Source organism: Dreissena polymorpha, chromosome 13, assembly GCF_020536995.1.
Source record: "Dreissena polymorpha isolate Duluth1 chromosome 13, UMN_Dpol_1.0, whole genome shotgun sequence".
NCBI lineage: Eukaryota > Metazoa > Mollusca > Bivalvia > Myida > Dreissenidae > Dreissena > Dreissena polymorpha.
Window position 1 is genome coordinate 15,517,895 of NC_068367.1, and position 72,089 is coordinate 15,589,983.

Genomic DNA, 72,089 nt, shown 5'->3' on the forward strand with positions numbered 1-72,089 from the left:
ATAATAATCTTGGAAAGACCAAATATATATATTTGGTGTCTACATAACATGCAGTTATTGGGAAATAAATGTTGAAACATATATTGGTTTAATAACTTAATATACATGTAAGTATGAAAGTGTCCGATTTGTTTACCTGTTAATTAAGATACTATGTGTGCTTATTCTCTTAAAACGAAAAATAAAAAATAAACAAATAAATATTTGTTAATGTACAGAACACAGTGAACAATACACGTGAATGATACTTAATTTTCTGAAAAAGATCGTTCAATTAAATTATGATTCGTGAACATAAGTTGCATCCAATGTGTTCAAGTGCGTGCCTCGTGATGTTCGACTTTTAATATAGATATGATCATTAGAAAAGAAACATAACGCTTTAAATAAAAGGACACAAATGTGTTGTATACGGTATACCAATGTATATCACATTATAGTAATTTGCAATAGAATATATTTAATAATGTATATATTATGTTGACGATTACATATGAAAACTATCGGTCGTTGAGAATTGTTGTCTCATGAGATATTCAAATTTCCTTTTAAATACATACGACATCAGACGACATAACGTTATCCAGGCGACTCAACGTGTGAAATGAACACATCAGAAGACATATCGTAATCCAGACGACGCAACGTGTGAAATGACTACATCAGACGACATATCGTTATCCAGACGACGCAACGTGTGAAATGACTACATCAGACGACACATCGTTATCCAGACAACTCAACGTGTGAAATGACTACATCAGACGACATATAGATCACCGGACGATCCAATGTTTTTTTTGTAAAACGAAGTCTAGAGCAGACGACATATGCATCACCGGACGAATAGATGAAACACATAAAGCAGCCATGCACCTATATATTTGCGAATTTTATTGCAACTTTTACCGCGGGACGGTTTACTCTTTCAAAACACATTACAAACCGATGATCGCCTTTGCTAGCTGGGCTGGGAAATTGGTGTCCAAACATTCCGACTTTTTTATGTTAATATTCTTGAAAGTAATTTAACTCTAAACTCTGAAACGTGTGGGTTTTTTTCCGGGGCTTACTTTCAACATTAAATTAATAGTGCATATTAACCGAAAATAGGAGACGGTAGTTTTTTTTACAAGAAGCTTGTGATCTATGAATATTCCAGCAAATACCGTTCAGCTAATTGGCCATCATAAGGTGACTGTAAATGACATCATACGGAATAAATTAAAATTCTTGCATGTTGGGAAACTTTGCAAACATGTATTACCGTTTTATCCGAGCACATACGTTCCGAGCGAAGATGGAATAAAAATCTCTTATGTTTTCTTGTTTATGCTCTTCTTGCTGGTGTCCTTAATTCCAAAAGCAGTCATTAATCAACATGTTTAACAATATTTTTCGAAATCACAGATACCTGTGAAAACGTAAATTATATATATGCTTATAGTTTAATCATAGTAAACTATATATTGAATCAATTGATTTAGAACCTATATTAGACGCGTCATGCGAAAATGGCCCCTATGTAGTATACGGCCAGCGCATCTCCAGACAAGGCCTCACATTCGTGCAGTTTGGTTATGAGCTTCCATGTGCGCTTAATTATAGTGACTGTGTAATCCTGACCAGACTGCGAGAATGCGCATGCGCATGCTGGTCTGGAGCTACGCTAGCAGCATATGACATAAGATCCATTTTTGCATAATGCGGCTTATAAACAAAATGATGTTTACGATTATGTCTGCAAAACAGGATGTTGATTACGAATATTTAATTCATCACCTTTTTTACATGTAATAACACTATATTTAACGTACAAGAAATGAAATCATTAAGATTTAGGTATTTGAATCGGGTTGTTACTCTTCTTAAAATCATACGCCATAATTTTTTAAGCCAGTATGTATTCATACTTTTTTATTGTTTATTTGTACTGAGATAGATAAAACTTCAATGTGTAAAAATGCGTTCTGCGAGAGATCTTTCGAATATTTTCCTTGCCTTCTGACTAACAGAAGGCACACACATTGTTGGTTTCAACTCACCGATTTATCTTTCTTTTATTGGCAGACCTAAACTGTGTTGTACTCCAGGTCAAATATTCGATCATTAAGGCTAAATCTGATCAAATATTCGCTAACTAAATGTTAAAATACAAATTATTAACTTTAAAACAGTTGGGAAATAACTTGCGGATTATACAAAAAATAACTAAATAAGTAGTCTGGAATTCATGAGTTTTGGGAATGTTGGTAGAAACAAGCAATTTATTTTTCTTGTTTGGCCTTGACTCATCATCAGCTGATCCCATTCCATAGCATTAGCACGCTGAGCTTTTGTGGTAAGCGGAACTTACATTCGACCGGTGACTCATTTTCGGTGTAATGTTGTATCAATTGGTCATGCGTGATAGAAAAACAACAAAACTCCGCGCATTTGTCACAACTCCAGAAAAAAGTGTAATGTTGAACCAATTGGTCGTGCGTGATAGAAAAACAACAAAACTCTGCGCATTTGTCACAACTCCAGAAAAAAGCACACGCTGGTATAATGTGTCATTCAAGCGTCTCGCATTCCGGCCGCGTAATAAAATATCGAACAGCTTTTGTTCGAAAGACGTTTTGTATAAGCCCGGCGGTTTATCCTTCAATAACTGAATCCAGCCCGCATTCCAAATCAGTTAGATTATTTCTCAAAATCGAATTTATCGTATCATTGGTATTGATAACACGGCCTGTATGGCAGATAATAGCCAAATCATAGAACGATCAGGTAGAAATTTCGCGTCCGCGTTATTGGGAAATACATGACAACTATAGGGCCGCATTGGAGAGATTATTTTCACATTTATTTAAGGCGTTATCGTTCCACTGTTTGTACGTACTGAGCGTTGAAAACGTTCCGGCACAAATAAACGATCATTAATTTCGGATTAAATCACCGGTGACTGTAAATGGCTGTGTAAATTGTATTGTCATTGACTGAACTATATGTTGTGTAAAGAGTTGACAAATATTTCAAAAGTTGCGTGTTTTCGATTTATTAAATTTGTATAAGTGCAAGTGTAAGTGACAATCCGACATAGCTTTCTTTGTAACAATGTGTAACTAAGCCTGTTCTGATTTAGGATTAAGAATAATGATGTTTACAAATATTTAAGGATATTTAAGGTGACTTTTGTGATATGAATAGGATAGCGATTGGCACGAATAACTGTATATGTATGTTTTTTGTTTATTTATTTGTGTTGCTAGGACGCTATAGTACGTGGTTAAATACGCTGCTACGCATGTGTTCGTACCAACATATTTCACGTAAATCGTTAACCTTCGAGTTACGCTGTGGTATGTTATTTCATTTTCTTTATGTAGGTAATTATATTATTATTATTATTGTTATTATTATTATTATTATTGCTGTTGTAATATTTAATATTGTTGTTGTTTGTTTTTCGCCGTTTGTTCATAATCCTTGAAAAAGTATTTTCCTAGCATCCTTAAGTAGTTGTCACGTGCATTGAAATATTCTCACATGTTTAAGTATTGTTTTAAACCATTACGAAACCATATTTTAACTGAAGTAAAAGTCATCTACTTTATACACACAGCCCTGTCGGTAACATTTATAGAATACATCGGCACATCGGCACCTTGTGGGGGTTGACAAATTCGCTTTAATGACAAGGACATATACGAGTTGTGTAATATTGACATTAAAGTCGATGGGAATAAAAACGTTATTTTTTCCTTGACATTTTATGTTATTCGACAGCTGTTTGTATTTCGAGTGATGCAATCGTCGTCATTTATCACAAACATCGTCATCATCAGCTGCAGCAGCAGTGACATCATCATCATCATCATCATTATCATCGTCAACAACTACAACAACTACTACAACAACAACGCCACTGTCATAGTCTAAGTAACATGTATATCATAAACGTCATCCTTGTTATAAACATCGCAATCAATAAATAAAGTCGATATCGTCATCATAATCGCCAATCAATTACGTCATAAAACCGTCATCGATATCATCATTAATATCGTCATCATTTGTATGATCATTGTCATTATCCGTGTCATCGTCAGTATTCTCCATGTTGACATCGTCGTTTATTACGTAAAGTCGCATCACTTTTCGTTGTGAGTGGTCTCTATTCCTGTAATGCTAGCACTAATTATATAGTTAGGTAAAGTAAAAGATCATTCTCCCCTTCTTATGAATGAATATTATGTAAATGCATGTACATGTATGTGTGTTTTTCGTCTATGTGTATATATGTTGTCCTCGTCTGCCAATACATGGCTCTCTGTAATTTTCTTATAGACATTTACAACTTCAACGAAAACAAAAGGAACAGCATCGCTATATTTTCAGTAGCTTTTTTCATTATTGTAATTGTCTCTGTGCAATCCCTTTAATACTCAACTATTTTACACATCGCCTAGACGAGTTATTTTTATTTGAATAAATACATGATTTCGTTTTTTTTTCAGCGTGAGCTAGATGACACAACTACCCGACAAAACGCGCCACAACAATGACTATGGAAAAATCTGATGTACATATTGAACGGTCGACGCTAAAAGATAACAAAATAAGTAGTGACCTGAACGGTATAAAAACTCCAGAAAAGAGTAGTATTTCCGACAATGGTGGTAAAAGTGAAAAGAAGATGGAAAACGGTGGAATAAAAGCGGTTAAAAGTACCAATTCCTTAAGCGGAGAAATTGATACGGCGGAAAAGAAGATGGACACCGGCGGGATTAAGTCGATTAAAAGTAGTAATTCCTTAAGCGGAATGATCGATAAAGAAGAAAAGAAGATGGAAAACGGCGGAATTAAATCGGTTAAAAGTAGTAATTCTTTAAGCGGTGATAGCGATAAAGCGGAAACGGGTTCGATAAAGGGCGAAAAAAGTGATACGCCGAAACCCGAAAGCCGAAAGGGAGATAAACCTGAGAAAAGTGAGAAAAATGATAAGCAAGAAAATGGTGATGTAAATGTGGCGCTCAACGGCATAGCTGGATCAGAGAACGGAGAGGCCCTTGAAGGGGAAGAAGCGTTAAGAGACGAGGAGAAGGAAAAGTTAATGCGAGTTCTGATCGGAGAGCTAGAGGACTTACCCCCTTTGGGCTCGAAAATCGTTCGCATCTTCACCAGCTCAACGTTCACAGGTAATATGCGCGCGCAAACATATCATTCGTTTCCTTTTTCTTTCTTTTAAAATATATGATATATATTTGTTTTCGATGCCATGCTGCCTTATATCATGTCGGAAAAGGGAGACAAGTTAAATTTTCGAATTATAAACCTGTTAGTTATCCAGTGATGATTATATTAGCGTTATCACACAGAGAGAGCTAACACATACATTGCTTCTACTCCGTGTGACCGAGTAGGTTTCAGTTGTTTTTCAAGGTTGCCAAGCACAGTCAATGATATGAGTCGCGTTCAGAGAAAACTGGGCATAATGCATGTACGTAAAGTGTCTGGGACTAATCAGGAACGACACTTTCCGCCTAAATTTGATTTTTGCTAAGAAGAGACGTCATTTTAACGAAAAATGACATAAAAGCGGAAAGTGTCATCCCTGATTAGCCTGTGCGGATTGCACAGGCTAATCTGGGTCGACACTTTACGCGCGTGCATTATGCCCAGTGTTCTCATAACGTTTCTCATATGATAAATTTCCTCACATATGTTTACTATGTAATGCACTTCAAGGTATACAATTCAAGACGATAAATATCAACGACATGTGGCGATTGTGTTCCTCGAATACTGGGGATGCACACACTCTTAATGACTGAAATATTTCAGCAATCACGTGCTTTAAAATGTGCTTAGTTAGAAAATTAAAATTTATCTGGTTATTTCCGCATTCAGATCACTATTGGTCAATATAAAACGTGCAAGCCATTATTGATAACGTTTTTAAACTACTAATAAGTTGCTATTAATATTTTACGTTACCACATTTCAAATATTGATTTGTATTAAAGTGATATTATGCGCATTTTTCACTGTTGAATTGAGCTGAAAAGAATTAACAGGTCAAAAGAGTTAGTTAAAATGCGGTAACTGACCAATTATCTGCAACTCATCTTGCTACCAGTAATTTTTTATAATTTTTTTTTATATAATATTTGATATTTAACATGACTGTACTAATCCGAGCGGAACTGTCTTTTTATTAGGATCGGAGTTAGTGTGAACGAATCTGCACTTAAAATAAATATAGATTCACATCGTACATGCACGATCAGTTGTCAAACGAAAGTAGTGTACGGTTGATATTCAAATGTATTATTTTTATTTTTCCGTGATATTGTTTTATTATGTTGATGCTGCATTAACAAATATAAGTGTATATGAAGTAAAAACACTTGAAAATAAACAACGGTTGCGATAGACACCTATAAACATAGCATAAATACTGTTAGATGTGCATAATATCACTTTAAGTCATAAATGCAGTCAATTTATATGCATAAAAAGCCTTTTAAGGCAACAAATCAGTAAAATTAGTATTTTTCTCTTTGACAATATATCAATTATCCTTCAAGCGACGAACATATTTTGTCTCAGTGACTTAAGTTTATGTTATTTTGACTTTCATAAATTTGAAGAGTACTTGAACCAACGTCATTGTCATTTCATGAAAAAAATTGTAATCAATAATGAATGCTCTTTAAATTAATCCTGTAAATTGTCTTATATTCATAATGCATACAGACATGTACGTGTAAGTAAAATAACTGGACTGAAAAGAAGTGTTAATAAGAGGAACTCATTAATTCGTTATTGCTTAAATATTTTGACATGGCCGTATATGTATGGATATGATAATTATTTCAGATCAAGTCATAGGATTTCGTTTAAAAACTAGAGGTAGTTCTACCGATTACCTCTATATAAGATATTCGGATAGGATATAACATACATGTGGATAACGTATATGGTCACACTGACCAAATAGCATAACGAAAAGGTTAACAAACACTCAGTAGTCAGAGTAAGTCGAACTTATTAATGATACTTACCGAATAAACAAGTTTGATTCCGACGTGGCGTGCTGGAAATGGTTATCGTTAAGTGACCGGACGGTCACAGGTTCAATTCCCACAGTTGGAACGTGTGCAGAGCTGTCCCCAAAATACACCAAGTACTGGTTATAGCAGGAAACGGACTCCAGAGCGTTTCAATAAGCCGCGGTCTATAGTAAAAAGGTTGAAACTAAACAAAGTTCGAATGGTTATTTGACAAGGGCCGGTATTCACCAACCCATTCTTAGACTTAAGAATAAAAAAAGATTTGGAACCAAGAAAAATGCATGCAATGTTTGAATACATGTATATAGATGCCTCCACTGGTACTTATGTCATTGGCAAACTGTTCTACATGAAGAATGCCATAGATAGAGGTGTTTAATAACAAGTTTTACTCAAAATTAAAGAAATTCTTGAATATATCAATTTAAAGAATATTCGTTATTCTAATACTTAAGTCTAAGAATTGCTTGGTGAATACAGGCCAAGGTCTTTATAAAAAAAGTCGTGAATAAACTTAATCATTTAACAAAAGTAATAATATATAGATAACGATATAGTATGCTCACCGTAACTATCAAGGTACACACTTTGTGCAGTTTATTAACATGTTGTTTGGCATTTAATTCGTTCAAAAAATCATAAGCATTGTGCTGTTATCAAATTGTGAGTATATTAACCCATTTATGCCTAGCGTCTAGAAAAAAGGCCTTGGCCAACAACGTTGACCCAGATGAGACGCCGCATGATGTGGCGTCTCATCTGGGTCTGCGCTGTTTGCTTAAAGGAATTTCTGTAAGAAATGTTCTAAATGTAGAAATAAATATACTAGACATCCCTAATGTTGGAAATAAATTGATCAAATTAAGAAGGATGGGAGAGTCCACAAGGCATAAATGGGTATGGGAGAGTCCACAAGGCATAAATGGGTATGGGAGAGTTCACAAGGCATAAATGGGTATGGGAGAGTCCACAAGGCATAAATGGGTATGGGAGAGTCCACAAGGCATAAATGGGTATGGGAGAGTCCACAAGGCATAAATGGGTATGGGAGAGTCCACAAGGCATAAATGGGTATGGGAGAGTCCACAAGGCATAAATGGTTATGGGAGAGTCCACTAGGCATAAATGGGTATGGGAGAGTCCACTAGGCATAAATGGGTATGGGAGAGTCCACAAGGCATACATGGGTATGGGAGAGTCCACAAGGCATACATGGGTATGGGGGAGTCCACAAGGCATACATGGGTATGGGAGAGTCCACAAGGCATACATGGGTATGGGAGAGTCCACAAGGCATACATGGGTATGGGAGAGTCCACAAGGCATACATGGGTATGGGAGAGTCCACAAGGCATACATGGGTATGGGAGAGTCCACAAGGCATAAATGGGTATGGGAGAGTCCACAAGGCATAAATGGGTATGGGAGAGTCCACAAGGCATCAATGGGTTAAGTTTATTCTTAGTATTTTTCGTCTGTTTAATAACAAGCCTTTTCCAAACACAATTTTTTAAGCGAACCTAATGGTGGCCGTAGATTTGCTAAAGGCACACCTACCGGTATATCATAATCATTTGTGTAAATATTCTTATTAGGAATGTTTAATTAGCCAGTCTTGACTGTTTGTTTAACACCATCCATTTAAACAAAATCATCGATGTCGTCTTAGACATACACTTGCGTCCTGATGTTTGCCTTTATATAACGGGACAGTTTAGTAAGTGACTGTGGACTTTTGTTAAGGTTGATGCGATATTGGAGAACAAATGTACATTCATTTATAAATCGTGAATATAGACCTTAAGCTGATATATATTCATCAATAAATTAAATAACCGTTACGACGAATATATGTGTTTCCGTACTGGAAGCGATTTGTAAAAAGCCTAAAGCGTTAATCGTTGAGTATAGTTTTATGGTCTCGTTAACCTTGTTTCTAACAAAACCAAATGCAAATAAACGAAACAATATTATTCAGTAAAAAATATGCTAATTGTGTTCACCAGTTCAAGGCCAATGTTGTCGAGCAAAACAATACGCTTAAGCCATTGTATATGCATATGGAACAAATATTAGCTGACAAAAATAATTTCTTACTGATTTATGTCTATATAAACTTGATTCATGATACATAAAGGTAAGACTTCGTCATTAAAAACCCAATAAGTATAAGGTATAAGGAAATGAAAAATAATATGCTGAAATAACCGTCGCTTAAAAAAGTCAACTGAACGGATTATCTTATTATCGATATTTCTTGACTCGGTCATGTTAATCCCACTGACATTGCTTTTGGCATTACTAACATTTGGGTTCAAACTGAAGTAATAAGGCGAAATGTAAATGCGGTGAGGGCTGCTTGCACCACTTACGTTTATTTGCACCACTCGCCATCATGTGGTTAGACTTTTTAGTCATGCAACATACATTTGATAAGTCAATTTTTTCATATTTTGCTATGCACATATACCGACGAGTTTTACAGACACTATTGTGCACTGCAATAATGGCGCAATGCCTTTGCTACAAAGCGCCTTTTTTAGTAGGTACATCGAGTCTTCACCGAGTTTTTAACTGGGTATGAAATGCGCGCTTTTCACCGCATTCTTTTCCCTTTCGCTTCGTTATTTATATCAATTCTGTGTTTTTCTTTAAGTCATCGTTGACACGGCTTCCTCCGGTAAACAGGTTGAATAGCTATACATATGTTTAAAGGGGCCTTTTCACAGATTTTGGCATTTTTTAACTTATTCATTAAATGCTTTTTATCGATAAATTTAAACATCGGATCGTAAAAGCTCCAGTAAAAAATCAAGAATAAAATTAAAAAAAGGAAAAGAACATTGCCCGGACCAGGTTTCGAACCAGTGACCCCTGGAGTCCTGCCAGAGTCCTGAAGTAAAAACGCTTTAGCCTACTGAGCTATTCCACCGAGTACACATGCTGAACGTATTTTATACCTTATATAAGCAATCTTCGTAGTTTCACAAAATTTAACGACAAAAACAGAACTCTCCAAATTATTCAATCGTTTCGCGTTGCAACGCTTTATAATTTTTAGGTTTTAAAATCGTCAAAAGATGCATATAATGGCTCTATTAGACCATGGTAAATGTTCTGTATTACTGTTTCCTCACAAATATCATAACTAAAACGAAAATTTGCGAATCTGAAACAACTTTTTTCAATTTTGTCAATTTACCAAAGCGTGAAAAGATCCCTTTAAAAGTACGTTTTGATCACTCATTTGACGCTTCCTTGGAAGGAAATCTTAAGAGCGCAAACATTACGGTAATTAGAAACCCATCATTGCTGCTATCAAGTGAAAATGTTTCAAGTAACATAATATAGAATCACCTGCACGTCAAACAGACGGCTTTGCAAAGGCGATAACGTTGTCATGTCAAAGTAAACACCGCAGAGAGGGTTTAGATAAGACACTAACAGCTGGAGACCGTTAGAGAGACAGAAGATTACTTTTTCAAATATTCGGTCAATTATTTCCAACTTAAAATTGCTGAAGTACTCTACTCATCGCGCGAACATTTGTATGTACCCTGTATCGACGTCTTTGAATTGTAGTTGGTGGGAGCTATTGTTTCAGGACGAATGGTTCATGTCACTAATTAACACATATTTATCACATATACAGTTTACATGAGAAGCTTACTAAAGTTATGATATGCAGAGACTTGTTAACAATTGTCTGTAATTATAGAAAGAATTTATTCGGGAGATCGATTTAATTAGCTCTCGCAAGTAGCCAGCCAGTCTAGAGGCTCGCAACTGCACATTTTGCGTTACACGACACTCATGTAGATGAATTTCATTTTATTTGCATTTGCCCGGCGTTAAGAAACATTAGAAAAAAATACATAAAATCATGTCATTACAAAAGGCCATCTTTGTATAAATAGTTTAGTTTACTGCAATCGAATTATAGAACTTATAAAAGTATGCCTTCTTGTAAAAGAATCACTTTAAGTTCGAACATCTATTATTAACGCAATAATGCTTTAAACGTTCATCCTCTTTTTCATTTTCTTTTTTTCTTTTTTCTGTTTTGGTTGTTTTTATATTTAATTTGTACTCACGTCACTTTGTTAGCTAAGAAAATGATTGGAAAATGTGTGTAAAAGTCTGTCTGTCTGTCTGTCTGTCTGTCTGTCTGTCTGTCTGTCTGTCTGTCTGTCTGTCTGTCTGTCTGTCTGTCTGTCTGTCTGTCTGTCTGTCTGTCTGTCTGTCTGTCTGTCTGTCTGTCTGTCTGTCTGTCTGTCTGTCTGTCTGTCTGTCTGTCTGTCTGTCTGTCTGTCTGTCTGTCTGTCTGTCTGTCTGTCTGTCTGTCTGTCTGTCTGTCTGTCTGTCTGTCTGTCTGTCTGTCTGTCATCATGGTCTATGGAACTGTATCACCAACCGTACGATGGTTAATTGAAACACTCTTCAGAATAGCATCGCCTTCTTGTTGGATTTGTACGGCGGTCCGTTTCTATTTTGCAGACACCACATTGGAACGAAATGCCCTTATGGAGAAAGTCTATCCAAAACTGAAGAGCAGTCTCCGAGAAAAACACGGCCTAGAGTTTCAAGTATGTATACGCGTCTTTTCCTTACCATTGAGACTTTCTAATCCACATGACGTGTCTTTCTTATCCACTTGTATTTTTTGTCCACGTGTCCACGAGTCTTAATTGCCCACGCGTCGATTTTGTCTAAGGCTTACAGGGTACGTAGCAGAATATCAAAGGCTGTTCTAAACAGTTGTAGCAGAATATCAAAGGCTGTTCTAAACAGTTGTAGCAGCCGTCAACCGTTGTAAGCTATTTATTTTGCGTGTTGACGCTGGCATCACAAAGCTATTTAACCCACGTTGCAGACTATAGCTACATGTATTTGTGTGTATTTTGATGTGTATTAGGACCAGAGGGGGTAATGACTAATGACGTGATAGGCAAGATGGTGACGCCCATATTCTGTCTGTCTGTCCATGCCAAGACAGATATTTGTCGACGTTTTGAACCTTTTATTAATTTCATTATTTTTTATTAAATTCCTCTCACTTTCCAGCTAAATCATCAAGAAAGTGATACCTCTTATTTCGCACTAATATTCACCGCTCTATATCTCTACTTTACTAGGTACGGAATTCCTGATTGGGATCACAAAATTACAGCTTCCTTTAAAAAAAATCGTAGCAAGTTAAGTCGAGATATAAGGCTAATATAAATACGAAATAAACGATAATCACTTTCTTACTGATATGGCTGGAAAGTGAGTTACATTTAAAAATTACACTAAATTAAAAAAGGGTATTAAACGGCAGAACATACCTGTAAGCATAAAAGATGACATATAGCTAAATTATCGTGGTTTATCTACCATTCAAACAATTCAAGCAAAACTACTCTTATTTGCTGGCTTTGATGATTTGTTCAGTTCTGTTTCCATGTATTTTTCAAAAGCGTGACTTTATTTTCAACCTGACACTTCTTTTCTGAAACCGTAGTAAAAGGGACAGTTTACACTCGGGCGATGCCTTTGTTTGCTCATAGGCGTCCACGTACCGCATCTCTGTTAATTGGCCTTTAAACCGAAATGCCGTTCTTTTGTCTGAATACCCCGTTCTACGATTCCTTTTTCCATGTTCTTCAAAATCAAAATACCAAATGTTATACCTTATTTCGGTAGCCAACTTACCGCAAAGTATGATGCAAGCCGCAAGAAAGTTCGGATGAGTAAGTCGAGATCAGCCCGCTCGACACGATCGGGGATATCGGGACCTCTTCACAGCGCAACTTAATGTGGAATAAGTGGGCCTTCGAACAACTAGAGATAGTTGGGGAGATAAGTGACAATATATTGTGCTGTAATTGGTGAACAAATCAATTTTCAGAACACCTGGATCTGTTTTGGTTGACATAACAAAGCGTATAATCGTCCCCTAATCGAGTCGTGGGAGGGTAATTGTTGACTTAATACCTGTTAAATACCCGGCCTGATAGTTGTGATAGAAATACAGAGAACAACGGATATGATTTTAACAAAAAACCGATTACGAAATACCATTGCATTGTCCAAAAAAAAATTCATATCATTGTTAAGAATAATACTACCAATTGATGAACGAGTAACGAAAACACACATAAATACGTTGTCGGGCTCTGGTAAGAATTCAGATTTACGAAATTATAGTTCTTATTAGTTTAATTGGTCAATTGCTCAACTGAGACACAATATGTTCATTACTGCAAAATACTGTACTGTTATTCTCCACTCGAGCATTCGGTTTGAATGACTGGTGGACCTTTAATACATCTTGAATACCTTGGATGTTAAACTACACCAATAATGCCTGGTTAATCTTACTCGATTGCCTGAGACTAAAGTCGAGTCATAACAAACAACACAAAAGGAATTGTAACCACCCCGTGCAGAAGAATAGCGATGGAAATTTATATTCTCTCGATCTTCAGTAGTCGAGTTAAGAAGAGCACGATTGTCGGCAAAGTCGCACAAATTTAGTCGAGTCAAGAAGAACACGGTTGTCGGCAATGTCGCACAAATTGGATGACCTACATATACTAGTAATAGTCGACTAATGAAGAATATCACGAGGTGCATTGCAATTTTCACTTGATGATCTAGATCTATAGTCGAATTATAAAGAATATGATAAAAAGCATTGTCACCTTAACTTGATGATTTCGACCTATAGTCAAAGTATATCATTATCAGGTGTATTGTCACCTTAACTATATGATTTCGACCTATAGTCAAATTATAAAGATCATGATCAGGTGTATTGCCACCTTAGCTATATGGTTTCGACTTCTAGTCAAATTATAAAGATCATGATCAGGTGTATTGTCACCTTAACTATAATGGTTTCGACCTATAGTCAAATTATAAAGATCATGACCAGGTGTATTGTCACCTTAACTATATGGTTTCGACTTATAGTCACATTATAAAGATCATGATCAGGTGTATTGTCACCTTCACTATATGGTTTCGACTTATAGTGAAATTATAAAGATTATGATCAAGTGTATTGTCACCTTAACTATATGGTTTCGACTTATAGTCAAATTATAAGATCATGATGAGGTGTATTGTCACCTTAACTATATGGTTTCGACTTATAGTCAAATTATAAAGATCATGATGAGGTGTATTTTCTCCTAAACTTGACGACTTCGACTTATTGTGAACTTAAAAAGATTATGATGAGGTGTATTTTCTCCTTTACTATATGAATTTGATTTATAGTCAAATTATAAAGATCATGATGAGATTATTGTCTCCTTAACTTGACGGTTTCGACTAAGATTATGATGAGGTGTAATGTAATGTCTCCTTAACTAAATGAATTAGACTTATAGTCAAATTATAAAGATCATGTTGAGGTGAATTGTCTCCTCAACTTTACGGTTTAGACTTTAAGTCAAATTATAAAGAACATAATGAGACGTGACCTTAACTGGAAAATTTCGACATATAGTCGAATTATTAATGACATTATTAGGTACATTGTCGTTTCAACTTAAAGTCGAATAATAAAGAACATATTGAGTTTCAGCGTCGACTTTCGACATACGTCAATTTATGATTGTCATATGGATTAACATCGTCACATCAACTAAACGGTGTCTACAAAGAGTCGAACTATAAAGGCCATGCATAAAAGTTTAGTTATAAATGAGAAGATGAAGAGCAACATGCACAGAGTGAACCTTCAGCGGCACCAGCAGAAGAGAAACCTTATTATACAATGCGGTTCTTTGTTTTTGGCAAGGAACCAATATTCCCAAAAACGAGGCACAAAACAAATCAGGTACACGTAAAAACACACGTAACACAAACGCAAAGCGAACAAAACTGAGGCCAACGCCTTGGGACGATGAATGTAAAGTAGTGGGGATTTACACCGGTTTCAAGCAGCTTCTAATCTCAAATTTGGCCCAGAATAATTTCATACAAAATTTAAATGTTAATAAACATTACCCTTATAGCATCACGAGCACCACGATTCAAATTAAATTGCAATAAAAGAGAATACATTTTAATTGAATGAATATTTACCCAATTGTTATATATATACCAGAGCACAAAAAGCGTAACTTTCTGAGACACGATCAAATGAAACCAAAACAAGTCACATAAATGATGTCTCCGTATGTAACGTTCTTGATGACGTTCCTCAACCTTTCCCCTGGGGGGGGGGGGAGTGAAAATGTCGCTGCAATTACTTCTCGCATAAAAATAATCCATGCACAATTCGACAAGCCTTTTCAGCGCCGTAAATTCGTTAAAATTGTATATTGCACGTGTACTAGGCAAGTGTGAATATAATTGGACCACTTCGTGAAAGGACCGGAAATGAAGTAATATAAACGTCATTGCGGATAAAAGATTGCGCTTATAAATTGATTTGTTGCTGCGGAAGCAGTACCCGATGTGCATGGTGAAAACAAAAGCAAGAATTGTACCGGGGAAATCAATAGCAATGCTGATAACAAGCATTGTTAAACAGAACAGGATTTCTGTGGTTTAAAATGACAAAAATCTATTAAGTTGAACTTGAATCACTTTGTTTTTACTTTTTTTCAGACATCGTACGATGTACTCGTGTACAATATAATCTACGTTATTTATGAAGGAGCATGATCCGTGCTCTGTTTAATTATTCGATATGTTTTGTACCACGAATAGACATGGATTAATCATGTTTAATAATCTATTAAAAACACTTATTAATATAAATGTATATGTCGATAAGTTCAGATGTGGTTGTTTTCCTTAATATGTTGTAGTTCTTAATTTGCTACGAACGATTCTTTTAAATAGATACCACCAGGTTTTGGTAAACTAGAAAACGTGCACCGATTTTGAATTGACTTACAGTGTAACCATTTCTGCTGCTTTAAACAAGGAACTACTAAGTTCAAGTCCATTGGTATTAAGTGGCTGTCTTTACTGCCATAACACGTTTCATGCAAATGATCTTTATGAATACCCAGAGGGTTCATCAACAAGAATAGTCCGATTCAGCTGCTTCAACAATGATAGTTTGTTCATTTGTATTTGAATCCAAACAACATCGCATTGTTTTTTAATAGCTGTCCAACAATAATCTGGTACCCGGTCTTTACTTACTTGACACTAGTAATTGTCTGGCATCAACCAAATCACGTTTGGAAACACCAGTTAGTTTACTCACGATGGCCAGTGTAAAAAAAATGTTACATAGGGATAATTTGAACTTGTAACAAAATCAAGGCCTTTTGGTTATGTCATGGCCAGGCTGTTCGTATTACAATACCTTCTTTTTGTGTATTTGTCGCTTCGCTCGTAACGGATTTACAATATGTAGTTTTTCCATAAGCCTACACAAATTCACTTTACATTACATCGAGTCAAAATTCATGAAAACGTTTATTGAAACCAATCATATGTAGGCCTCATTAATAGTTCTAATAAGATTTTAACAAAAAATTAAATTACAACGGCAACAAAACTATTGCGTAACATATTGAAAATATGTTTTGACGTGTTATGAGCCCATGGTGACCATATTGTGTGCTGTCTATACATTTATTTGGCAAAGGAAGGGTTGATGCCAGATGGTATCAAAATATATTTTAGCTATTTCTGCGTTTACAAGCCTAGCGCGAAAGAAAGGGTGACAACATAGGCAAATGGTTCAGCACCCTACTAATTCATTCTGACAAGTTGAAGCGCATTTTAGTGTGTTCAGATTCTTGCTTTCTCTGTTGAAATTTGATTTTAAAAAGGCTTGCATAATTAATTCTATATTTGGCTTGTCTTCAGCTAAATAATTATGTTCCGTCCAGAAATCAATATGTCGGCAGCAGTTCAACGGAAGTGGCAATCTCTTGCACGACGGTCACATTACATGCATTCATTTTATGTTAGAGCATGGAACGAAAACTGTGCGTGGAGATTGCGGAAGTGGACACAAAGCGGAGAACACTTTCCGACATTGGTTTCTAAATTTGCGACACTCCGTTAACCCCTCTAACGGAGTCAAGTGGTTGATATTGTTGTGTTTATCAATGTAATTATTGGAACTTGAAGGCCTCTAGCTATCTTCAAGTTTAATATTAATGACAAATATTCAATGTTTAGCGAAATTTGCTATCAACAGAATCGTTCAAAAATAAGCACACATATTCCAGAGGCTACAACAGTAAACAATCATTATGTTTTTTGTCTACGATATATGTCATTAGCAGTTGAAGTTTGCATTACAATAACGTACACTGTCCAATAAATATTAAATTATCAAAACATAAGACAAAATGAGCCAAGACAAGTAAAATATGGGCAATAATTGCTAATGGCGAATCATGTTTACATTCAAAATTTCCACGATTGAAAAATAAACGTCAAGGTCGTCTTCTTAATAACAAGGTCACCAGTGCAATGTTAAACACACAACTTTATAATCATGTATTTTTTAATAAAATAATTAATGTCCCTCTTTAATTTTCTTTGATCGTTTTTTATTGAACGAATTTCTTCGTTTTATCACCCACAATTTATGTGATTTTTATATGAAGAAAGTATTGTAACAAAATGTATTTGCATCATAAAAACCATTATCCCAACAACACACGGAGATAAAAAATTATTACCGCAAGAACCACGATAAACGATCTTCCAATAATGGCAGGTCGTTTGTTACCCAATAAATATAAAATGATTATCCATTTCTGCGGTCGATAACAACCCGGTCCTAACGTCCCCATATCCAACTTACATGCAACTCGGTGGTCTATATCAGACATAAATTGACACGATTGAATTAAATAGGGAAATAAAGAACTGTAATGTTCAAACTTTCTAGTTTTGTAAAAAAATATAAATTGCTTCAGTCGAATAATAATTATATCATCCCATCTAAAGAATATTGTTTTAGTCTGAATTAATTGATGTTTTGCGATGGACCAGTATTTATACACGAAGTTCTCATCTTAAACTATTACAATAGTTTCTTCAAGAATTCATTCCTCTCTTTGAACATAACGTTTTCATTTGTTTGTTGCTGTTGTTGTTGTAGTTGTTGTGTTTGATGTTTCCGTTGTAATTCCGTTATTTGTTATTCTTCTTACTAAACTCTTCTTAACACTTTTTCCTATTGAATATGAATTGTATACACCGCTGGAGAAAAAATATAGTTTAGATTGTGAGGATGGCTGTCAAATATTCTAATTGTTGACAAAATGCTTGCCATTTCAACTTATCTCCTCAAGAAATTTGAAGAAATCTCAAAGCTGATATGAAATTTCTTCTCCTCATGAAACAAATATTAAACGCAAATGCACGTCTATTACTGTAAAATGATATGTATTCGAGTTCTGAGAAAACTGCGCTTAACGTATGTGCGTAAAGTGTCGTCCCAGATTAGCCCGTGCAGTCCGCACAGGCTAATCAGGGACGACACTTTCCGCCTTAACTAGATTTTTGTGTAGAAGAAACTTCCTTTAAACGAAAAATACCATAAAACCGGAAAGTGTCGTTTCTGATTAGCCTGTGCAGACTGCACAGGCTAATCTGGGACGACACTTTACGCACATGCATTATGCCCAGTTTTCTCGGAAAGCGACTCATTTGTATTCGTCGGTATCAAAGTTCGTGGTTAAATAAAAGACATTTTGTGGACACGTTAATGCGTGGATTTCTGATTTTATAACAAAAAACATGCGGGATTTGCGTCGGTCAATTTTCGATGAGTTTGTGTTTAATTTCTAGATATCGACGAAATAAAATGGCCCACGAATAAATAAGATTTTACAGTATTTGGTCCCCAAACACGACGGTTTTAATTATAAATAAACGTGTTTTTTTTTAATTATCGTACATGGCAGGAATCCTTATTTTGATTCCACATACTTATGAGAAATATTTTCAATGAACTACATTTCTGCTCGGAGATTGCAATATGTTGCGTTAAAAAATACGACTTCCGGCGTTGTGTGTTTTAAGGTCGTGGACATGCGATGGGGGGTCCGAGACGAGGCCACGGACGATCACATGACAACCACGCTTTGCATGCAGGAGATTGACAACTGTCAGCGTCTCTCCATTGGACCCAACTTCATTGTAAGTACTTGAGGCCAATTTATTCTCTTTGTACAAACAATTTATTACCTGCAATTTCATGCACTTGCATGAAATGAATGAATATTTGTCTACCGAATATTGACAAAAGAGTTCGGTCACTTAAATTTGAATCACAATACATTACCCCGTGTTTTTTGGTCATTTTTATTTTAATTTTTACCTTATTCAGCGGAAACAGTAGTTTACACTGAGTTGCGAATCATTTATATTATCTGAAGTATATTTCAGTGGAAAAAAAACAATTCAAAATTGCAGGTGAAAATTCATGTTTTATACGCGAAGATCAGCAAAACAAGTAATATTGTATGAAATTATTCTCGGTTTGATAAATACGGTATAGTATGGTTTAATACGTGTTATTTAGAAGAGAGATTATGGTAATGGTCCTGTCAAATACAAACACTCGCTCCTATTTTGTCTTTGGTTTATGATTTGTTTGATAATGGTAATGATGATGATATGGGTTATAAAGATGATGAGATTTAAATAGTATTTTGAGAATAGAGAATAATAAATTTACTCATAACTATGAGTAAATTGTATGGCTTCGATCTACGTAAGTCAAAGGTAAGATCTTCAAGTTAACTTCTTACTTTCTGATTACTTGAGTATTATAGATAGATTATTTATTTTCTCCAAAGCATGGGGAGCATAACATATTTACAACTATTAACAGTGGTTAATACATGTTTAAATAAATGTGTTAGCATATAATTTAAACATATAATAAATAATCATGACAATGAAATAAACAAAAAAATGCGATAAAGTAATACTATTTTAGTAATAAATGCATTGTCATTATATCGTTTGATTTGGAACAGTATGATAATAAATATTTAAATGAGGATTCTATTTTAAATGTTCAAACCATTAAATAGATTATACATGTATTTTATATGTTCACACCAGTTTATAGTTCCTTACCATAGATTATAAGTGTATTGTTCATGCTGACATTATTGAACAGTTACTGGCCAAAGATTATACGTGTATTTAATATATTCACGCCATTATATAGTTACTGGCCATATATTATACGTATATTTTATATTTCCACACCATAATGCATTTACTGACCATAGATTACGCGTGTATTTTATATGTTCGCACCATTTTATAGTTACTGACCATAGATTATACGCGTATTATATAGGGTCACAACATTACATTGTCCGTGGCCATAGATTATATGTGTAATTTGTTACGGAAGCGAAATACGTATCTAAGCAGTTATCATCCATAATGCTAAATTGAAGTAAACTGTTGCGAAGACACCCTAAGACAAAACATAACCATTATACTTACATTCGACGCATTTTACAAACTTGCGAGAAAAAGAGTTTCAAACGTTTTATTATTTTATCGATTTCAAATGATGATTATCCTTAATGAACCAATATTTTAAACAATTTTCTTTGTCAAAAGCGTTGTCTCGATTGTTTAAACTTAACGCATACTTTTGTTTTGAATATATGACAATTATTTTGAAATCGTCAATTTACAAAACTGTGAACAAGTCCCTTTTGAATCATAAAAAATTAAGTTCTGCAATCATTAAAACTATTGGGGTTTTTATTCAGACATTGGCTCCTGTGTATATTTAAGAACAACGTTACCGTGCGATATTTTTACTTCAGATTTTTATAGATGAAAAGTTTAATTAATATATGATAATTATAACCATCCAGTACATGCCTTTGATTATTTCTGTTTTGAGCACCCGCGTAGGCACTTGAAAATTTGGTCGGCAGAAAATTTCTCATGAACAAACAATTTCTTGTTTGTCCTTTATTCCGATTTGAAACCAAACAATTGCGACATCCCTATACAGCAGCTTTTAAAGGGACTGTCAACCACGACGCACGAAAAAAAAAGTTCAAAAATACCGTATTTTTTTATAATTATTAGTTTATATTGATAAAAATTTCACGACTGGTATAATACATTACTTGATAAAAGCTCATATTTTCAGTATATTCGATAATACAATTTCGCTATGTAAAATCGAAAGTACATCGCGAAAATAGGTGACATAACGATATATACACTATATATAACCCAAGTAGATTGATCATTGTATATATAAAATATATACAATTCACTACGCATGCACAATATGCATTCCTGGGTTTACCACGTGACGATGATGAACAATCTACTGGCGTTATTTATAGTTAACTGGTAGTTACCTGGTAGACATACCCAGTAAAATTTATTACCGAATTTACTGAAAATATGAAATCATAACAACTTTTTTCAAGTAATGTAATATACCAGTCGTGATATTTTAATCAATATAAACTAATAAAACACGGTATTTTGCAACTTTTCTTTTCTTCGTCGTCGACGTTGACCGTCCCTTTAAAGCGATGGGATTCAAAGTAAACACTGCTATTGAAGATTCGATAGCCTTAATAATTAATTCAAGTGTTTGTATTCGTGTGTTATTTCAACATTATACGGGACCAATGGATTTTCAATTGTATAACGGTTTCATGAACTAATAATTAATGAAGTGAAGATATGTATTTTGGGAACAAGTTTATTAGGTTATTCCTATTGCTAGTTTTGCAATATTATTCTAATGATAGTGGAAACCTCGTCCTGGTTTGAATGGGGCAAATTAAATATCTTTGCATGAATGCTTTTATTCTTGAGTCTTGACTACGACCTTATTTTGAATATGAGTCAGTGTGCATAAACACCACCATGTTCTAGGTGATATCATTGTGTCACACCGGTCTTTACTGACCTGTGTGAATGCGCGCTAAGCATTGTGGGAAACGGACTTTTTTCCATCATGGCGTTGGTAAACATAATAAACACGGAAGTGAAAAATGGTAATTAATTATTATCAAAAACAGGCCCCATCAAACCGGGCCAGCTGTAATATATAGTTGGATGCAGTTTGTGCTTCAAAAGGAGCCACTTTTCATGTCAGTCTATTGTTTGTAAGAATCACTAAACACGTAACTTAGACTAACTAAACATGTTGCAAGACTGTATCTTCGAAATAGTAAATAAATCTAAATCATAAATAAATATTTATAATTAAATACCTGCTGAAATTTGAGAACGTAAACGATTTAAAATAAACGCTGTGAACATTACAAGAAATCTTACATGTAGGCCTAATGTGTGAGAGGATTAGTCAGGGATAAAATAAAATGGAGTTCGAAGGATCTAACATTTTGAGGAAGACGTCATGGTATCTTGGACATTTGGCACTTTCATATATTTATTTAGTAGATACTGAAAATGCTGAATGTGCTAATAGCAACATCAAAGACAAGCAGGTGAGATTTTTACATCTTTATTTTTCTTGACATAATATTGTATGTTTTCCATTTAATTTATATGCCAGTGTTTTTTTTAACCATTTTGGGAATGGTTTCCTGTCATTTCCCCCCCCCCCCCCCCAAGACGTTTCCTTCCCAAGACGTTTCCCCCCAAAGACGTTTCCTCCCCAGACGTTTCCGTAATCTTTGTTTATTATCAAAATTATTATTTTGTTTATGAAGTCTTTAATTAACTTTTAATATCTATGAAGCAGCTTGTATGGTTTTTTGGTTTTAGAATTGTTTTTTGGAGGGTTTAACTGTGAATAATGATTGCATGTAAATCATTAGTAAGTGCATGTTGGTGTACTAGTGGAATACATGGAATATCCTCAAAATCTTACTGAGTATCTTATACATGTTGCTCAACACAAATGCAACCAAGAATAATGTGTAATCAAGACCCGTTTTGAATACACAATTAACACCTTATTTCAGTTTGAGTGAACCTGGGCAGGGTTGTGCAAATGTAGTGTTTGTTGTTTTTTATCCAATTGCATATGGTCAATTGATGAATTGAAAAATGGTAAAATCTAATTTAAATTAATTTCGAAACTGTTTTCCTTGTAACAGTTAAATATGATTAATATATATTTACTTTGTAACTGTCAACATTTTTTTCATGCATTCATATGTTTATTATCAAATTATTGGACGTCACTGATATTTTATTTTTTACTAATAACTCATTTAGACTAATTTAAACAGAATTGAACTTTCCTTGCACATTATTTCATTATTAATAATATAATTTATTAGCAAATGTAATAAAAACTTATTGATATAAGAAACACAAAACACAATTACCCGTTTTTATTAAATGAATTTGTGGAATTAAAGGAAAAATTAATAACTTTATGAATTAAAAAAAGGTAAATTCAAAGCAATTTATTAATAATAATTAAAACAGTGATAAACTATATAAAAATGTTTTTGTATGATAATGTGCTACTCTCATCTTATGAATGACTATCCCCCTTCAAAGATGTCACCTAATCTCATTAATGCTGATTAATGGGCCTGTATATTGCACCATAAGTACCCCTTTATACAATAGCTGTTATCTTGTTATATACACTTGCTAATCCTATTAATGCTTGTATATTGCACCATAAGTGCCTGATATATTGTTCAATGGTAGGTGTGTGTTGTTACTTAATATTAGTGAAAACATAACTTTCCTATTATTTGCCTGCTTTTTGAAAATATTTTCATCGTTGAGTTTCCTTTAATTTTTAAAGAATATTTTTGAGAGGTAACACCTGAGTACTACAAATCAATGTTAAATGTTCACACTAGCTGTATTGGGACATTATAATTGAAAAATTACATAACAATTTTATTTACTTGTCTCAAAATAAATATCCCAATATGATATTTATTTATTAAAAATAATTTGTGTTTCAGTTAAAACTTGGATATAGTTATTATTCTTCATTAAAAATCACAACTATTCCACTTTAAATGACCATCAAAGAACATCAAAGCTGTGTTTTTACTCAATTTTTCAAGGATCTCAATAAATGAAAGAAAAAATTCAGGTACTTATAAAAACAATTCTAATTAGATCTATTTAATTGGTAAAATTTGTTTGAGGCTTCCCTAAAAACAACAATAATAAATCATTTCACTGATCTATTGATATATCTATTTGATAGGCAGAATGACAAACAGAACTAGTGTGGTTTCTAGGGTCATAAATCTGGCCCCTAAGCCTTAATTGGTAATAATATGCATGCAGTGTTATGTCTCTGAAAGTGACAATGAAGCAAATCTGCCCTTAGGCTATTTCATTTCACTCACACAAAAGGAGATAACTTGCTATTAATTTAATAGTTACTTCTAACTTGTCTCCTTTCTGTATTAAGAGGGTTTTCATATTTTAAAGTTCAATTGGTCTTCAAATGAATAAGCAATCAAAGTTCTTGATTTTGCCAACAAATAATGTTTACCAATTGTGGGTCTACTCTACTTTCTTTTAATAATTATTTCTAATTATGTTTTTTTTTTAATTTTTATATCAATGGAAAATAAAATATTTTTTCACTATTTTGTTTAAAAAGTACTTAAAGAAATCCAGGCAAGAATACGTGACAAGTAAGGGTTGTGTCAAGAAGGTGCCATTTAAGACCCTATTATCAGTTTTGGATGCCCTAACCTGTATAGGTGAGAAGACTGTGAGAAGATTGGGGACAGTGGGGCATGAGGAACAACTAATACACAGTAATTGACAGGTTCGTGTTGAATCAAGCACAGAATTTTCTGAGCATTCATGATTCATTAGAATTGAAAAAAAAAATCAATCAACCAGAAAAATCCAGTTGACCAACTTTGACTTATTTGCATGAACAGGTATAAAATAGTGGGTATTAATAGCTTAAGACATTATTGGCAACATGTCTGTTTAATTTATATTATCAATATTGTTAATTAATCATGGAATATTAATCAAAATTGGGGGTAAAGTTCAATCGACCAGTATTGACCAGTAATGACAAATTTGGGAGTATTGACAGGTAAAAACCGCCGGTTAAAACCGGGGGCGGTCGATTGGTGCCAACCCTGGGTGTACTAAAGGAATACTAGAGGAATACATGGGATATTCTCAAAATCTTACACATGTTGTTTTTAATATAATTAAATAGGATCAATTGATGAATTAATTCAGTTTGTGTAAACTTGGGCTGGGTTGTGGAACTATAGTTATTTGTTGTTATACAATTAAATAGGGTACTATGTAACTGTCAAAAAAACATATGCATTCACACGCATATAATCCAATTATTGGATGTCACTGATATTTTCAATTTTACTAGTAGCTAATTAAGACTAATTAAAACAGAATTGGACTTTCCTTGCAAAGTATTTCATTATTAATAATATAATACTATAATTAGCTAATGTAATCAAAACATATTGATATTTTAATAATTTAACTCAATGATATTAATAATATTTAAATTTTCCCCAAAAAACTAGGGCAGGAAGATAGGAAGGATTTTTTTTGGAAAATCAACAGTGTTGTCAGTGTAAAATATTTGTAAAGCTTCTTCTGAGTTTGAACTTCAGTTTTACATTTTATGACCTGCAACATATTCTATGCTACTTTATTTCACTATGGTAAGTCATTAAAGTGTTATTTATTTTTCAGCTAATCTCATATAATGAATTACTACCCCATTTAAAAATGACACCTAATCTAAATTCATGAATACAATAGTTAAAATTGTTTTATTGTAACATGCTTTTCCACTAAAAATGACCATCATAGAACATCAATGCTGTGCTTTTACTAAATTTTTCAATGATTTCAATTATTTAAAGAAAGAAATCTATCAGGCACTTATAAAAAAATATATAATAAGGGTGTCAAAATTTAACAAACTGAACAAGTCAATTTGAACTTCTCTTGCAATGCAAATATGAAATATCAAATTGTTCCCATACTAGTCGGCAATATAGCTATGACATTGTGTCTTTTCAAAACAAAATATGCATCAGACACACCTTCTGAAACTTTATAAGCGGTTTTGAAAACGCTATTTCATTGCAAACTTTCGTCAATAAAGGATACATGTTGTTATACAACCGAAAGTGAAAGTTCTGTTTAAATAAAATGAATTAAGAGCGAAATTGTTGAAAACTAACGAAAATTATAATTGATACTAACATAAGACCGTAAGACTGAACAAAATAATACTTAACTTTATAATCATAACATGAAAGTTTACTTATAAAGCAAATTCTTCATTCATCCGCGGACTTCTTTGTGTCGTAGTCATAAATGCCTCCAAATGGAGGTGCGTGATGCGTCTAAGTATAGAGGTGACAATAACGTAGTGACGTCACCATCTATGTATAGAATGAGGTGATATTGTATTCGTCTGAACTTAGCAGATGCTTAAAGTATGTGATGTCATATATTTTGTCATATTAATGTACAGGCGTTCTGCGTTCAACATTATCATTATATTCGTCAGTAATCAGACACAGATTTTATAAACATTAAAAATTAGTAGCATCTTATAGTGCCATATCTACGGTACTTCACATAAAGGTTTACGTGCATTAAATCAGCATTTATTAGTCTTTTTAGGAGAGCTTTTTGATCTAGACACAATGTTATATTCATGAAATCCTTAAAAAAAAATGGCAGTAAAAACATATATTTTTCGATGCACGCCTCCAGTTGAATTTTTATTTAGGCTTACAAAACTCACGCACTTTCGATGAATGTGAATTTTACAACAATAAGTCGCATTATCGATGGTGAGCGTGTGGTTAGCGGTACTTCGTTCGTAAAGATTTGACTTCAACTTCTACTGGTATTCCCGCGCCGCTTAAAGTGTCTATGGGGGAAATCTTTTAAGAAAACCAATTAAAAAATATGCGTTTATAAAGGCACATATGTCAAGCAATCACTCAGTAAATACTTGTTCAAAAGATAATCTTAAACAAAACTAAAAACCGCATATACCGTCGATAGGCCTCTTGAAGAGTTTACACTGTTATTAATGTTACGGAAGTTCTTAAGGTGTTTACTTGGATTCCGATCTTATTGTAGCTAAACGTTGTTGCTGTTTTTTTCTTGTTTTTTTTTTCTTCTTTGTCTTAAAATTCAAATTTTTGACTATATCTTGATACATTAAATTGCACCTAGTTGTAAGATGTCTGAAAATGAATACTTGAATCTGTTAGATAAAATGCGTTAAATTTTTCATGATTAAAGAGGGACAGTTAAAGCTTCACTTTGACAGTTGTCCCACACGTCTTGCCCCGGAGGCTTTATTTATCAATCTCGGTTAACAAGTCGTTACATCTAAAAAGTCACTGCCTCGACTAAACTCGATGGTTAACTATTCGCTCCACGTTGGAAATCGACTGATTTATCAGAAAAATAATCGGTTAAGTAGCGAGTGTCGCGTGACATTGCCGGAAATTGATGTTCACATCCGGTTCGTTTGATTGTATCAAATCGTGGGGTGGTAGTTGGAACGTGGACAGTTTTTGCATGGACTTTTAGATATTGATTTATGGTGTTACAATACTAAATGAGTAGGAGGATAAAAATGAACAGATATGTATGCATTTGCCAAATGGAAAGCTTAAGGAACTTTCAAACTTGTATGGCATCTCGACGACAAAAATGCAACACTTGTGTTGCAAATGGAAATGAAAATGCCATATATAAACATATTCCATATTCTATAAACGTAATATTCTGTAATATACAATAAACACACATATTTGTCTTTGAATGAAAAAATAAGCGGACAAAAACCGCCGCCAAGAGATTTTTCAAAATAGACTCAGCTAATCAACTACTTTGATTTGAATGAGCGGACTGCACAAGCTTATCTTGGACGTCACTGTACGCACTTGCCTTAAGTCCGCACATGCCTTAAGTCCGCACATGCCTTAAGTCCGCACATGCCTTAAGTCCGCACATGCCTTAAGTCCGCACATGCCTTAAGTCCGCACATGCCTTCAGTCCGCACATGCCTTAAGTCCGCACATGCCTTAAGTCCGCACATGTCTTAAGTCCGCACATGCCTTAAGTCCGCACATGCCTTAAGTCCGCACATGTCTTAAGTCCGCACATGCCTTAAGTACGCACATGCCTTAAGTCCGGTTTGGCCAGAGCGCGGCTTTTCAGTCATATCACGACGATCAGTTAACCTGCTCACACGTTGTCCTTGTTCGTAATAAACATTATACTTTTCGAACAAATCTTCATGAAACTTGGTAAGAACATGTTCAAAATGATATCTCGGCTAAACTCAAAACTCCCTCACGTAAGGCAAAAAACAGCTCACTCGGTCGAAGTAAAGAAAAAGCTTAAAGGCTTATTAGGCTTTAAAAGTAATAGTTTTGCAAAATCTGAACCTTGCGCAGAACATTATTTTGTTATTGTGATGCTTTGATTAAATGTGTCAATGGAATCGGTCCGTTGATAAACATTGCTGCCACAGGATGGGGGGCAATATTCCTTATGCCTAAGCCAGACATTTTGAACAGTCACCTTTTTGTCCATCATGTAACTTGCTCATAACCTTTGTTCTAATTACCGGTATTTCTCGGCTGAGATCAGAGACGATTCTGTCCATGAAAAAATGACTGCCAGTTATATCGCTGAAATGAAACCGTGTGAATGCTCTAGATGTTACGGTTTTACCGAATGTTCACGAACTTTTCTCAGATTTTTTGTTCTAAATACATATCGACAGAGTTCGAAAATTGGTCTCCCGTCCGTTACCATCCGTTGAAAAAAAACATAGTCGCAAGGGAGCATGAAAGTTTTCCACCTATAACAATAGTAAAACCATTGTAATGCTCTTAAGTGACAATTGTTATCATCTCATAACAACATATGTACACAACAGCCATTAATTTTATTCTTATTATATATCGAGTATCAAAATGGTATCAGTCCGTTCAAAAATGCTGCCTTGTGAACATTACTGCTCATAACAGTTAAGTTACTTAGGTCCTCTGTCCGGCTTGTTTTTATTTGTTCGCTTGCGAGCAAGTAAGGTTAATACCACGTTTTGCTGGCCGGATTTCTTAGAGACCCAAAACCTGATAACTGCCCATCCGCGCCGAGAAAGAGTTGCACATTTTTGCCAGTGTTTCAGTTCTTCCACTATATTAATTCACAAATAGACGCATAATGTGGATATCGTGTTAAATGGAATATTTTTGTACGGTGCGTATATAGAAAGAAATCAATAAACATTTTTTAATTATACTTGTCGCTAAAGACAATGTTTATATATGATATACATAGTCCACTATTTGCTGCGTCTTAATCACGTGGTATTTCTGCGCAGCAAATGTCATTCAAAATCTGAGACTATTAATAGATAAGGAAAAATACAACTTTTGCTGATCAACAAGTATTGTTGAATATCGAGAGTCGAATACACTATTACGCGCCTGTTGTAACCTCTTTGATAATGCTTGCTAGTACACCGGGGTTGAATTTGATATGTGTGGGAAACGTTCTTTTGTTCTCAACAGGTAGCGGTCATCTCACCTGTATTCTAAATTGTACGGGTGATAACAACGCAATAGTATAAGGTTAAGTTTGTTTAATTTAAAAGTTCTCATTATATAAAAAGTTGAGCCATGAGTTCACCAATAACTACAGGTAAACTACCGACAGCGACAAAAATGCTTTACAATCGCTAAAACCAAACATAAAAACAACTAAATATAACAACACATATTGTTTTTAAGATATCGATCGTTTATGCTGAATTTAAAATAAAATTTGAAATTTACTTTTCTAAACATTTAAATTGAAAACAAAAGTTTAACTATTGTAGGTTTTTTCACTTGTTAGTCGCATATTCACCGCATGAAATGTGTGTTATTATAATCAGACCACACATTATTGTTAGTAGATTAAATTATACTACGTGAGTTCACATCATATGTGTCCTCACATGGCTTATCATGAGTTTATTTCTTTACCATCGAAATAAATAGTATGTTAATATTTGATTAACACGCAGTTATCTTTTGACACGTATAAATCACACGTTCATACCCGCGTCATGCGAAAATGGGTCTTCTGACCTATCGGCTAGGGTAGCTCAAACACAGCCTATGCATTTGCGCAGTCAGGTCAGGGGCGATGGTGTCCGCTATAAAATCACGCAAGGTTTTATGGTCTCATTATGTATCTCCTGACCAGACCGAGAGATGCGCAGACTAGGTGGGCTATAGTTATGATGGACGCATATGGCATAAGACCCATTTTCGCATGAAGCGGGTAAAAAAATATATTGCGAATTGTAATTGGCTCATTTTAGAACAATGTCTTTCGAAATAAAATTGATTTCAAAATAGCAAATACAGTCAAACCTGAGAACAGCGGTCAGTCAAGGGAAATGACCGAAGTGACCGTTGTCCACAGGTTACCGTTGAATTCGGATCACAATTTTAAGATGGTTTTAGGTTTGACTGTATAGCAAACTGGCAAATAAGGGTAGCCTATTCAAGCGTTCAGGAGCGATTTCCAGACTTGCTGACCGTGTACGGCAAACATTTGTGGTTAGATAATTAAATGAGTTTATTTCGGATGTGTTTGTTTTCTTATTTTGAAAGCAAAACTGTGTTAATCGATAATCAATTATGTCTTCCGCTGACGATTAGGTGACCGAGTACAGACCCTGAAAAGATAATGTTTTAACGCGTAATTGTAACTGGGCTACAATTTGTGTTTATGTGTCGTTTGAACATGCAGAGAGTAGTCCGGAATTCCATACACTGAACAGTGTTACATCCTTTACGCTGTGCACAGACTCAGTGATTTGCCAAAGTTCAGGGGATTTCTGTGGAATAAGCCTATGTAATATTCGAATGTATTCATTTGTGTCTAAAGTCCATTTACCCTGAAAAGCTGGGTAAAACAGCTACGCCGAAAAAGCGTGTTCTATACCGATGTTAAGGTAGGGTAACAAGTAATGCATCAACAACAAAACAGATTCCACAGCGCCGTCTTTATGATTACCTAATTCGTGAGTAAAAAGTATTGCTCGCAGATTTATTTTTTATTAATTTTCATCAATTATCGTTTTGTATATTTTGAATTTGTTTTGTATATGTTGTCAAAAAAACACAAGTTTTGTAAGGGAATTTCCATCATGAAATAATATTCTAAGTGTGATAGGATTCGATATTCCAACAATATTCCTTTAATACGTTGGAAAATTTTATTTTATGTTTGGTTGTCATCATACCATTTTAAGCAAATTGTCTATGCCTTCAGAACGTGAAAAGGGACATTGTGTTGTTATTTTGTCTAATTAACATCTATAACTTAAAGAGGATGAAAAACATTTCGAACACATCTCGACATGTTCGTTATGACACACTCTTTATAAATATGAATGGTTTATGTTCATTTCAAGCTTGCGATTTAAAATATTATAACCTAATTTAGAAAAACGAGTTGCGTCTAAGATTATGCAATAGCGAACAATTTCAGTGTCTTCAGCGCTTTGATTATAGAGAGGTTTAGAGAATACGACTCTATGCGGAGAGCTTTCTATAAAATAAGTTACGCTCTAGGAATATCGGACTTAATGCATGCGCGTAATGTTTCGTCCAAGATTATGATGTGACGTCCGCACAGGCTAATCAGTTACGATACTTTCCGCCTCGACTGGATTTTCGTTACGAAGAAAAATTACGTTAAGCAAAAAAATCCTTAAAAGCGGAAAGTGCTGTCCCAGATAAGCCTGTGCGGACTTCACACGATGACATTTGACGGCATTTTACGCACATCAACGTTTTACGATTTTTACGGAGCGTGGTTGATTATTTATTTTGTGCAGTGTTTAATTTTTTCCCACTAATATCACGACGATAAGTTGACCTACACACACTTTTCATTGGTAAATGTTTCAACCTGCACCAAGAGTTGGTAAATGTTTCAACCTGCACCAAAAGCACATGCGTCTGTTGGTAAATGTTTCAACCTGCACCAAGAGCACATGCGTCTGTTGGTAAATGTTTCAACCTGCTACAAGAGCACATGCGTCTGTTGGTAAATGTTTCAACCTGCACCAAGAGCACATGCGTCTGTTGGTAAATGTTTCAACCTGCACCAAGAGCACTTGCGTCTGTTGGTATATGTTTCAACCTGCACCAAGAGCACATGCGTCTGTTGTTAAATGTTTCAACCTGCACCAAGAGCACATGCGTCTGTTGGTAAATGTTTCAACCTGCACCAAGAGCACATGCGTCTGTTGGTAAATGTTTCAACCTGCACCAAGAGCACATGCGTCTGTTGGTAAATGTTTCAACCTGCACAAGAGCACATGCGTCTGTTGGTAAATGTTTCAACCTGCACCAAGAGCACTTGCGTCTGTTGGTAAATGTTTCAACCTGCACCAAGAGCACATGCGTCTGTTGGTAAATGTTTCAACCTGCACCAAGAGCACATGCGTCTGTTGGTAAATGTTTCAACCTGCACCAAGAGCACATGCGTCTGTTGGTAAATGTTTCAACCTGCACCAAGAGCACATGCGTCTGTTGGTAAATGTTTCAACCTGCACCAAGAGCACATGCGTCTGTTGGTAAATGTTTCAACCTGCACCAAGAGCACATGCGTCTGTTGGTAAATGTTTCAACCTGCACCAAGAGCACATGCGTCCGTTGGTAAATGTTTCAACCTGCACCAAGAGCACATGCGTCTGTTGGTAAATGTTTCAACCTGCACCAAGAGCACATGCGTCTGTTGGTAAATGTTTCAACCTGCACCAAGAGCACATGCGTCTGTTGGTAAATGTTTCAACCTGCACCAAGAGCACATGCGTCTGTTGGTAAATGTTTCAACCTGCACCAAGAGCACATGCGTCTGTTGGTAAATGTTTCAACCTGCACCAAGAGCACATGCGTCTGTTGGTAAATGTTTCAACCTGCACCAAGAGCACATGCGTCTGTTGGTAAATGTTTCAACCTGCACCAAGAGCACATGCGTCTGTTGGTAAATGTTTCAACCTGCACCAAGAGCACATGCGTCTGTTGGTAAATGTTTCAACCTGCACCAAGAGCACATGCGTCTGGGTAAAATAAGAACTGCACTACTTGAAAAGGTTAATTTACGACATATTTTCACATGTGATTGCTTGTAGGTATTTCTTGGTCAGAAGTACGGTTACCGGCCCATCCCGACCCACATCGACGCCGAGGAATTCCTCATGCTACGGGAATGCACTCAGAATGACCCGGGTGAACTTGCACTCATGGACCTCTGGTACAAACGAGACGACAATACAGTTCCTGCAGTTTTCATCCTTCAGCCAATCAGCTCCATCCTTACAAATTTCAACAACAAGGTATGGGAATTTCCGGTTCCGTTTTAAATGATGGTCGATCACTGATTGTCCGTATGCACAGCATATCGTTGCTTTAGTTTCGATAAAAAATAAGCATTAAGTAATTACTGTTGCAATTAATCAGTATGCAGGACAAAGTTGCTTGGATTATGATGTCCCCCAAAAAATTATGCAACAAACGGCGTTTCTACGTTGACCTATTGTTGATTATCGTCGTATCGACATACCTAATATTTCATTATTATTATAAGGTAGGGCTGAAAGCTAAAGATGTGTGTCGTAATCATGATGTCAGTTGGTTGCCGTAGCGTAGTAGATATGCTGTCCGCCGTGCGACCGGGATGTCACGAGTTAGATCCCCGCTGTGGGAGCGTTATTTAGATCTCCCCGAAAAGACACAAAGTTCTACCCAGGAAACGGTCTCGAAAGCGTTTTAATAAGCCTTCTGCTTTCGATGCAATGGAGCTTAAATAAAAAGGTTTCAACTAATCTAACCATGGCGACGCGTTTTTCAGCGCAATCGGAGGCTGATGGAGGCGGACCAGGCCACGTGGTGGGACACGCTGGGCAAGCTGCAGCGGATATTGCGCAAGGCGGCCCAGGTGCTCTTCATCGCGAAGAAGATCAACCGCGAGCAGATGCACAACTTCTTCATGTCCGGTACGGGCGCGTGCAACTTTTAAATAAGCAGCGACCTTATTGAGTGCCCGTATCTCCTAGAACATTCTTAAGTCTGTTTTAAGAAACACTTGCTTAAGTATGTTATTTCATGGAGTTGACATTACAAACCAAGTGATGATGATCGATTTAAATATACATTTTATTATAAATGTACTTTTATTTATTAGGTTCTCTTTTTTTCATTTTCAACTTTTAACTATGTATACAAAGGTCATTCGTAAAAAATTGCCTCAATTTGCATTTAAATAGTAAAATTTACAAACTTATAACTTATAATCCTTCAAGACGAAGAACTTGAGCCTGTTTCTGGGAAAACTGGATTTAATTCATTGGCGTAAAGTGTCATCCCAAATTAACCTGTTTTTATCAGGTACGGCACTTTCCGCTTTTATGGGTTTTTTCCTCAAAAGAAAGTCTCCTCTAAACGAAAATTCAGTTAAGGCGGAACTTGCCGTCCCTGATTAGCTTGCGCAGACAGCAAAGAACAAGACTGAGTTTAATAGTACATGTATAGTATAAACTGGGAACTGAAAGCTGCTAGACATTGAGGTCCTTCTGTATTTATAGAACAAATTCCATACTCATTGCACGTGCATTGAAAACAGTTTTAATAAGCTATAAAACAAACAAAAATGACATGCAAACCGCTTGAATTTTTATTCGTCATAAGATATAAATGTATCCAGAACCAAGCTTGGTGTCCGCCTAGCGACCGGGTGGTCATGGGTTCACTTGGTGTCCGCCTAGCGACCGGGTGGTCATGGGTTCACTTGGTGTCCGCCTAGCGACCGGGTGGTCAGAACCAAGCTGGGTGTCCGCCTAGCGACCGGGTGGTCATGGGTTCACTTGGTGTCCGCCTAGCGACCGGGTGGTCAGAACCAAGCTTGGTGTCCGCCTAGCGACCGGGTGGTCATGGGTTCACTTGGTGTCCGCCTAGCTACCGGGTGGGCATGGGTTCACTTGGTGTCCGCCTATCTACCGGGTGGGCATGGGTTCACTTGGTGTCCGCCTATCTACCGGGTGGGCATGGGTTCACTTGGTGTCCGCCTATCTACCGGGTGGGCATGGGTTCACTTGGTGTCCGCCTAGCGGCCGGGTGGTCATGGGTTCAATCCCCATTGTGTGAGCGTTCTTTAAATCTCCAAAAAACACACCAAGTACTGTAAACGGACTCAATGGAGTTTCAATTAGCGTCAAGGTTTCGATGCAATCGAGCTAAAATTAATAGGTTTAAACCAATTCCAGTCACCGAAAGGGAGATCACTCGCGGTATCCTGAAGGCCAAGAACGTACAGGACCACTGTCTGGCGTACGTACGCGAGATCGAGAATATCAACGTTACACTGCTCCGGTTCGCCTCCAAGTTCGTGGACTTCGCTGCAAGGTAAACTCAATCGTTCATTGACTCTATAGCGCCCACCCTCATCTTAGAAACATATGGGCCATGCTCTCGGAAAACCGCACTTACGTGAAGTGCCATCCCAGATTAGCCAGTGCAGTCCGCACAGGCTAATCAGGGACGACACTTTCCGCTTTTATGACATTTTTCGTTTAAATGAAGTCTCCTCTTAGCAAAAATCCAATTGAGGCGGAAAGTGCCGTCCCTGATTAGCCTGTGCGGACTGCACAGGCTAATCTGGGACGACACTTTACGCACATGCATTATGCCCAGTTTGCTCAGAACGCGACTCATATGAGCCATGCTCTCGTAAAAACGGACTTTACGTGAAGTGTCTTTCCAAATTAGCCAGTGCAGTCCTCATAGGATAATCGCGCACGACATTTTCCGTTTGTTTTTATTTTTTCCTTTTAAGAAAGTGTCTTCTTAGCGAAAATCCAATTTAGGCGGAAATTGTCGTTCATTATTAGCCTGTGCCGTCTGCACAGGCTAATATGGGAGGACAGTTTACATGCATGAAACACTGTTTTCGTAGCGCGGGACTCATATTGAGTTTATTATTCCCAGCCATCGGCGGCGGGATATTGTTTTGGCGTTGTCCGTCCGTCCGTCTTTTCGTCCGTCTGTCCGGAGCCATATCTTGGAAGTGCTTTGGCGGATTTCATTGAAACTTGGTATGAGTATATAATATGGATAAGAGGATGACGCACGCCAAATGGCGTTATACACCATCTTGTTATAACGGAGTTATGGCCCTTTGTATCTTAAAAAAATACGTTGTCCGTCCGTCCGTCTTTCCGTCCGTTCGTCCGTCCGGAGCCATATCTTGAAGTGCTTTGGCGGATTTCATTGAAACTTGGTATAGATATATATGGATAAGAGGATGATGCACGCCAAATGGCGTTGTACACCATCTTGTTATAACGGAGTTATGGCCCTTTGTATCTTGCAAAAATGCTTTTTTTAGTGTCAAATATAACACTTTTGTGTCCAGAAGCATATTGGCGGGGGATATCAATTCAACGAATTTGCTTGTTATAACATATATTATAAAGGTTAATTTCAGTCGACTTTATGAAGGTTTAAGCTTAAATTCGGTAATGTTCTGAGTATTGGAATTTTATCTAATGACTTTAAGCTAATACACTTTTTAAAAAGGTTTGATATTAATTTGTCACTGTCCTGAGTATCGGAACGTCATGTTATGACTTAAGGGTATACACCTGGGTAATACATGTATATGTGTTGAAGGACTTTATTAAAGTTCTTTTGAACTTAGATAACTGAATGCAAAATATGAAATATATATTGGACCTTGTCACTAGTAAAACCACGAACATTTTTCAAGTTTGTGTTGATGGGTTATTGGTGTTAGTTATTGAATTCAAACTCGCCTGTATGCAAAAAAATGTATACAAATATAATATTTATTTTATATTTCTTTCAGAATGAAGTAAGAAGCATTACATTCATATGTAACAATTGTGCAATGTAGATATAAATAATGTGCAAACAAACTGGATCGCGCCTGGCTAAATACTAAGCCGATTAGCTTCAATTAAATGAGTCGTGTTCTGAGAAAACTGGGCATAATGCATGAGCGTTAAGTGTCGTCCCAGATTAGCCTGTGCAGTCCGCACAGGCTAATCAGGGACGACACTTTCCGCCTTAACAAGATTTTCGGTAAGAAGGGACTTCCTTTAAACGAAAAATACCATACAACCGGATGTGTCGTTCCTGATTAGCCTGTGCGGACTACACAGGCTTATCTGGGACGACACTTTACGCACATGCATTATGCCCAGTTTTCTCAGAACACGACACAAATAATAAATTACGCGTACTTAAAATATTGTCTGTCTGCAAATATATTATAATAAAAATCCATTACAAGTACAATACATAAAAATCATAAGAAACAGTTTCAAATGCATTTTTTATGTGGAAAATAGTGTTGTAAAAAAATTAACGGGATCCTTGCTCGGTTTGTACAAGTTTTGGAAGTCCACGATGTATACACATTTTAGAAGTAGAGTTAACAATATTAATGCTGTACTAATAATAATTCTGCAATTAACGAATCTCTGGCAATGTACTTTCACACTGCAGAGAAATAACTTCTATCGTTTTCTGCGGTATATATTGGAATTAAATCCTTCAGGCAACAATAATTCTGTATTATTGTAGAAAATGAACAAATACATGTTACTTATTTATATGAAAAAAATGAACACATAAATGTTACGCATACATGTATTTATAAAATTTAAGTGTGAATACCAAGTCTGCAAGTAAATTAATTTAACAATTGCATTGAATTATTACTATCTGTGTTGATATAAACATAATTTACATCGGTGCGAACCAAGTTTTCCCAAGTGTTACGCATATTGAACAACTCTAAGCCTTTTAGCGCTTTGATAAATTTTAAGTATATGCTCAGGTTTTGCGATATTAATTTCAGGGTTAATTGGTCTTCTTTAAAACTAAATAAGTGTCTAAAGATGATTTCATGAATATTAACATCTTGTTTTAGTTATACATACTACTGAACACTAGATTTTCGGTTAACTAACTACATGTAGTATATTAACAAAATAATCAACGATAGTTCTATAAAGAATACTGATGTTTTGTTTTGTTTTTGTTTGGGTTTTCACAGTTTTCAATTGTATTTCATTCATATCACAGTCAAACAACTCACACCGGTTCCTGCCTAGCTAGTTAAAAAGAACCTAGTGCACAAGCTTATAACAGTAACTTACAGACGCTCTACTGTTATCAGAAGAAGGGGCTGGGGTCGTAAAAATAATGTATAACCAACTACCACATACGTTATGTGTTCGGGCCGGATATCGAACATTCAATCCTTGGATTGGTAGTAGACTGACATCGCTTAAACCACCACGCAGTTTCCTACACAATGCATGTGGGTATATACTCGCACGCGTTACGTGTATTATGCCTTTTATACATAACAGTCTGGTAAAATATGAAATTACGTTTTCAATAACATACATATATATTCTATCATACGATGTTCTTAAGTACGTGTTTCGCCTTTTTAAAGTAGGACCTTTCTACCATTACTATCAGTGATACATGTATATATGTTAATGAATAAATATTGTTTTATATCGATTTATTTTATTTATCCTTATAAACACAGTGTGCACATTTTATTAATTACAATCGTTTGCAGACAAAACCTTATTTTCAAATATAATATCTTATGTTTTCTTTATCGTAAAGGTCTTTATAAGATAATACTAATATGAAATTGTGTTTTATTCACACGTTTTTCTATATAAAAAAACCCATAAACATCACATAAGTAAAAAAAAAAGGTTTCCGTTACGAATCGGCAATCGAAACATTAACAGACAAAAAAAACAACAAAACCGGGTTAGGCCAGGGAACAATGTAATAAATACATAACTACTTAAAGGGGCCTTTTCACGTTTTAGTAAATTGACATATTTTAAAAAAGTTTTTCCAGATTCGCAAATTTTTGTTTAAGTTATGATATTTGTGAGGAAATAGTAATACTGAACATTTACCATACTCTAAAATATCCATTATATGCATCTTTTGACGATTTGAAAACCTGAAAATTACAAAGCGTTGCAACGCGAAACGATTGAATAATTTGGAAAGTTTTGTTGTTATCGATATATTTTGTGAAATATAAGGATTGCTTATATAAAGTAAAAAATACAAGCTTTCAAAACATGAGCAAGGATGGCCGAGTGGTCTAAGCGGAAAATATTTTACTCCAGGACTCCAGGGGTCAGTGGTTCGAGCCCAGTTGAGGGTAACTATTTTTTTTAATTGTATTCTTGTGGGTTTTTTAATAGAAATTTTAGGTCCAATGTTTAAATTTATCAATATAAAGCATTTAATGACAAACTTCAATACATGCTAAAATCTGTGAAAAGGCCCCTTTAATTTAACAATTGGAAATAGAAAAAACTCAGATGCGATACTTGCGATTACTTAGCGCGTCAATGGCACAATATCATACCAACATCACTGAAGTACACAAGTGGTGAATAGTATACATGTAGATAACCAATGTGCAAGTATAAACGCAATACATATATTAGTATTCGAGATATGACAGGCTAATTGCAGAGCTGAACGTTTTACACAGCAAAATATTGCTGACTGGACCATTTAGATAACAATGCACAATCTTTATTAAACTAATAAAGTGTGTTCCTTTTAACACCAAAACAGGTTCCTATTTCATGTATATATCATTGGTTTTGACATAGAATATTATCTATACATAGGAGGCATGGCATTACTTGACTAAACTCAGAATAAATTCTAAAAGTATTACGTTTTGGAATCGTATCTACTGATGAGACCACGGTTACAGCTATATCGCTGTATTGCTGATCTACTGCAATTTATTGTTAAAGCACAGGATTGCGAATTCCGTCTACCTTCCAAAAGTACAAGCGCTGACGGTAGTCGTTGAAACGACGCTCTACGCGTGTGTTTTGCGATTGCTTAGGAACGTGCATTAAATTAACTGGCAAAACATGTCAGCCCCCGGGGGTAACTTTTTATCGATGCACCTCTGCACATAGTCTGGTGATGTTGCGCTTTAAATCCATATCCATCGATTGGTCAAATGTTATAATTATATTTCTGTTGTAGAAATGCGAGACTCGGATCGATGAAACCTTAAATTTTTAAGACTCGGCTTAGTTGACAACCTCCAGACGGCTGTGGCCATATCGAGGCTTTACTGTTAATGCCCTTTTTGCACTGGAATTATAATCCCGTTTACTAGCAAGCTGTAATATTTTCCTATAGACGTGAGTGGGATTATTGAGTCATTGAATTCTAAAGACTGGACATAACTTATAAGCCATAGACGACAATCGTAATATCGAAGCTCTGCTGTAGCCTGGGACTATGTCAATTAAGCTCGAATTTCGTTGACTTGATAACTGCAAGCGTTCGCTTTTGTGTCAAAACATGACAGGTATTAAAGATACCTTTCATTCTTAGGATTGATTTAACTCATAAGCCCCACACGGAAGCTGCTATATCGAAGCTCTACTGTTGCCTGTTGATGTTGCAATTATGCACGAATTCAATTTTCTGCTCAATTTTTGCTATAAGTATGGGTGGGAAAAATATTTAGATCCTTGGAACGGACTTCAGTGATGAGCCCATACGCTAGTCGTAACATTAAGGCTATACTGAAGCCTGTTAAGCCACATATACTATGTTGCAAAATAGTTTGATAGGATCAAAGTGTCATTAAAGTCATCATACTAAACTAAAGAATGGGCCTCAGACGGTGGCTGCTAAATTGAGTCCTTGCTGCAGTATGTTGCTATCGCATAGGAACGTGGATGGCGAGGCTCAGAAGTTGCTGAAGACGCTGAGAGACGAGAAACTTCCAGTGAAGATGCCAGAGACGAACATCGTCAAGTTCAAGGTCGAGTGGGGAGGCAAGGAGGGTATCGATATGGAGACGCACAAGGTATGATGGCCTGTTGTCGTTAGGACAGTAGGTATGATGTGCTGTTGTCGTTAGGACATTAGGTATGATGGCCTGTTGTCGTTAGAGCAGTTTGTATGATGGACTGTTGGCGCTACGGCAGTTTGTATGATGGACTGTTCTCGTTAGAGCAGTTTGTATGTGGAATGTTGTCGCTACGGCAGTTTGTATGATATATTGGTGTCGTTAGAGCAGTTTGTATGATGGCCTGTTGTCGTTTGAGCAGTTTGTATGATGGCCTGTTGTCGTTAGGGCAGTTTGTATGATGGACTGTTGTCGTTAGAGCAGTTTGTATGATGGGCTGTTGTCGTTAGAGCAGTTGGTATGATGGCCTGTTGTCGTTAGATCAGTTTGTATGATGGACTACTGTCGTTAGAGCAGTTTGTATGATGGCCTGTTGTCGTTAGAGCAGTTTGTTTGAAAGACTTTCCTCATAAGGGCAAGTCTTAACGAAACTGTATAGAGTCCGGTTCCGATGCCGAGATAGAACCGGTACTTATTCTTTTGGAATGGTATTGAGAACGCTTCCTGAGTAGGCCTCGCACAGAGAATCAAACACAAAGAGGGACTTACCGGTATTCAATAAATAACGTAGGGAGTCCACGTGTTTAATATAGGGGTACGTAATAAAGGTGGCACGATTCCTTTAATTAAACAGAAGTGTTAAGTAGAAACGGGTTTATTTAATGCTGCTTGAACGCTTTTCGGCTTATAACAATAAACTTTGTTTTCAAATACTTCATAGACGAGATTCAGGGCACCCGATCCGAGTAAACTGACACTACCAACGAGGTGTCTACTTAATATCTTTGATGCGTTTGTCTTTCAATTTTCCTGTAATCAAAGCCATTGTGTGGTAACGATAAACGATGTTGTGTCGCTTAGGTAACTGTAAAGCTCAAAATGGCGTGCAATATATACCGGGCATGTATTCACCAACCGATTCTTACACCTTGGTCTAAAACAAGAATATTCTAAAACTTTCATGTTTAAGAACTCTCTAAAAGTGAAGTCTAGCATGTCATTACATACCTTTATAGTATAATTCTTTATTTAGAACAGTTTGTTAACGAAATTAGTACCATTTCAGTCTGCATATATTCAAACTCTGAAGAGGGTTTTCTTGAGAAAAGCCTATTTTATATTCTTAAGTCTAAGGATTGGTTGACGCATTTAAAGGCCCTGGTTGTGATTTGCAGGATTACATAGACACGTTCTGTCAGCACTTCTACGACAACGTGCTACGCCTTGTTGATAACGCCATGGCCAAGAACGAGAAGCTATCCAGCAACGCCGTATACGTCGAGGTGCTGCAACATCTCAAGGCCTGCTACAGCTCCTGTAAGGTGTTTCAGGGGCGGGAGGACATAGGTATACACGGACACGCTTTAGTTAAGGGCGGAAGGACATATGTATACACGGGCACACTTTAGTTTAGGGCGGGATGACATAGGTATACACGGACACACTCAAGTTTAGGGCGGGAGGACATAGGTATACACGGACACACTTAAGTTTAGGGCGGGAGGACATAGGTATACACGGACACATTTTAGTTTAGGGCGGGAGGACATAGGTATACACGGACACACTTTAGTTTAGGGCGGGAGGACATAGGTATACACGGACACACTTTAGTTTAGGGCGGGAGGACATAGGTATACACGGACACACTTTAGATTAGGGCGAAAGGACATAGGTACACACGGACACACTTTAGTTTATACTGTATTTTTTCCATCAGAACAAAGCCGCTCAATCTAACACAGCGTTTAGTCAAAGGGCCTTTTATTAAAGGGGCCGTCCAACAGATAAAGCGTCGTATCGACGCGAAACGATATTTTGAGAAACTACGAGGATTGCTTATATAGCTATAAAATACATCCGCTCAAAACATGAGCGTGGATGGTTGAGTGGTCTAGGCGGGAGGCTTTTTACTCCAGGAATCCAGGGGACAGTGGTTCGAGCCCTGTTGATGTTTCCTTTTTTTCTTTTTTTAAATTGTATTCTTCTTTTTTTACAGGAGATTGTTAGTTCAAATGTTTAAATGTATCAATATAAAGCATTTAAAGCATTTAATGACAAGCTTCATTACATGCCAAAATCTGTTGGACGGCCCCTTTAAGCAGAAGGCTAGTTTGAAAATTCCACCCCAACATGGATCAATTGGACTATGAGACTTTCTGTAACATACTACTGCTTAATAAGTATTTTCAACGTTTTCACGTCCAAAACAATCATAATCTCTATTTACGTTATGCTTAATTGGCGATTCTAAGATTTAATTTTTTTTTTAAGTCAAGAGATTGATGAGGCCATTACTAAATTTTATGACAACATATTTTGAGGATGACATTGATGACAGTCCTTTAATTAATTCATCTCATTAAATCGGGAACCCAAAAGCTCTGCAATACCCGTGTTATCTTTTTTATATTTAATAAAAAAACTTGCCAAAACAAGTCAAAATCAGTTTTGAATGACTGATTAGGGTCAAGAAACTTCGGAGCGAAAGAGCGAAATAAAAACTAAAAATATGTTTATTCCATTTCTAATATAGAGCTAATTAAAAAAAGCGAGCGAAAGGCGCAGAATAAAATACACATTCTGTCCATATTCGGTTACAATTTCTGCCAGCATATTCAAAGCCTTTTATGATGCTAATAATGAAATCTTAATACACTTATTTTGCCCGGAGTTTGTCCTTGACTGAAACAACCCTTAATGTGAGCCTCTGTGTAGTTTTTACTGTCACTCATGGCACATTAAATAAGGGCAGAGTATGTCATTTTTGAACCAGTTCATTTTGTTGGGGCCTAAAATATTGTATTATTTCAATAGTTATCTATTTATATTCCGAAATTTTTGCCATATAACAACATTTAATATGAAAATCATTATTAAAGCAATTTTGTCAATGGTTATATAGAAAATACATAATTGGGACTATAACATCATATCATATCATATATCATGCTCTAAAGATTTAAATTTCTATGCAACAGAGCTCAACATCTCCCGTTGCGGTTTTATTTACATTTTAAAATCTCTGTTAAAATCAATTCTAACGACTTCGATGGGCAACTGCATTTTATAGCGTTATGAATAATCAATTATTAATATATTGAAGACTGTTTTCACGTTAAACCGAATCCCTCGCGTTGCGAGAGAATTTATTAAAATGTAACCTGATTTATAGTCGAAAATGATTGCTATTTGCACGCCAACACAAGTTAAATTGTTCAAGGACCTTTTAAATAAAAGAACTTGTTCGAAACACATATTGAGTTAAATGCATTTCTAGCTTGATGCTTTCTAATGTTTCTATCTTTAAAAACAACAACATAATCATCAATTGCCGTTATACGACCAATACACATTACACAAATAAGTCAGTATGTCTTTTGTGTATTCGTTTACGTAGAAATAATCCTAAAATGTTTTACGGGGGCAATATTTAAAAGGGTTCTTTGAACACGTTTAAAAAACCTAATCATACAATAAACATTTAACAGTTATGTCATTGTCGCATTCTGTTTGAGGTAAAACTGATTCTTTACATATAAAACATCTTAACCGTCAACCATATGAGTCACGCTCTGAGAAAACTGGGCATAATGCATGTGCGTAAAGTGTCGTCCCAGATTAGCCTGTGCAGTCCGCACAGGCCAATCAGGGACGACACATTCCGCTTTTATGACATTTTTCGTTTAAATGAAGCCTTTTCATTTCAAAAATCCAATTTAGGCGGATAGTGTCGTTCCTGATTAGCCTGTGCGGACTGCACGGGCTAATCTGGGACAAAACTTTACGCACATGCATTATGCCCAGTTTTCTCATAACACGACTCATATGTATGCTATGTTAATACGAATACTTAAGATGCTGATATTAAACAGTCAACAATTACACTCCTCAAATACTCCCCTGATTAGACATATCTAACCGTTCTTGCATGGCAACTATAGCAGTGATTCATTTTATTATTGACTTAAAGGTATTGTACATAATGGTATACCTGTCTATGGACTCCAATAATATTACAACAAATGTATCAATTGTTCGACGGTTAAACATAGCGTAAGAACGAAATAACAATATTTTGATTCCTATTTTAACCCATTTATGTCGAGTGCACTCTCTCAAACCATTAAATTGGACCAATTCATTTTCAAAATTAGGGATGTCTGGTCTATTTATTTCTATTTTTAGAATATTTCTTACAGAAATTCCTTTTAGCAAACAGCGCAGACCCTGATGAGACGCCGCATCATGCGGCGTCTCATCTGGGTCTACGCTGTTTGCCAAAGTTGTTTTTTTCTAGACGCTAGGCATAAATGGGTTAAATATATTCAGAGGCGAGCGGACAGCCCAGAATAACAACAGGTATTTGTCCTATCAAAGTGTAGATTTTTACAAAACATAGTCAACGCGTTCTATATGTCCAATATTGTCAGCTTTATACAATCATAATCTGAACCAGGCTTTGCAATTGACGTGTTAAAGTAACTAATAAAAACTACAAATGAGTATTGACCATGCATAGTTGCAACTGTCACTCGTGGATACTAAACGAACAAAATAAACAAAGCGTATATACATTTATGGTTTGCCATTATGTTAGCTGGAGGCATGTTATCGACAATACGAAAATCTTAGTCGACCGACCACAGCCATTATCTTCCGCCCATTAATTAAAATCACATGCATTTTTTTTAAGGATCAATAATATTTTGACTTTTTGTCATTTGTTTGCGCTTCTTGTTTTTATTTGTTCTATGCCACCAACCCCATTGCAAATTGTCCTGCATTGAAACCGTTAACCCTTAAAGCGCTGGAGCTGAATTTTAAAGGCCTTTGCAAACAGTTTGGATCCAGATGAGACGCCACAGAACGTGGCGTCTCATCTGGATCCAAACTGTTTGCTATTCTGATAGTATTCTTTGAAAAAAACTCGAAGAAAATGCTAATTTTAGAAATTCAACAGACGACATTTTAGCAGACGACAAATTTCCCAGCATGCAAAGGGTTAATTGTTGACGTGTCATAGCCAGCAGCAGTGGCCGCTGAGCGAAAACAATCTGAACTAATATTTGTCACCAACTGATTTCGAGCAACTAGAGAAAATTGACAGATTCGTTTTGTTTACGACACGACCAAACCGTTTAATGCTGCCCTTTTGTACAAATAAGCGTTTCACAAAAAGTAAAAGGACAATGCCTAAATAAATGTTGGCTTAACGAAAAAAAAAGAAGCTTTTCGAGGAAAATTCGGATGATGGGAAAAAAGAAAAATAATAAAAATACAAATATTTTCATTTAATGTGCAGCACACCCGACGAGAATCTTATTGGTTGCTGTGGCGTAAGTATACAATTAATAATCATAATTTACGATAAGGAAAAAAATTACCTTTACATACAAGTCTGTGTATATATACCGTCGTACAATGAACGTTGAAAAAAAAGAAGTCATTTTTTGTGGTTTTCGTATATTATCTTTGTTTCGGTTATTAGAAAATCGGAATATGAATTAATATGTGTGGATTTTGGTGTTTCGTTTAGTCGAATGCAAAACGAAAAACGAGAAGACGGTAGATACACGGACCCATTCGATAGTTGCCTTCCCGATATTTCAGTAAACCAGATTCAGCAGTACATCATCGGCAAGTCTGATAAACCGCTACCCATATAATGGTTATCTTCCCGATATTTCAGTAAACCAGATTCAGCAGTACGTCCTCGGCAAGTCTGATAAACTGCTACCCATATAATGGTTACCTTCCCGATATTTCAGTAAACCAGATTCAGCAGTACGTCCTCGGCAAGTCTGATAAACCGCTGGTCCTTCACGGTGATAGTGGGTGCGGCAAGACCTCGCTCATGGCCAAGGGGGCTAGTCAGGTATGGCATGTCACATTACTACATGTGTCGTGTTCTGAAAAAACCGGGCATAATGCATGTGCGTAAAGTGTCGTCCCAGATTAGCCTGTGCAGTCCGCACAAGCTAATCATGGACGACACTTTCCGCTTTTATGACATTTTTAGATAAAAACAGTCTCTTCTTTATGACTGCAGACTGCACAGGCTAATATGGGACGAAACTTTACGCACATGCATTAAGTCCTGTTTTCTCAGAACACGACACACATATACAACCATCAACGGGCGTGGTGGGATAACACATGAATATAACCATCAATGGGACGTTCACACAAATACGATATGCTTATTGTCCGAATTATTTTATGTAATGTAGTGACAAGGGAGCATATACCGGGGGTTTCGACGATGACACACAACCGTTAATTATGATTATATGAGCCTTGTTCTGAGAAAACTGGGCTTAATGCATGTGCGTAAAGTGTCTTCCAAGATTAGTCCGCACAGGCTAATCAGGGACGACACTTTCCGCTGAAACTTGATTTTCGGTAAGGAGGGACTTCATTGAAACTAAACATACCAGTAAAGCGGAAAGTGTCTTCCCTGATTAGCCTGTGCGGACTGCACAGGCTAATCTGGGACGACACTTTACGCACATACATTATGCCCAGTTTTCTCAGAACACGACTCATATATTATTAGACTTCAGCAATAGTTTTTTTTCGTTGGTATCTGATACTCGAATGCAAAAACAAATGATTTCTAAATTTAAAACATGCAATAATGTACCACGCAATGAGAATTGGGATCTTTGGAACATTTTACAAATATGAGTAATAATTACAACAGACTTTTAATAAAATATTTTTTATTTAACGAGCTTGCAATAATTAATATTACATTTCAGTAAACTATAATACGCTTTTCTTACGTGTGCGGACTGCGCCGGTAAGTCTGGGATGACAATTTACGCACATGAATTCAGCCCAGTCATCCAGGAACTATGCTAATATATGAAATAAGTGTTCACGTATGTTTTCAGGTTCGCTCCTGGTTCAGTGCCGAAAGCACGCCGTTCCTAGTGCTGCGCTTCCTGGGCACAACTCCAAACAGCTCCAGCATCATTCCGCTGCTGACCAGCCTCTCGCGCCAGCTTATGTGGCTCTACGAACTTCCGGACGAGGACATTCCGGACGAGTTGTCGCCCCTCGTGACGTTCTTTAAGCGTCTCATCACCAGCGCCACCAAGGACAGGCCGCTGATATTAATCCTAGACTCTCTGGACCAGCTATCCGGCGCCGACGGGGCGCACCAGCTTGCTTGGTTGCCGACGTCACTTCCACCGCACGTGCGTCTCATCGTCTCGACGCTGCCGAACTATTACGGGATATTAGATACGCTGCACAGCATGATCGAGACAGAGGAGCATTACATCCCCGTGTTACCGCTCGGCGAGAATCTGAGTGCGTCCATACTGCAGTTCTGGCTGAAGAACGCCAATCGGACATTAACCAATGAGCAAATGAAACTCGTTCACGAGGCGTTTACAAAGTGCAATCTTCCGTTGTATGTGAAATTAGTGTTTGACGAAGTGTGTAGGTGGAAATCGTACTCCGCAATTGACACTGTGTCTCTGGCTTTCACAATCCATGACAGTATATATAAGCTCTTTGATCGCATTGAGATCCAGCATGGAAAAACGCTCGTCGGCCACGCGTTCGGTTACATCACGGCGGCGAAAAGCGGTCTTTCTGAAGCAGAACTTGAGGATCTCCTGTCCCTCGATGAAAAGGTATTGAACGACGTCTATCAGTACCATCTTCCACCAGGTAAGGAGAATTCCGCCGCTGCTTTGGACACGTATTCGTAGCGATCTCCCATCGTATTTGAGCGAGCGCGAGGCAGATGGTGTTAACGTCGTCAACTGGTACCACCGACAGTTCATCGAGGCTGCCAGGGAGCGCTATTTTAAAAACTTGAACTATGTCAGCGAGATCCATTCAAACATCGCCGAATATTTCCTTGGCATCTGGGGCGGCGGAAAACCGAAGCCGTTTGAATATACTGAGAGCCAGCGAAAAATGTTTCACCTGGAGCAGAAGGGCGGCGAGAGCGACCGGAAAGTGCCGCTGCAGCCGTTGGTGTTCGTCGACGAAAACGGCCGGCCGATGAGACACAATCTCCGTAAACTGAATGAGCTTCCTTACCACTTGGTTAGGTCGCATCGCTATGAAGAGCTTTATACACAGGTCATCTTCAACTACAATTGGCTCCATGCCAAGCTAAGTTCTATGCCGCTGCAGTCCGTACTGTCCGATTTCGAGGACCTGCTCGACCACGTGTACCAGAAGGACGTGAAACTGATCGCTGACGTCATCCGACTGTCGAGTTCTATTTTAAGCCACTATCCGGACAACCTCGGTCCGCAAATAATCGGAAGGCTTCTCCCGTATTTCACAATCAACGAGAACATCCGCATGCTGATACAGCAATGTGACACCGACGGTCTGACGAGGTGCGCACTGGTGCCGGTCCACCATTGCTTGCACACACCCGGTGGTCCGCTGCAGTTCTCGCTCGAAGGTCATCTCTTTGCGCCGTTCGGAATCGCCGTAACGTCCAATGCAAAGTATCTGATATCTGTGTCTAATAAATTCATCATCTTCGATCTCAACACCGGGGAGGTCTTCCGAACAATCGCGCCTGGGATTGAGGGGATCATGCAAAGTCTAGTCGTCTCAGACAACGACAAATATGCTGCAGGCTTCACTAACAATAATCAAGTAATTGTGTGCAATATTCTCACGGGGGAACACGTGAAAATCATGCCGCCGCTGAAAGAGCATAAGGAGTCCGCCGTGAGTGGGACCACCATGAATAATACCCACATTGTTATATGGACGCTGGAGGAATGGTTCCTCTACACGGTAAGCGGCACCTTTCTCTCGAGGCATACTATTGAGATGAACATGCCGATTCTTTCCGCGGAATTCGGTCCCGATGCGAGGGTGTACATAGTTGTGAAAAGCGGTGGAGCGAATGACTCCGAAATGACGCTTGAAATGGGTGACAATTCCATTGAACCGTTTGAGTTTCACAGCGCAATAGCAATGACAAAGGACAAACAGACACTTTACACGTGCATAGAAATCAGTGACAATGCAGTCGCGGTGTATAAACGCGACGGAGATACGTGGAAATACGACAGAACGCTTGGCGATAATTATGACGTCGTTTTTGCGTTGAACCTTTCAGAGGATGAGAACTATCTCGTGGCAACAATCCCTTTAGGTTACAAACTGTGGAACTTAAAAACAGACGTTATGGTGCCCCTCAAACTGCCTCACGGAACGCGAAACATTCCCACTAAGAACCAGCTGTCAGGGCTGGTGGTTCTGACTCGGAACAATCATTTCGTCGTGGCGGCCGTACGTAAAAACGTGTACGTTTGGGACGTCAAACAGGGTAACATGTTCAAAGTGCTGGACGCTCATTTCGGACGCATCATTGCCCTGACGGCTGTAACGCATGGCTGCAATAAGGTCATATCTTCGTCAATCGATAAGACAATCAAAGTGTGGAACTTCGATAATATACTTGAAGACGTGCATTCTATAGACAGACTTGAGAAGCCTATCGAGACTATAGACTTGGCCTCGGACATTCCGTTCTGTGTGACCACCAGTCGTAATTGCGTCGGTGTATGGAACCTGGAGAACGGCAAACTGCTGAAAACATTCGGCACTACCACATCCACGTCAGTGATAACAGAAGCAGTGATTACGGGTGACGGAAATTACGTCTGCGCAGCGGAGACGGCGAACATCGTCATTTGGGACGTTTCTAAAGACGCGGCGATGAAGACGCTGCCATTACGTGACACTCAGAAACTCATCAGAAATGAGAACGATACCAGAATTATTGCCATCGCAAAACAGGGAGCCACTAAAGGTGTGTGCGCGTGTTACTCCTTACCGGAAGGTGATCAGGTTTACAAGTTTGAATACGGGATTAGGGCTTACAAAGATGGTGTCGTTACATGTGACGGTTCGTTGCTCGCACTTCCGGCAGTTGATAAAAGCGGTGACGTCATCGGGGTTTATCAGGCCAAGGTAGGTCAACATTTGTACAATTTGCAATTAAAGTACAACACTTACAAGCCAATGATCAGACTCGTCTCTATGCCGCATGATCCGAATCAAGTGGCGCTCATCGACGAAGACAAAGGTAATATTCTTGACCTTAAGAAGAAAACGCTAGTCAGATCGGTCAACAGATGGAACGGGCATGTAACCAACACGGGGAAGCACGGACTGTACGCGCCTAGTCGAGGCGGTCTAGAATACATTGAGCTGAAACATGGTAAAACTGTAAAGACATTAATTCCTCGAATAGCAGAGGGCGTTTTTAATGTAGATACGACGTTCAGTAATAACGACCGTCATGTGATCTACTACCACTCCGGTCACAGGACGCTGCGGGTTTTCCGGTTAAGCGACGGTAAAATGGTGGCCAAGTACAAAGCCCATGCCGAGGTAAAGGTCATGAAATGCAGTCCGGGCGGAATGTCGATGATAATCGGATGTGTGGACGGAAGTATGACCGTCCTGGCATTGGCGGATCCTTTTTACGAGGAGAACGTGGAGTTTCTTCAGAGCATTCCGAGCCGGCAGAAACACCAGGCGGGCGTCGGACTTCCGGGAGACAATAGTGATGGAAATACCCCGAAGAACGCAATCGGAACCGCCTTACAGGTGGCTCGATTCGTGGCCAAGGCTAGAGGCGCACAGAGATCTCGTGCTTGTGTTATATCGTGAAAGTTGTTTGCAAAGCTATTACCGTACATATCTTGCTACGATATTGTTGTGATTTTGTGTGTTGTATACCCCAATCGAAAGTTAAATATGGTTAACAACCAAGTTATCCCTGTGTTCGACACTCTCTTGTTTAATATGGATATTAGAAGCTTACATAAACTGGTATCAGTGTCCGAGAGAACGTGTAGAACGGGGACAACTTGTCTGATTATTTGCTTTTAGTGCCAATAATTTTTATAAAGTCAAACACGCGTCTTACACACGACCAGCTTTGCTCAACATCATCTTAATGACATCGGTTTGTTAAGGCGTAAATTATCGCTAGAATGAACAATGAGTACGGTAGATGTCTTTGAAAATAGGTAGTTGGTAAGACGTCTGTTGTATTGTTGCGCCGTTTTGCCGTGTCGTTACCATAAGTGTATGTTCTTTATTTGCAAAATTTGCTTACGTGATTCTACATCTTACATATGTTTATGCCATATTTTCTCTCTTCTTTTTTCAATAGTTTCAATCAACTGGAACAAGAATACCCGTATTTACACTCAAGTAAAACATGCAGTTAGAATTTTAAATTGTGTTTAAAAGAACTCCGGAACAAGTACCTTTAATTAACGATTTTCGAAAGCAAAAAAAATGTCTGAATGACAACTTAGTATAATATTAAAATAAACCCTGTGTAAATTGTACATTTGCATTCATTTTCGAAATATAGCATTCATACATATGACTTCTTTAAGAATAAAACTGTAAATGCAATAGCCCAATCTGTTCATAAGGCGGCTACATAAGGTGAAAATGTTAAAATGGAGTATTTTCCTGATAAATAAGTTTACACGTATTTAGATTATTAAAGACTAATCTAGTCATGTATCTTAATGTTTATCTCCATAGTTGATAGTTGAGTGCGAAACAGCTGCATTTTAATGTGAAACTGTTGTATGTGCTTCTATCTCAGTTCCGATCTGTGTATACGAAAAAAAAATTGTTCATTGTGTCGTGCTAATGATTGTTTTTTTCGTTGCATTCAGCATGGCTGCATTACTAAGTTGTTGTGGGCAATACTAATTCCTATTCTTATTAGATATATGTCTCCGTCAACCTGTTAACATACTAGTCAGTTGGTTTAGTAAGTCTTTGTACTTTTTCCTGGCTGTTATTTAGTTTTTGATAATTGTTCATACAGCTTTGTGTAATTTTATGTCATATGTATATATATATATATATTTCTACTCATGAATCGGTTTGTACATTTAACAAGGTATATTTTTGTTGCTGCTTTTCGCATGATAATGTTTAATCTGGGAATGCAAGGCAATGGTTGTTTTATTACAGCAAATGCGTTGCAAAAATCCCACCTATCTATCTAATCCTGTATACTAGACATCTATCAGTGTTGTATTGAACAGAAATTTATTTTTCATATAATGATTGTATTATATTTCAGTTTTGCAAAAAGACTTTGTTTACCATTATTTTAATTTCAACATGAACGCATAATGTTTGCCCTATTTGTTACTTTTGCTTCATGATTAAGCTTTCGAACACAGTTATTTTCACGACTGACACCGAGTCACGGGGTTCTGTTGTGCCTTCAGTCCACAGGTGGTTAGCGTGTGGCTATGATATTAATTAGTGAAAACATCATTTTGAATGATAAATAATCATATTATAACGAAAAATTAACTTTTCTGAAAAAAAAAATATTTCACTATCAAATATATATATAACAAGGTATGCAACTCAAAATCAGCCCAAAACGGGGTGCATCGCTTTGAACAGCCATATCTTCATAAATTTTGCAGCGATTTTCACGATCTCGGTCTTATTCAACGCAGAAATGAATTTCCTTTCTGGAAATGTATATGTCTTGCAATATTTTAACAAATGCTGGGTCAACTTTTAAGAAATAACACGATACACAACACGCATGACCCAGTTGACAGTGATCATGCTGTCTTTAAGACTGAAATCTTCACGGAGTAAAGGGCAACTTCCCTACAAAGTTCATGTAGTTCGATACCATAATTCAATAAAACGTATGAAAAAACATTATTACCGTTCTTGTCGTTACATTCTGCATCAAGACTAACTGTCCAGCGCCGTTTGAAACCTTTGTTTACATACATTTCAACTAACTGACATTTTAAACATACGAGTGATTTCATTGGTCCAATGCGGAGGTGTGTCTTTACAACTGGAGATTTCATTCATAAAGAATACATGATCACTGTCAACTGTTATATATATATTTGATAGTGAAATTTTTTTTTTCAGAAAAGTTAATTTTTCGTTATAATATGATTATTTATCATTCAAAATGATGTTTTCACTAATTAATATCATAGCCACACGCTAACCACCTGTGCTTCAGTCTGGTTCACGTTGTTCCGGACTGGCTTGATGAAGATCTCACAGTGATCTCCCCTAATGAAAAAAACATAGGTTAGTAAGGGAGGCCACTGCGTTTTAATCACTTCATGGAGAGTCTCGTTCTGGGAAAACTAGCTTTAATGCATGTGCGTAAAGTGCCGTATCTGATAAGCATGTGAAGTGCGCGCAGTCTTAAAAGGGTCGACATTTTTCGCCTTAACTTAATTTTCGTTAAGAAGAGGCTGCCTTAAACGACAAACACAGGTTTGCTGAATGCACAGGCAAATCTGGGATTACACTTTACGCAAAAGCATTAAGCCCAGTTTTCACAGAACGAGGCTTCACAGTACCTCACGACAAAGCTTTACAATGGATCCTATGATGTGAGTGGCGTTCTGATAAAACTGGGCATAATGTATGTGCGTAATGTGTCGTCCCAGATTAGCCTGTGAATGCCGCACAGGCTAATCAGGGACGAAACTTTCCGCTTTTGTGACATGTTTCGTTTAAATGAAGTCTCTTCTTAGCAAAAATCCATTTAGGCGGAAAGTGTCGTCTCTGATTAGCCTGTGCGGACTGCACAGGCTAATCTGGGACGACACTTTACGCACATGCATTATGCACAGTTTTCCCAGAACACGACTCATATATAAAAATAAAACAAACACGATATCCATCAAGATGAAGCAAGACCATTGTTCGCGAGTTTCTGTTAGTTGCGGACCACGTCGAGAAATTTAAATGCTATGAATTAAGGGAGGTAAATATGTGGAATTGCACACACACTGTGTTAATCAAATGTTTTCCTCTGTGAGGACTTTACCAGACTATGCGTATGGATCTCTCTTGCATGATTAACCCATTTATGCCTAGTGGACTCTCCCACCCTTCTAAATTGGATCAATTTATTTCCAAAATTAGGGATGTCTAGTATGTTTATTTCTATATTTAAAATATTTCTTACAGAAATTCCTTTAAGCAAACAGCGCAGACCCTGATAAGACGCCGTATTATGCGGCGTCTCATCTGGGTATACACTGTTTGCCAAGGCCTTCTTTCTATGCATAAATGGGTTAATAAGAAATCTTGTTCATGATAGCGATGGACCTACAGTACTCTGTTGCTTCATACAAGGTTGTAAGGTATATTGTGGGGTTTGCCTATTTTTCAATTTGCAGTAAATTTATATTTTTGTCGACTACATTGTGTATTTATTAAGGTTTTAACCTTTTTTTATATTAATGTATATTGATCAAAGTTTTTTGTCTTTTTAGGTGTTATCAAAAAAAAAAAAAAGAATATTTATTATTGTTATTTTTCTTAAAAAAACAATGAATTTAAATTACTTTCAAACCGTATTCCATTTTTTTGTTTGTTTATGTTTACTATTTTTGTTGGAAGTTACTTTTCTTACCAGTTTGTTCACACATTGTAGATTGGGTCCGGAAATAGATATTGTTCTTCTTCTTATTATTATGACTAATCAGACCAATTATCCAAATCGACTTGTTCAACTTGTGAGAACCATCATTGATTGGGCACGAGAACCGTATATAAACATTCTTATAAATTACATATGCGCATCCAAGCGGCCTGGTACAGAGCTTTCCTGTCCGCTATGAAGTAACGCAAGGTTTCGTGGTCTCATTGGCGGAATGCGTAGAACCTAACCAGACTGTGTGGATGCGCACGCTGCTCTGAAGCTACAATAGTCGTATATGGCGTAAGACCGATTTTCGCATGAAGCGGCTGATATGGAAAGCCAGTATTGTGTCCAATAGATGATGGTTCTCACAAGTACAACAAGGTGTTTTTTATTATTGGAACCGTTTACACATGGCGCGGCTCATTTGAATCACTATAGTTGGGCATGTTTGTATGTTAATTGAGTAGGTTCCAGGATTCCATTCTTCTTTACCATTCGCTTTTGGCAAACTAATTTTACCTTAATGGAAATATTCGCTGTTATAAACAACAACTCCTGCTAGTACAGAAAACCTTAACTTCAGCTACACCTTAAATACTGAACACTGAAACTATGAATTACAAACCATAAATTAACCCTTTGCATGCTGGGAAATTTGTTGTCTGCTAAAATGTTGCTAAAATGTTGTCTGCTGAATTTGTTAAATTAGCATGTTCTTCGATTTTTTTCAAAGAATACTATAAGAATAGCAAACAGTTTGGATCCTGATGAGACGCCACGTTCTCGTCTGGATCCAAACTGTTTGCAAAGGCCTTCAAAATTCGGTTCCTGCACTGAAAGAGTTAACTTAGAAAAAGAAAACTACATAAGAATGAAGTTTTGTAACACGCATACTCGTGCACTAGTTGAATGATCTGTAGCAAACCGTCATTTTTGTGATTGTCGACTGCCCTAATACATAATATCTATGTTAAGTTACCCTATTATTGAATCTATACTTGTTCATATACCCATGCCTTATCATTGCAATTATTTATTCTTATTGTATTGTTCCAATTTTGCAATTCATTTTTTTGTGTGCAAGGAATCTATAAATGCAATCCGTCCTAAATAAAAGTACTTTAAAAAGAATGTAATTCGATTTATAACTTCATCCCAACGCGCATGGCAGTGTCCATTCTGCGTTTATAAGTTATTTTATAAGGCGCATGAACATATCAGTGTCCATTCAATGTTCATGAGAGCTATTTAAGAGGTCAAATAAAAATATCATTGTAAAACCTATGTACATGAATGCTGTTTAACGGGACACAAAACTATCGCAATATCCTATGCTGTGTACTAGTTATATTGCAAACACATGATCATATTGCCTGTACGATTTAATAGGGCGCATAATGTTATAATATTATCCATCCAATGTTCATGAAAGCTGTTTAATAGGGCACATGAAACTATCATAGTGTCCATTAAATTTTCATGAAAGCTGTTTAATAGGGCACATAAATCTGTCATTATTGTCCATTGAAATGTTCATGAAAGCTGTTTACTAAGACACAGTAACCTATCATATTGTCAATCCCATATTCATGAAAGCTGTTTAAAGGGCACATGAACCCATCATATTGTCCCTCTAATGTTCATGAAAGCTGTTTAAAGGGCACATGAACCTTTCTTATTGTCCATCAAATGTTCATGAAATCTGTTTATTAGGACAAATGAATCTTTCATTTTGTCAATTTAATGTACATGAAAGTTGTTGAAAGGGGCACACTAACCTATCATATTGTCCATTAACTGTTCATGAAAACTGTTTAATAGGGCATATGAACCTTTCATATTGTCCATTGAATATTCATGAAAACTGTTTAATAAGATACATTAACCTATCATATTGTCTGCCAAATGTTAATGCAAACTGTTTAAAGGGCACATAAATCTGTCATATTGTTCATTGAATGTTCATGAAAGCTGTTTAATAGGGCATATGAACCTTTCATATTGTACATAAAATGTTTATGAAAGCTGTTTAATAGAATACCGGAACATATCATAATGTCCATCCGAAGTTCATGCAAGCTGTTTAATAGGTCACATGAACCTGTCATATTGTCCATTGAATGTTCATGAGAGCTAGTTAATAAGGTACATGAACCAATCATGTTGTTTAATCGATGTGCATGAAAGTTGTAAAATAGGGCACACAAACCTATCATATTGTCCATTAAATTTTCATGAAAGCTGTTTAATAAGGCACATCAATCTGTCATATTGTCCACTGAAATGTTCATGAAAGCTGTTTACTAAGACACAGTAAACTATCATATTGCCAGTCCCATGTTCATGAACGCTGTTTAAAGGGCACATGGGCTATCATATTGTCCATCCCATGTTCATGAAAGCTGTTTAAAGGGCACATGAACCTTTTTTATTGTCCATCAAATGTTCATGTAATCTGTTTATTAGGACACATGAATCTGTCATATTGTAAACTGAATGTTCATGAAAGCTGTTATAAGGGGCACATGAACCTATCATATTTTCCATTGAATTTTCATGAAAGCTGTTTAAAAGGGTACATAAATATGCCATATTGTCCATTGAATTTTCATGAAAGCTGTTTAATAGGGCCGGCACATGAATCTGTCATATTTTCCATTGAATGTTCATAAAAGCTGATTCATAGGGCACATAAATCTGCCATATTGTCCATTGACTGTTCATGAAAACTGTTTAATAGGGCATATGAACTTTTCATATTGTACATTGAATTTTCATGAAAGCTGTTTAATAGGGCACATGAATCTGTCATATTGTCTATCGAATTTTCATGAAAGCTGATTAAAAGGGCACATACATCTGTAATATTATTTATTGAATGTTCATGAAAGCTGTTTAATAGGGCATATGAACCTTTTATATTGTAAATCCAATGTTTATGAAAGCTGTTTAATAGAACACCGGAACATATCATATTGTCCATCGGAAGTTCATGTAAGCTGTTTAATAGGGCACATGAACCTGTCATATTGTCCATTAAATATTCATTAAAGCTAGTTAATAGGGTACATGAACCAATCATGTTGTTAAATCAATGTGCATGAAAGCTGTTTCTTATTTCATTTCATTTCCCATCATATGTTCATGTACCCTTATGTTGTTTAATAGGGCACACGAACCTATCATATGCTTTACCCACACACAGCTTTTTAGGAAACATTTACCTTAAACTCTGTTTAAGTGTACTCTTCAAATAAAATATTACATGGTGCAAAAATGTTTAATCATTTAACTTGAAAAGAACAAGAATATAAATTTGTATGGACTCTTGTGCAACTATTATATTTATTTGTCATATGAATGATATGATATACAAATAAAAAGAAAACAAAAACCATCTCCATATCATCTTTGTTCAGTTTTAACAAACTCATAATTAGATTATTGATAATAATGTTTAACAAATATGGCACATAACAATGCTTCCAACAACAAACAACCCGATCCGCCCTTCAAATTAAGAAGACATCATTTAGTTGTTTGAAGTTCAAAGCATACTAGATAAACATAGATACATCTGTAAACAAGAGATGTGTTCGTCAGAAACACAATGCCCCCTATTGCGCCACTTTGAATTTTTTTTTTTTTTTTTTACCTTTGACCTTGAACGATGACCTTGACCGTGAACTTCCACCACTAAAAATGTGCAGCTTCATGAGAACGCCGCTTTGAATTTTTTTTATAGTTTTTTTACCTTTGACCTTGAAGGATGACCTTGAAGGATGACCTTGACCTTTCACCACTCACAATGTGCAGCTTCATGAGAATGCCGCTTTGATTTTTTTTAGACCTTTGACCTTGAAGGATGACCTTGACCTTGAACTTCCACCACTCACAATGTGCAGCTTCATGAGAACGCTGCTTTGAAAAAAAAAACTTTTTTTTTTACCTTTGACCTTGAAGGATGACCTTGACCTTGAAGGATGACCTTGACCTTGAAGGATGACCTTGACCTTCCACCACTCGCAATGTGCAGCTTCATAAGAACGCCGCTTTGAATTTTTTAATTATTTTTTTTGACCTTTGACCTTGAAGGATGACCTTGACCTTGAACTTCCACCACTCACAATGTGCAGCTTCATAAGAACGCCACTTTCAATTTTATTTTTTTTACCTTAGACCTTGAAGGATGACCTTGACCTTGAAGGATGACCTTGACCTTGAACTTCCACCACTCACAATATGCATCTTCATGAGAACGCCGCATTAAAAAAGTTTTTGTTTTTTTTACCTTTGACCTTGAAGGATGACCTTGACCTTGAACTTTCACCACTCAAAATGTGCAGCTTAATGAGATACACAAGCATGCCAAATATCAAGTTGCTATCTTCAATATTGAAAAAGTTATGGCCAATGTTAAAGTTTTGGGACGGACAGACGCCATATATTTGACATTTGACCTTGAAGGATGACCTTGACCTTCACCTTTCACCACTCAAAATGTTAAGCTCCGTGAGATGCACATGCATGCCAAATATCAAGTTGCTATCTTCAATAGTGAAAAAGATATGGCCAATGTTAAAGTTTTTGGACGGACAGACGCCATATATTTGACATTTGACCTTGAAGGATGACCTTGACCTTCACCTTTCACCACTCAAAATGTTAAGCTCCGTGAGATGCACATGCATGCCAAATATCAAGTTGCTATCTTCAATAGTGAAAAAGGTATGGCCAATGTAAAAGTTTTTGGACAGAGACGCCATATATTTGACATTTGACCTTGAAGAATGACCTTGACCTTCACCTTTCACCACTCAAAATGTGCAGCTTCGTGAGATGCACATGCATGCCAAATATCAAGTTTCTATCTTCAATAATGAAAAAGTTATGGCCAACGTTAAAGTTTTTTTTCGGACCGACGGAGAGACTGACACACATACTGACATACTGACTGACTGACAGTTCAACTGCTATATGCCACCCTACCGCATAAAAATAGACAATCAATATAAATACACTTTCTTGTCTAATAACTAAAGCAACATATTTGTAGATAGTAAGTTATTTAAAATGTATTGTCCAATGTTAACCTGATAACTCAATTCAACTCAATTTATTCAATAATAAGGCCTCAGGCCCATAATATATAGGCAACAATAGAAAATCATTTATATCCCTCGATCAACATTTTGCTTAGAAATTATTTTGTGAACATAAGTACAAACATTGAGAATAGTTTTTGCACAACCAATAGCTGGCCCATAATATTAAGGCAACAATAGAAAATCATTTACATCCCTCAATCAACATTTTGCTTAGAAATGATTTGGTGAACATAAGTACAAACATTGCAAATAGTTCTTTCACAACTGGAGCTCATTAATGAATAAAAGTCGTTCTGATCTAATCCTCTGTCATACCAGCTATAAAGATAGTGTTTACAAATATCATTTTACCTTATACAATGGAAAAATGCATGAAATTCACAATCAAAAGATGAAATATTAATATTGTTTAAGCAATATATACAAATTCTTTGATAATTATTATAGATAACATTATACTTATTTCTATTTTTTCAAATATATTTAGGTGCACACTAAAATGGCAAAACAAAAATTTAAATTCCAAAAATTCATTTTTTTTTATAAACTATTTTAAACAGAGTGTTCACAACAAATAAATTATAACTTAAGTAAATGAAATATATTGTTTTTATGGACACAATTTGTAAAAAGTCATTCAATTTTATAAAACTGATCGGTTATGCACTTTCCTGGATAGTTGTTTTATCAAAAGCCCTATGTTGCTCCACTGAGACCCAAAGGCATAAAACTGTTCTTGTCATATTTTGTGCAATCTTTTTGAAACTATGTTTAGAACTTGGCAGAAAAAATTACTTAAAATGTTGTTAGCGAGTGCCATGATTATTGGGCAAAATGTGTCACTTCGAGAGTACTTACAAGGTTTCCTGAAAGTCATCAAAGAACTGTCCCGCCCACTAGCGCACATGTTTTAGTGGTCCAGAGCCATTTACAAGCTCTGCTCTAGATTTCATTAGAAAAAATGTTCTGAGCAAGTTTCATTGGATTGGTCCAAACATGTGACTTCTGGAGTGTTTACAAGCTTTTTCTTAAATTTGATCAAGTTACCTACTTTTTAACCCCACATGACCCAGTGTTGAAGTCTGAAGATATATCATTTAGACAAATGTTTTGACCAAGTTATATAAAGATTGGACAAAAAAGTGGCCTCTAGAGTGTTAACAATGTAAATGTTGAAAAGGAACAATGCACATTGCAGCACAGAAAAAAGGCCATCACAAAAGCTAACAATGGGCACATGTTGCTCAGGTGAGCTAACAAAAATTGCACATGCCTAGGAGGTTGGGCGCCTATGTAACCCAGCTAGAAAAATCCAAAGTCCAAATAGAAATTGCACCAGGAACCTTCTTGCCCAAAGGTAGACACTGCGCCGTTGTTGCAAAATAAGTTTAGCAACTTAAATAGCAAGGCAGTACAAGTGCTCCCCACCCTTCACCCTACTTTCGCTTGACTGATAATTGTAAGCTCAGGTACTACTTAAAAATACCCCGGGTACTCTTATGTATATTACAAAGTATCCAGGGCACTGAAAAAATACTTAAAAGTACCCTGAAGTATGTCCAGGAACCTTGAAGTGCATATTCCTTACTGTGGGTCTATTGTGATATACTTAAGAGTAACCAACGTACTTTTAAGTAGTACCTGAGCTGACAACTACCAATTGAGCTCTGTTAACCCTACTTCACGTGCACAACAAGATATCATTATGAGCCAAGCATTAAGTTTCAATGGTGTACATTCAAAGGTGCACGAGGACTTTGTTGGACAAGTTTATTTCTAGAGACATATGGTCTGTCAAATGTTCATAGTGATTTCAGTATACACCTTCTTCCATGTTTCGGGGGAGGTGGGGGGATACCAGTTTTGAATTTCAAATAACATGAAGTATCAATGGAGACAACAAAACAAACAAGCAAATTCATTGAATTGATATCCTCCGCCATCATACTTCTGGACACAAAAAAGCATTTTTCAAGATACAAAGGGCCATAACTCCGTTATTATCCGATGGTGTACAATGCCATTTGGCATGCATCAATCTTCTTATGCATATATACACTCATACCAAGTCTCAATGAAATCCGCCAAAGCACTTCCAAGATATGGTTCCATACACAAAAGTGCCGGATGGATAAAAACACTGAACAAAACAAAATATGAGAGAAAATGGCTGCAATACTATGACCTATATTTCAATTAAAAAAATATGAGCTCCAATATAAACTTCAATAAAAGTTAAAGCACAGTATATACCTGAAGATTTACCATAAAGTGTCAAATAAAATTGTAAAAATATGTATCACAGAGACATCTTAGCCAATATAACATAGCAATATGAACTGGCAATATAAACAGGCATAGTGTGATGATAGTTTTACAAAAAATAAATAATTCTAAACAATCGTAGTTGATCACTGTGAATAATTAACTAAAGTATTTAAATGCTTATACATTTCTTGTCTACTCAGTTAAATCACAGTGTTTAACTTCAGTCTATCAGTCTTATGTTTTTATTTTTCATTTAATGTCAAAAAGCACAACCTTTGGTTATTTCATATAAATGCATAAATGAATATTTGCCATGGCTTATTATTTAGCTACTTAGAAAACTGACAATTGATTACGAGTCATTTTCGAAAAAATACTATTACAATTTTTCATGCCCACCTGTAGCTTTTCTAACAAGTCGAGGTTCTGATTATTCATTCTACATTGTATCCTATAATCTAAATTAAATTTACATATACAGAAATTAATGTTGCAGAGAGATTTCTAAGAATTCTGTTATTGTATACCGGTATCCTTACTAAGTATGTTGTAATGGGGATTGGCCTGCATAATTAACTTAATTAATAAAATAACCGGAGTATTGAAAAAACATCTTTTTTAAGGGTTGTTACTGAAACCATGATGGTTAATGATGATAGCCGTTAGCAATATTTTTGGTAGCTTTCACAGTGCCCATAGACTTGGAAGGGTGTATATCTCTGTATCTCCTCTTGAATCCCTGATACAGGTCCTCCAGTATGTTGTACAGGCGATCCGCCTCCGTGCTGTCAATACGCAGCTGAATAAAAAAAATAAGAAAGATTAGAATTTACCTGGGTCAGTCATTCAAAAAATATAACAATTGTATAACCATTAATGTGCGGCTGAACAACAACGCAGGAAGATAAGATTTTTTTCTATGGTTGGTCATTAAAAAAGTTAACAATTTTATAATGAACTTTGATTTGATAATCTTTGCCTCTGTCAAAATAACTTTGTCTTCAAAAACTTACTACCGGTAGTTTTCTTTTAAATTAAGTTAAATTTATAAACAATTGAGTTCTAAAAACTAAGTGACAAGTGTTGAAACAAGAATCTGAATGATAAACAATGAACTATCGCTATACAATTCTTGTAAAATTGTATGTTTACAAATCAATAAAGGATGCTCTCTAATAGTTGGAAGAAAATGATGTGCAAGTATAGAAACAGGGGCAAGTGTTTTTGCATACAAATGAGATACTTGCGTGTGTGTGGTCAAACCTGGCCCAATTCAGCTTGTAAAGAAAATGTTACTAAAATGTTAACAAATCTATATTTACAGCAGGCATCATGTAGCAACAGCTCACACAGCATTTCTTGCTGAGATAAGCACAATTTAATTGACCAGCAACACGTGAAATAGATCTGAGCCTTGTTCTGTGAAGGGGTTCAATGCATGTGCATTAATAGATCTGAGCCTTGTTCTGTGAAGGGGTTCAATGCATGTGCATTAATAGATATGAGCCTTGTTCTGTGAAGGGGTTCAATGCATGTGCATTAATAGAAATGAGCCTTGTTCTGTGAAGGGGTTCAATGCATGTGCATTAATAGATATGAGCCTTGTTCTGTGAAGGGGTTCAATGCATGTGCATTAATAGATCTGAGCCTTGTTCTGTGAAGGGGTTCAATGCATGTGCATTAATAGATATGAGCCTTGTTCTGTGAAGGGGTTCAATGCATATGCATTAATAGATATGAGCCTTGTTCTGTGAAGGGGTTCAATGCATGTGCATTAATAGATATGAGCCTTGTTCTGTGAAGGGGTTCAATGCATGTGCATTAATAGATCTGAGCCTTGTTCTGTGAAGGGGTTCAATGCATGTGCATTAATAGATATGCGCCTTGTTCTGTGAAGGGGTTCAATGCATGTGCATTAATAGATCTGAGCCTTGTTCTGTGAAGGGGTTTAATGCATGTGCATTAATAGATATGAGCCTTGTTCTGTGAAGGGGTTCAATGCATGTGCATTAATAGAAATGAGCCTTGTTCTGTGAAGGGGTTCAATGCATGTGCATTAATAGATATGAGCCTTGTTCTGTGAAGGGGTTCAATGCATGTGCATTAATAGATCTGAGCCTTGTTCTGTGAAGGGGTTCAATGCATGTGCATTAATAGATATGAGCCTTGTTCTGTGAAGGGGTTCAATGCATATGCATTAATAGATATGAGCCTTGTTCTGTGAAGGGGTTCAATGCATGTGCATTAATAGATATGAGCCTTGTTCTGTGAAGGGGTTCAATGCATGTGCATTAATAGATCTGAGCCTTGTTCTGTGAAGGGGTTCAATGCATGTGCATTAATAGATATGAGCCTTGTTCGGTGAAGGGGTTCAATGCATGTGCATTAATAGATCTGAGCCTTGTTCTGTGAAGGGGTTCAATGCATGTGCATTAATAGATCTGAGCCTTGTTCTGTGAAGGGGTTCAATGCATGTGCATTAATAGATCTGAGCCTTGTTCTGTGAAGGGGTTCAATGCATGTGCATTAATAGATATGCGCCTTGTTCTGTGAAGGGGTTCAATGCATGTGCATTAATAGATATGAGCCTTGTTCTGTGAAGGGGTTCAATGCATGTGCATTAATAGATCTGAGCCTTGTTCTGTGAAGGGGTTCAATGCATGTGCATTAATAGATCTGAGCCTTGTTCTGTGAAGGGGTTCAATGCATGTGCATTAATAGATATGCGCCTTGTTCTGTGAAGGGGTTCAATGCATGTGCATTAATAGATATGAGCCTTGTTCTGTGAAGGGGTTCAATGCATGTGCATTAATAGATATGAGCCTTGTTCTGTGAAGGGGTTGAATGCATGTGCATTAATAGATATGAGCCTTGTTCTGTGAAGGGGTTCAATGCATGTGCATTAATAGATATGCGCCTTGTTCGGTGAAGGGGTTCAATGCATGTGCATAAATAGATATGCGCCTTGTTCGGTGAAGGGGTTCAATGCATGTGCATTAATAGATATGAGCCTTGTTCTGTGAAGGGGTTCAATGCATGTGCATTAATAGATATGAGCCTTGTTCTGTGAAGGGGTTCAATGCATGTGCATTAATAGATATGAGCCTTGTTCTGTGAAGGGGTTCAATGCATGTGCATTAATAGATATGAGCCTTGTTCTGTGAAGGGGTCCAATGCATGTGCATTAATAGATATGAGCCTTGTTCTGTGAAGGGGTTCAATGCATGTGCATTAATAGATATGCGCCTTGTTCGGTGAAGGGGTTCAATGCATGTGCATTAATAGATATGAGCCTTGTTCTGTGAAGGGGTCCAATGCATGTGCATTAATAGATATGCGCCTTGTTCGGTGAAGGGGTTCAATGCATGTGCATTAATAGATATGAGCCTTGTTCTGTGAAGGGGTTCAATGCATGTGCATTAATAGATATGCGCCTTGTTCTGTGAAGGGGTTCAATGCATGTGCATTAATAGATATGAGCCTTGTTCTGTGAAGGGGTTCAATGCATGTGCATTAATAGATATGAGCCTTGTTCTGTGAAGGGGTTCAATGCATGTGCATTAATAGATATGCGCCTTGTTCTGTGAAGGGGTTCAATGCATGTGCATTAATAGATATGAGCCTTGTTCGGTGAAGGGTTTCAATGCATATGCATTAATAGATATGAGCCTTGTTCTGTGAAGGGGTTCAATGCATGTGCATTAATAGATATGCGCCTTGTTCTGTGAAGGGGTTCAATGCATGTGCATTAATAGATATGCGCCTTGTTCTGTGAAGGGGTTCAATGCATGTGCATTAATAGATATGAGCCTTGTTCTGTGAAGGGGTTCAATGCATGTGCATTAATAGATATGAGCCTTGTTCTGTGAAGGGGTTCAATGCATGTGCATTAATAGATATGCGCCTTGTTCTGTGAAGGGGTTCAATGCATGTGCATTAATAGATATGAGCCTTGTTCGGTGAAGGGGTTCAAGGCATGTGCATTAATAGATATGCGCCTTGTTCTGTGAAGGGGTTCAATGCATGTGCATTAATAGATATGAGCCTTGTTCTGTGAAGGGGTTCAATGCATGTGCATTAATAGATATGCACCTTGTTCTGTGAAGGGGTTCAATGCATGTGCATTAATAGATCTGAGCCTTGTTCTGTGAAGGGGTTCAATGCATGTGCATTAATAGATATGAGCCTTGTTCGGTGAAGGGGTTCAATGCATGTTCATTAATAGATATGCGCCTTGTTCTGTGAAGGGGTTCAATGCATGTGCATTAATAGATATGCGCCTTGTTCTGTGAAGGGGTTCAATGCATGTGCATTAATAGATATGAGCCTTGTTCGGTGAAGGGGTTCAATGCATGTGCATTAATAGATCTGAGCCTTGTTCTGTGAAGGGGTTTAATGCATGTGCATTAATAGATATGCGCCTTGTTCTGTGAAGGGGTTCAATGCATGTGCATTAATAGATCTGAGCCTTGTTCTGTGAAGGAGTTCAATGCATGTGCATTAATAGATATGAGCCTTGTTCTGTGAAGGGGTTCAATGCATGTGCATTAATAGATATGCGCCTTGTTCTGTGAAGGGGTTCAATGCATGTGCATTAATAGATATGAGCCTTGTTCGGTGAAGGGGTTCAATGCATGTGCATTAATAGATCTGAGCCTTGTTCTGTGAAGGGGTTCAATGCATGTGCATTAATAGATATGCGCCTTGTTCTGTGAAGGGGTTCAATGCATGTGCATTAATAGATCTGAGCCTTGTTCTGTGAAGGGGTTCAATGCATGTGCATTAATAGATATGAGCCTTGTTCTGTGAAGGGGTTCAATGCATGTGCATTAATAGATATGCGCCTTGTTCTGTGAAGGGGTTCAATGCATGTGCATTAATAGATATGAGCCTTGTTCGGTGAAGGGGTTCAATGCATGTGCATTAATAGATCTGAGCCTTGTTCTGTGAAGGGGTTCAATGCATGTGCATTAATAGATATGAGCCTTGTTCTGTGTAGGGGTTCAATGAATGTGCATTAATAGATCTGAGCCTTGTTCTGTGAAGGGGTTCAATGCATGTGCATTAATAGATATGCGCCTTGTTCTGTGAAGGGGTTCAATGCATGTGCATTAATAGATATGCGCCTTGTTCTGTGAAGGGGTTCAATGCATGTGCATTAATAGATATGCGCCTTGTTCTGTGAAGGGGTTCAATGCATGTGCATTAATAGATATGAGCCTTGTTCTGTGAAGGGGTTCAATGCATGTGCATTAATAGATATGAGCCTTGTTCGGTGAAGGGGTTCAATGCATGTGCATTAATAGATCTGAGCCTTGTTCTGTGAAGGGGTTCAATGCATGTGCATTAATAGATATGAGCCTTGTTCGGTGAAGGGGTTCAATGCATGTGCATTAATAGATCTGAGCCTTGTTCTGTGAAGGGGTTCAATGCATGTGCATTAATAGATATGAGTCTTGTTCTGTGAAGGGGTTCAATGCATGTGCATTAATAGATCTGCGCCTTGTTCTGTGAAGGGGTTCAATGCATGTGCATTAATAGATATGAGCCTTGTTCTGTGAAGGGGTTCAATGCATGTGCATTAATAGATATGAGCCTTGTTCGGTGAAGGGGTTCAATGCATGTGCATTAATAGATATGAGCCTTTTTCTGTGAAGGGGTTCAATGCATGTGCATTAATAGATCTGAGCCTTGTTCTGTGAAGGGGTTCAATGCATGTGCATTAATAGATATGAGCCTTGTTCTGTGAAGGGGTTCAATGCATGTGCATTAATAGATATGCGCCTTGTTCGGTGAAGGGGTTCAATGCATGTGCATTAATAGATATGCGCCTTGTTCGGTGAAGGGGTTCAATGCATGTGCATTAATAGATATGCGCCTTGTTCGGTGAAGGGGTTCAATGCATGTGCATTAATAGATATGCGCCTTGTTCTGTGAAGGGGTTCAATGCATGTGCATTAATAGATATGCGCCTTGTTCTGTGAAGGGGTTCAATGCATGTGCATTAATAGATATGAACCTTGTTCTGTGAAGGGGTTCAATGCATGTGCATTAATAGATATGAGCCTTGTTCGGTGAAGGGGTTCAATGCATGTGCATTAATAGATATGCGCCTTGTTCTGTGAAGGGGTTCAATGCATGTGCATTAATAGATATGAGCCTTGTTCTGTGAAGGGGTTCAATGCATGTGCATTAATAGATATGAGCCTTGTTCTGTGAAGGGGTTCAAAGCATGTGCATTAATAGATATGAGCCTTGTTCTGTGAAGGGGTTCAATGCATGTGCATTAATAGATCTGAGCCTTGTTCTGTGAAGGGGTTCAATGCATGTGCATTAATAGATATGCGCCTTGTTCTGTGAAGGGGTTCAATGCATGTGCATTAATAGATCTGAGCCTTGTTCTGTGAAGGAGTTCAATGCATGTGCATTAATAGATATGAGCCTTGTTCTGTGAAGGGGTTCAATGCATGTGCATTAATAGATATGCGCCTTGTTCTGTGAAGGGGTTCAATGCATGTGCATTAATAGATATGAGCCTTGTTCGGTGAAGGGGTTCAATGCATGTGCATTAATAGATCTGAGCCTTGTTCTGTGAAGGGGTTCAATGCATGTGCATTAATAGATATGCGCCTTGTTCTGTGAAGGGGTTCAATGCATGTGCATTAATAGATCTGAGCCTTGTTCTGTGAAGGGGTTCAATGCATGTGCATTAATAGATATGAGCCTTGTTCTGTGAAGGGGTTCAATGCATGTGCATTAATAGATATGCGCCTTGTTCTGTGAAGGGGTTCAATGCATGTGCATTAATAGATATGAGCCTTGTTCGGTGAAGGGGTTCAATGCATGTGCATTAATAGATCTGAGCCTTGTTCTGTGAAGGGGTTCAATGCATGTGCATTAATAGATATGAGCCTTGTTCTGTGTAGGGGTTCAATGCATGTGCATTAATAGATCTGAGCCTTGTTCTGTGAAGGGGTTCAATGCATGTGCATTAATAGATATGCGCCTTGTTCTGTGAAGGGGTTCAATGCATGTGCATTAATAGATATGCGCCTTGTTCTGTGAAGGGGTTCAATGCATGTGCATTAATAGATATGCGCCTTGTTCTGTGAAGGGGTTCAATGCATGTGCATTAATAGATATGAGCCTTGTTCTGTGAAGGGGTTCAATGCATGTGCATTAATAGATATGAGCCTTGTTCGGTGAAGGGGTTCAATGCATGTGCATTAATAGATCTGAGCCTTGTTCTGTGAAGGGGTTCAATGCATGTGCATTAATAGATATGAGCCTTGTTCGGTGAAGGGGTTCAATGCATGTGCATTAATAGATCTGAGCCTTGTTCTGTGAAGGGGTTCAATGCATGTGCATTAATAGATATGAGTCTTGTTCTGTGAAGGGGTTCAATGCATGTGCATTAATAGATCTGCGCCTTGTTCTGTGAAGGGGTTCAATGCATGTGCATTAATAGATATGAGCCTTGTTCTGTGAAGGGGTTCAATGCATGTGCATTAATAGATATGAGCCTTGTTCGGTGAAGGGGTTCAATGCATGTGCATTAATAGATATGAGCCTTGTTCTGTGAAGGGGTTCAATGCATGTGCATTAATAGATCTGAGCCTTGTTCTGTGAAGGGGTTCAATGCATGTGCATTAATAGATATGAGCCTTGTTCTGTGAAGGGGTTCAATGCATGTGCATTAATAGATATGCGCCTTGTTCGGTGAAGGGGTTCAATGCATGTGCATTAATAGATATGCGCCTTGTTCGGTGAAGGGGTTCAATGCATGTGCATTAATAGATATGCGCCTTGTTCGGTGAAGGGGTTCAATGCATGTGCATTAATAGATATGCGCCTTGTTCTGTGAAGGGGTTCAATGCATGTGCATTAATAGATATGCGCCTTGTTCTGTGAAGGGGTTCAATGCATGTGCATTAATAGATATGAACCTTGTTCTGTGAAGGGGTTCAATGCATGTGCATTAATAGATATGAGCCTTGTTCGGTGAAGGGGTTCAATGCATGTGCATTAATAGATATGCGCCTTGTTCTGTGAAGGGGTTCAATGCATGTGCATTAATAGATATGAGCCTTGTTCTGTGAAGGGGTTCAATGCATGTGCATTAATAGATATGAGCCTTGTTCTGTGAAGGGGTTCAATGCATGTGCATTAATAGATATGAGCCTTGTTCTGTGAAGGGGTTCAATGCATGTGCATTAATAGATATGAGCCTTGTTCTGTGAAGGGGTTCAATGCATGTGCATTAATAGATCTGAGCCTTGTTCTGTGAAGGAGTTCAATGCATGTGCATTAATAGATATGAGCCTTGTTCTGTGAAGGGGTTCAATGCATGTGCATTAATAGATATGAGCCTTGTTCTGTGAAGGAGTTCAATGCATGTGCATTAATAGATATGAGCCTTGTTCTGTGAAGGGGTTCAATGCATGTGCATTAATAGATATGAGCCTTGTTCTGTGAAGGGGTTCAATGCATGTGCATTAATAGATATGAGCCTTGTTCTGTGAAGGGGTTCAATGCATGTGCATTAATAGATCTGAGCCTTGTTCTGTGAAGGGGTTCAATGCATGTGCATAAATAGATATGAGCCTTGTTCTGTGAAGGGGTTCAATGCATGTGCATTAATAGATATGAGCCTTGTTCTGTGAAGGGGTTCAATGCATGTGCATTAATAGATATGAGCCTTGTTCTGTGAAGGGGTTCAATGCATGTGCATTAATAGATATGAGCCTTGTTCTGTGAAGGGGTTCAATGCATGTGCATTAATTGTTGTCAAAGATTAGCCTGAGAAGTCAGCACAAGCTGATCAGGGACGACACTTTCCGCCTCAACTGGATTTTTGCTAAGAAGAGACTTTTTTTAAAGGAAAACTATCATAAAAGCAGAAAGTGTTGTCCTGACTGCACAGGCTAATCTGGGACAACACTTTACGCACATGAATTAAATTCCATTTTCTCAGAGAAGGACTCATATGTGTTATATGTAACTTTAATGATGGGACCAGTCAAATCTCAGTTTGCTCCTTTTCTTGCCCAATGAAGGGCTTGCCCAGCACAGAGCAGTTACCTTTTCTTGCCCGATGAAGGGCTTGCCCAGCACAGAGCAGTTACATTTTCTTGCCTGATGAAGGGCTTGCTCAGCACAGAGCAGTTACCTTTTCTTGCCCAATGAAGGGCTTGCCAAGCACAGAGCAGTTACCTT

The 72,089-nt window shown here is 37.0% G+C and overlaps 2 protein-coding genes across 9 annotated transcripts in view; one reads left to right on the forward strand and one right to left on the reverse strand.

Annotated features, from left to right (window-relative positions):
- Positions 1–2,757: 2,757 nt before the first annotated feature.
- On the forward strand, positions 2,758–53,338 carry LOC127855226 (NACHT and WD repeat domain-containing protein 2-like). Its single transcript, XM_052390642.1, is given in 12 exon segments — positions 2,758–3,344; positions 4,503–5,183; positions 11,559–11,647; positions 19,068–19,184; positions 33,193–33,396; positions 33,912–34,056; positions 35,323–35,461; positions 40,844–40,982; positions 42,200–42,371; positions 46,796–46,902; positions 47,924–48,709; positions 48,711–53,338. Coding segments are annotated over 11 exon segments (5,523 nt in total). The 5' UTR covers positions 2,758–3,344; positions 4,503–4,546; the 3' UTR covers positions 51,699–53,338.
- A 5,558-nt stretch (positions 53,339–58,896) lies between these two features.
- The window catches only part of LOC127855231 (3-keto-steroid reductase/17-beta-hydroxysteroid dehydrogenase 7-like), a 34,218-nt gene continuing 21,025 nt past the window's right edge, over positions 58,897–72,089 (reverse strand). For 4 of the 8 annotated variants that reach the window (XM_052390658.1, XM_052390657.1, XM_052390656.1 and 1 more), the window contains one exon: positions 58,897–63,672. In XM_052390658.1, coding sequence (XP_052246618.1) covers positions 63,558–63,672 — 115 coding nt within the window. In that variant the 3' untranslated portion in view covers positions 58,897–63,557. The remainder of the gene's footprint in view (positions 63,673–72,089) is intronic. The other 4 variants (XR_008037412.1, XR_008037410.1, XR_008037411.1 and 1 more) reach the window with 4 other exon arrangements.